Here is a 63,435-nt window from a genome sequence, read left to right as displayed (position 1 = left end):
TATGTCAGTCAATGGATCTCAGACACTGGTGGGTGTGGCGGGTGTCTGGCTAGTGCAGACCCACCATTCCCCAACACTTGTCATTGTCTCTTCGAGGTTTAATAACAGACAAGTGAATCCGCACAGTGCTGAAGTCTACTGTTATGCAACTCACCACTTCTGCTGTTAACTGATATGCATTCAACTGTTTTACACTGTTTGCCATATTGCATGTTGTAGCTCTACCCTTTCACGGACATTGATAAAAATCTTTCACTTTCTCCCAAGATTTCTTGAGAATTCAATGAGACTCCAAGTAGTAAGGATCTGACAACTTTTAATGCCTTTCACAATGAATTAATAGCATATAGCTGGTGGAACTCAGTAGCTCAACTAGCATCTGTGGTGGGAAATGGACAGTCAGTGTTTTTGTTCCAGACATTTCGTCAGGAACCATCAACAATCCTGAGGACACGAGCTTGGGGAAAGTACAGGCAGGAGCTCCACACAGAGGGCAATGGGTTTTGTGTTCTTTCTACGTACTGTGGGTTACTAAGAACAAACCATGTTCTGGAAGAATTAAAACTAGAACTTTTATTTACAACAGCAAACAGCAACCATGAAACAGCAAACAAGTTTCTCGATCATTCTGTCATTTCTGCGCATGCTTCGAACTCTGTCCAATCACGTTCTTACATGTGACAAGTGATATCACCACATCTTCCTTTCCTTAAAAAGAAAAATACTTAGCAACATTAATCAAAACAAATGCATAATTGAACATGTCTCTATCAGTCTCTCTGGGTGTTTATAAACACGAGTAGACCTTCTAAGTGGTTCACACAGTTCTTGTGTTTTGTTGTTATTTTCATGTTTTGTCTGGTCTGCATCAGTTAACTGAAACTCTGACGTTGGCTCTTTGAGGTCTTTGAGAAGAAATCACAATTCATTCATTAGCTGTGTATTCTCCTTTTTATGCTGAGATTTCATAATTTCAATAAAACTTCTCAATTCCTTCACTTGTGCTTTCACTTCTTCAATTCGATCGTGACTCTTGCCACCCTTTGGTTTCAGATCCGTATTGTACTGTACCGGCAAGTTTGGTTTTGGTGGCAGTGCTTTGTCAGATGCTGGTAGCAAAGGGATGGGTCTGGGAGCTTTCTTTATGACTTCTTTTATTTTTGCCGCATCGGAATCAAACCCTGTTCTCTCTCGCTCTTTCATCAAGTCACTGTATCCTGACACCGTGTCACTGTCCAGGACTAAGAGTCTTCTCACCAAATTCAGCCTCTCACAGGCAGATAAAACAAGTATTGACTGTACATTTTTTGGCACGACCACAAGTGAAAGTGTGTGCACACTATTTTTGTGTGATACTTTCACCACACATGTTCCTTTAACTGGAATGTGTTCAGCTGGATACCCAGTCACTTTTATATTTGTCTGATGTAACTTTGCTCTTGGCTTTAATGCATTAAACTCAGATTCTGCAAGAACATTTACTTGTGCTCCAGCATCCAGTTTAAACAGAATAATGTTTTGGTTCACTTGCAATGGCATAGTCCAGTTATTCTTACTTTGTTTATTTTCACAAAGCACATCAATATAAAACTCCTCACGTTCATTTTCAAGTACTGCATTTATGTGTTTTATTTCCTTTCTACTTCTACAACAGCGTGAAAAATGATTGCTCTTACCACAGTGATTGCACATTTTTCCACATGCTGGACACTTTTTAGGTCAGTGCTCCCGCCCTCAGTGATCAGATGACGTCTTGCTCTCTGATTGTTTCATTGCCATTTTATTATTTTTTCTAACATGCTTGTGCTTTACAGCGTCTATGCAGCTCTCAATAAAAAGCTCTTTAGCCTGCGACGTCACAGATTCCGAAGCTTAACAGAGAATCAAAGCTTTTTCCAAATTTACGTCTGGTTCCCTTAAGAGTCTTTCTCTTAGAGCATTATCCAGAATTCTGCAAACAATTCTGTCTTTATTGAGAGAGTCCGTCAGCTCTGCAAACTCATATGTTTCTCAAGCTGCAGTTTCTCAATTCGGTAACAAATTGAACAATCGTTTGACCAGCTTTCTGCTTGCATATAAAGAATTTGTACCATTCATACGTCACATTGTGCTTTGGGATACAAAATGCTTCAAATTTGTCGATTATCGCCTTTAGATTCAAACCATCTCCATTCTCAAAAGTAAAATGGTTATATACCTCAAATGTGTTGTCCCCTATTACGTGTAGGATCGCTGCTTTTGTTTTTTCCAATTTATTTTCTGCTCTGATCGCCAATAAATAAATTTCAAATCCCTGTTTAAAGCTTCTCCAGTTTTCAGCAATGTTTCCAGTCAGCTGAAGCGTTGATGGGGTTGCAAAACTTCCATTTTAAATGCTGTTAGCAAACAACGAAAAAGTTTGCGCTTTTTTTCGATTATCTTCGCTTCTCTCGTGTTTAGCGAAAGTATTATTCTTCCAGATCCCACTTCTGACACCATGTTGTGTTCTTTGTATGTACCATGGGTTACTAACAACAAACCATATTCTGGAAGAATTAAAACTAGAACTTTTATTTACAACACCAAACAGTAACCACACTTTCACTATACAAGTTTCTCAATCATTCTGTCATTTCTGTGCATGCTCCGATATCACCACAATGGGGGTCTAAAATGCACTGCCAGGGGTTTTGGTAGAGGCAGATAACATTGACGTGTTTAAGCTCTTAGGCAGGAATGTGCACATGCAGAGGAGAGAGAGATATGGTGCAAGTACAGGGAAGAGGGAAAACATTAATTAGATGTTAATGGTTTAATTGGTGTGGCACAAAATTTGAGCCAGAGGGCTGTCTTGTTCTATGCTGTGCCTATGTCCCATGATGCAAGACTTTGACTCAAAATGTTGATGGTTCATCTTCTACTACAGATGCTGTCTGACCCACTGAGTTCCTCCAGCAATATGTTTTACTTTTGCTCCAGATTCCAGCATCTGATGCCTTTTTAAGAGTCAATAAGTCATGTTTAAATTGAGACACTTTGAAATGCAAGCAATGGCACAAACAAGTCCAACAAAGAGCAGAGCTGTAAGTGATGAAGGTGTTTGATTCAGGGATGATGAGTGATGGGGGGGGGGGGGGGGTGGTACCAGTAGATTTTGTTGCACCTCTTCAGAAATCACTAGAGAGATACAGAACAGAAACAGGCTCTTCAGCCCATCAAGTCTGCTCTGATCATTTATACTTATCCTAGTCTAATTCATTTTATTCTCCCATTATTCCCAAGTCTTCCCCCTCACCCGTACTCTAGGGGCAAATTACAGAGGTCAATTACCCTGTCATAGGAGTACAGCACAGAAATAGGCCCTTCAGCCCATCTAGTCCACATCAAACTATTTAAACTGCCTGTTCCCATTGACTTGCACCGGGACCATAGTCCTCCACACTCCTACCATCTAAACCAAAGAACCATAGAACACTACAGCACAGTACAGGCCCTTCAGCCCTCCATGTTGTGCCGACCCATATAATCCCTAAAAAAAGTACTAAACCCACACAATCCCATAACCCTCCATTTTTCTTTATCCATGTGCCTGTCCAAGAGGCTCTTAAATACCCCTAATGTTTCAGCCTCCACCACCATCCCTGGCAAGTCATTCCAGGCACTCACAACTCTCTGTGTTAAAACTTACCCCTGATGTCTCCCCTAAACTTCCCTCCCTTAATTTTGTACATATGCCCTCTGGTGTTTGCACTTCTCCTGCAGCCAAAGAGGATTCAAAGATCATAGCTAATGCTCCTGCGATCTCTTCTCTCAATTCCCTTAACAACCTGGGGTGTATCATATCCGGCCCTGGGGATTTGTCAATCTTAATGTTTTTAAGAAGATCCAGCACTTCTTCTTCCTTAATCTCCACGTTGTCCAGTACACAGGCCCGCTCTACTTCGACCACATCCTGATCAAGATCCTTTTCACTTGTGACTACTGAAGCAAAGTATTCATTTAGGACCTCCCCAACCCCCTCCACTTCCAGGCACATGTTGCCCTCTTTATCCTTCAGCGGTCCCACCTTCGTTCTCGTCATCCTCCTATTCTTCACATATGCATAGAACGCCTTGGGGTTCTCCTTAATCCTACATGCCAAGGCCTTCTCATGCCCCCTTCGAGCTCTCCTAAGTCCTTCCTTTAGCTCCTTCCTGGCTACCCTATATTTCTCATAAGCCCCTCCTACTTCCTGCTTCTTATATCTAACATATGCTTCCTTTTTCCTCTTGATGAGTTGCCTCACATGTTTCGTCAAACACGATTCCCTTTTCCTACCATTTTTTCCTTGTCTCAGTGGGACAAACTTATCCTGAACCCAGCTCAAGTGGCCCCTAAACTTCTCCCACATTACTCCCTTTGAACATCTGACCTGGATGCCCTGGGAAACAGGTACTGACTATCCACCCTATCGATGCCTCTCATAATCTTGTAGACCTCTATCAAGTCCCCTCTCATTCTTCTACGCTCCGAAGAGAAAAGTCCCAGCTCTACTAACCTTGCTTCATATGACTTGTTCTCTAAACCAGGCAACATCCTGGTAAATCTCCTCTGCACCCTCTCCATAGCTTCCACATCCTATAATGAGGTGATCAGAATTGAACACAATACTTTAAGTGAGGTCTCACCAGAGATTTGTAGAGTTGCAACATGACCTCTCTACTCTTGAACTCAATCTCTCTGTTAATGAAGCCCAGCATCCCATAGGCCTTCTTAACTACCCTATCAACATGTGCAGTGACCTTGAGGGATGTATGGATTTGAACCCCAAGGTCCCTTTGTTCATCCACACTCTTAAGTAACTGACCATTAATCCTGTACTCAGCCTTCTGGTTTGTCCTTTCAAAATGCATCACCTCACACTTATCCGGATTGAACTCTGTTACGTACCCGTGGCACGTGACAGTGGTACCCTTGTCACGTGACTGGGGTTGAAGCTATACTGGACTTGAGGTAATGGTCTTGTGATGGTGGAGTGACATCATTTCCCCCCAGTAGAGGTCATGTGACAGGTTTTTTTTACAGGGTATTAAAAGGAGGACCCCTCCCTGTGAGGAGGGGCAGTTTGTGGCTGGATTTGCCATGTTGACTTCATGCCAATGCGTGATTTAATGTTATGATGCAGTTTAGTTGAAAGATGAAGTTTCATCTAATGCCTAAAGTTTAAAAGGTCATTGCCAGCAGTTATTATTGTATTATTGCTAGTTGAGAGTCAGTGGAGAGTGAAGATCGGAGTTCGGGAGTTAAAAGATCAAGGAGAATCGATTTTGATGGTGAAACAGGTTTGACCTTGTTTGATCCTCATTCGGAAGGAATTCGTTGACTGTTCTCGTGTTAATCCCTGTGAATAATAGCAGAAAAGATTGGGAACAGTTTTGTAAAGGAAAGGTCAGTGCCTTTAAGCCGTTACATATCATCTTCGTAAAATTCTTCGTGGGAAAAGTAGTTCGACTGGGAATTGCAACAACACGACGTGAAAGAGAATTTAAATCATCTTAAAAAGTCTCTCCCTTAAATGGTCTGTAAGCATTTTGAACTTTTGCAATACTACTTGGAGGAACTGTTTAAGCTTCATTGCTTTAAGAACTGTTTAAGCTGCCACACAGCAGTGAATTTCCAGTTACGTTAGAGATTTGTTTACTTTTGGGGGGGTTTGTTTTCAGTGTTTAATAAACGTGTTATTTGTTATAAAAACCCCTGCCTAACTCATATATTTATCGTTGCTTGAATCCGTAACAACTCCATCTGCCATCTTCTCTTTAACGTTGAAATTGAGCTTGCATGCACCATGTACTGGCAGCTCATTCCACACTCTCACCACTCTCTGAGTGAAGAAGTTTCCCTTCATGTTCCCCTTAATCTTTTCACCTTCCACCCTTAACCCATGGCCTTTGGTGTAGCCCCCACCCAACCTCAATTGAAAATCTCTGCTTGCATCTACCTCATCAAATTCTGTATACCTCAGTCAAGTCACCTCTCAATCTTCTCAGTTCCAAGGAATAAAGTCCTAACCTACTCAACCTTTCCTTATAACTCAGGCCCTCTAGAGCCGGCGACATCCTTGTAAATATTCTCTGTACTCTTTCATCCTTATTTACATCTTTCCTCTAGGTAGGTGACCAAAACTGCAAAGAATACTTCAAATTAGGCCTCACCAACATCTGATACAATGCATTATGCATTTGGGATACAGGGTAAATCCATGTATTTGGGATGATGGGAGAACCTAGAGCCCCTGGCGGAAACCCCTCAGTGACAGAGAGAACAGGTAAACTCCACAACAACAGCATCAGAAGCCAAGACTGACCCAGATCCCTGGAGCTGTGATGCAGTGGTTTTACTAGCCAAGCCTGGGGATACTCATCTGAAGCTGAGTGTGGCAGACAGACTCCCTGACCTTAGATTGAAGACAGCACCTCTCTGGCAGTCTCTTTTTCATGCCCAGATCGCCAGTCTGTATTGCACGGTCAACTCTCATGAGCTTCTGAAAGAGCAGAAGAATGCTTTCAGTTGACACATTCCAGCTCACTGCTCATTCCAGACTCACTTTTATTCTATTCTGAAAATGAATGTGAATTCTTAGATGAAATTCCAGCCTGTAACTCACCCTAGATATCCATTCTCAGTTTAGTTCAGATTAATATCTCGTTTTAGACTTTGTACAGAAACATAGTTTGATCTGACTGCACCAACCAGGAGCGTTATTAGTGCTAAACCCAAACTAAGTGGCAATGCTTCCAAGATGTAATCTACTGATATATGACTAGTGGAAGCAGTACCATTTCTCAACATGACATTACATGACGTTATCAGCAAGCAGCCCCTGAAAGCACTGCAGATGGATGGAGCGAAACTAGCTATTCCTCAGTTGGAGTCGATCTTTGAATAGCTCACAGGAAAAGGTCAGAAATCTGACATAAAACATCTGGGAGGTCAGACTGTGCTTAATCAGAGCATTCGTTTATGTGAAATGTCTAGAGTTAAGCCACAAGTGTAGCCCAATGACTGATTCAAACTTGGCGTAAATTTTTATACGGAACAATGTCATGGATGGAGTATGCAGTATGTAGAGCTCAAACCTAAGCACAACCTCATGGTGTTGTCATTACTGATTGCTTTATTAAATAACAAATGTCTCGTTTTGCATGTAATGATTAATTTACACTGCTTCCCAAGGTGGTTGGATGGCTATCGACAGCACGGGAAACATGAGCAGCTTCTTCACACGAGAAGTTGGCAGTAAATGAAAGCAGAGAATGCTGGAAAAGCTTAGCAGGTCAAGTGGCATCTGTGGGGAGAGAAACACAGCCAACTTGTCAGAACCAGCAGTTCCCAGATTCTGCAGTTTTTTAAAATAGATTTTCACTTTCAAATATTCACTTTGCAAAAGGACGGAAAGGTCAGGTTGCGCACGGAGTACAGACCCACAGGCAAGCTGCCTTTCGGTTCACTTTGTTATTTTGTACAGGGCGATGCCAGAAGGGAAAGTGCAGGAAACATTTGATAATCTAGCACCCTCAGTACTTAATTTCTACTAGACCGGCAGATTTTCTGGACTATTGACTATCACTCCAACGCCCTTTTTGGGATGCTACACAGTAGTGGACTAGACTTTGTACTGATTCCATTGAGTATAAAGGCAGCGCAGGAAAAAGAACCAGTGGGAAGGGAGCTTGGGAAGGGGTAAAGGGAATCCAGGAAGTGGGAACTTGGTGTATTGGAGGAAATGTCAGACTGGGCATTCAATTAGCTAGTCATGTTGAAAGATTACTGGATGTATATTCTCCATGTGAAGGTTATGAGAGTGTTTGCACCCACCTCTCTTTCGATTCATGCATCCATATTACAATTCACTTACCTAAAGCTCCCCTCTCCTCTACTCCTTCCATAAATCACTTTAAACGTTTCCGTATTCAGTCATCCGTCTCATTCTCTGAATAAAAAACCTGGTAGCGTAGCTGGTAGCACGACGTTATTACAGCTCAGAGTGTTTGGAAGTTCGGAGTTCAATTCCAGCACGACTCTGTAAGGAGTATCTGTGTGTCCTCCCACTAGAACGTTTGGGTTTTCTCCGGGTTCTTCCCACAGTCCGAATGCATACTGGGTGGGTGAATTGGTTGTTGTAAATTGTCCCATCGTTAGGTCAGGGTTAGTCAGTACAGTCAGGGGTTGCGGGGTCAGTGTGGCTCGAAAGGCCAGAAAGGCCCATTCTATGTTGTATAAAAAATAAAACTATAAAATCGGACCTTCAACTTCTCCTTGACCCTATCTGCAAACACAAAATCTATGCCATCTAAGGGACTGTCTCATTCCTAAAAGTAGGAACGTGGAAGTTAAATTTAAACTGAAGTAAAATTTGAAGGATTTTCGACGTATGTGGTGATAATAAAACTGATTGTGATTCTGGTTCTGTAATCTCTGTGGCCTCCTCCAAGCCCGAGAATGCTCACTGTTTCTATTAAGTCACGTGGGTTCCATGGTGGATCGGTAAGTTGAATATAAATTTGACGGAGTGTAGTGGTGGATGGCCATTGTTTGACTGGAAATCTGGAACCAGTGATGTTCAGCAAGGATCAGTTCTGGGATCTCTCCCTTGTTAAGGGAAAGTTGCCAAAAGATACAGTAAGGTATTGATCAGCTGGAAATAGCGGAGGGAGTTTAATCTGGGCAAGTGTGAGGTGTTGCAGTTTGGGCGATGAGATGTGTGAGGAAAGTATTCAGTAAATGGCAGGACCCTTAGGTGCACTGATATACAGGGGGATCCTGAGATTAAAGTCCATAGTCCCTGAAAGTGGAAAAACAAGTCTATAGTGGGAAAGAAGGCATACCCAACATCGGGCATGTTGGAAATTTGTGTGGCAGCTTGGTTAGGCCACATTTAAAATACTGTGTGCAGATCTTGTTACAGCACCGTAGGAAGGATGTGGGGGCTTTGGAGAAGGTGCAATGGAGTTTCACCAGTTTGTTGCCTGTGTTGGAGCGTATTAGCTAAGAGGTCAGACAAAATTGGGTTGCTTTCTATGGAACGTCAGAGGTTGAAGAGTGATCAGATAGAAGTTAATGAAATTATGAGAGACACAGACAAGTTGGAAGTTCAGACAGAGTTTTTTTCTTAGGATGGAAAGGTCAGATGCTAGAGGGTGAAGAGGAGAAGTTTGCAGGAGATTTGTGAGGCAAGTTTTTATAGAAGAGAGTGCTAGTTGCCTGGAAAATGCTGCCAGGGATAATGGTGAAAGCAGATATGAGGGAGACACTTATGAGAGATTTGGTCAGACACACAAACTTCTGGGGAATGGAGGGATACAGATCATGTGCAGGCAGTTTAGTTTGGTGTCCTGTTTGCACAGGCATGTTGGGTCTCTTCCTAGGCTGGACTGTTCCATGTTGTGTGTAGCCTATGCCTCTGTAGGGGCTGGAGAGGTTTCCCTGCCTTTGGAAATCCCTAAAACCCCTAAAGCCCGTCCAATCACTGTAAGCTGTTTCTGTCTCAATACTCTTCCAAATCACCCAGGACATGTCCTCTCCTCATTGCTTCCATCAGGGAGGAGGTACAGGAGTCTGAAAGCACACACTCAACAATTCAGGAGCAGCTTCTTCCCCTCTGCCATTTGATTTCTGAATCACCATAGATTTAATCTGACTTTTTTGCCACTGATCAATGGGAGGGGAAGGGTGGGTCGTTGGATCATTGCTTGCTGCTGCTTATGCGCTGGAGGAGGAGCTGGCGGGGACTTCAGGGTTCTTACATTTAACTGTCGTTCATTGTTTGGGGAACTTCTGTGTTTTCATGGCTGTTTGCAAAGAAAAAGCATTTCAGGATGTACATTGTATACATTTCACTGACATTAAATTGGACCTTTGGACCTTTGAGAATCAGATTCAAAGTTTTCACTTTGAGAAACAAAGTGAAAACAGATCTCTCCAAAGTGATCTTGTACAAAAGTGATCTACAAAATCATTGATTGCATAAGTATTCACCCCCTTAAAGTCAGTATTCAGTTGATGCACCTTTGGTAGCAGTTACACCTTGAGTCTGTGTGGATCGGTCTCTAACAGCTTTGCACATCTGGACACTGCAATTTTCCCCATTCTTTACAATGCTCAAGCTCTGTCAGATTGCATGGGGATTGTGAGTGAACAGTCCTTTTCAAGTCCAGCCACTAATTCTCAATTGGATTGAGGTCTGGACTCTGACTTGGCCACTCCAGAACATTAATTTTGTTGTTTTTAAGCCATTCCCGTGTGGCTTTAGCTTTATGTTTGGGTTCATTGTCTTGCTAGAAAACAAATCTTCTCCCAAATTGCAGTTCTCTTGCAGACAGCAACGGGTTTTTCTAAAGGATTTCCCCGTATTTTGCTGCAGTCATTTTACACTCTACCCTCAAGCCTTCCAGGGCCTACTGCAGTGAAGCATCCCCAGCCAGATGCAGCCACCACCGTGCTTTACGGTAGGGATGGTGTGTTTTTGATGATGTGTGGTGTTTGGCTTGTGCCAAATAATGCATTTAGTTTGCTGGCCAAAAAACTCAGTTTTGGTTACATCAGACCATAGAATCTTCATCCAGCTGACTTCAGAATCTCCCACATGCCTTCTGGCAAACTCTATCTGAGATTTCATGTGAGTTTTTTTCAACAGTGGCTTTCTCTTTGCCACTCTCCCATAAAGCTGCGACCGGTGAAGCACCCGGGTAACAGTTGTATGCGCAGTCAATGCCATGTCAGCCACTGAAGCTTGTAACTCCTCCAGAGTTGTCATAGGTCTCTTAGTGGCCTCCCTCACTAGCTCCTTCTTGCCCAGTCACTCAGTTTTTCAGGACAGCCTACACTAGGTAGGCTTACAGCTCTGTCATATTCTTTCCATTTCTTAACTGTACCCCAAGGGATATTCAGTGACTTGGAAATGTTCTTGTATCCATCTCCTGGCTTGTGCTTTACAATAACTTTGTGCGGAGTTGCCTGGGGTCTTCTTATGTCTTCATGGTGTAGTTTATGCCAGGATACTGACTCACGAGTGGCTGGACCTTCCAGACACAGGTGTATTTTTACTGCAATCAATTGGAACACCTTGACCGTACACAGGTAATCGCCACTTAACTAATTATGTGACTGCTGAAACCAGTTGGCTCCACCAGTGATGACTTGGTGTATTATATTAAAGAGGGCGTTTATATTTATAATTAATTTAGATCACTTTGTAGAACTCCATTTTCACTTTGACACAAAAGAGTCTTTTTCTGTTGATCAGCGTCAAAAAAGCCAAATTAAATCCACTGTGATTCAATGTTGTGAAACAATAAAACATGAAGACTTCCGGGGGTGGGGGGGGGGGGTGAATACCTTTTATAGGGACTGAATATGCTCATTACTGTAATTCACAGTTCTTATTATTATGTATTGCTCTGTAGTACTGCTGCAAAACAACAGTTTTCACAACATATCCCAACAGTATCAAACCAGATTCGGATTCTTGTTCTGGCCATAACCCCCTTCAGGGTGACGAGCAATGTTGGATTGTGATATAATCATTGACAGAGAAATGGCTTAAAAGCATGGGCTGCAACAGCCGAGTGGGTAGCTATTTCTGAAGGAACGTAGTTTTCAGTAGTCTCTGAGATGGAGGGCGCAGTGACATTTAGGCCTCTGGAAGCTCCTGAAAACATGGAAGTGAATGATATGACAATCGTCTTATAAAATCAGTATTTTAGTGGGTACATTCAAACTGTGCTAGCACTGGATTTTAGCAATCAGTGTATAATGAAGGGTCTCGGCCAGAAACGTCAACAGCGCTTCTCCCTATTGATGCTGCCTGGCCTGCTGTGTTCCACCAGCATTCTGTGTGTGTTGTTGAGTGTATAATGAGATTCGTACGTGAATTGCTTAGTGAGTCATAAACCAAATTTGCATTTGAAATTATGAAAGCAGAGCCAATGATAAATTATATAAGTGCGATTCAAGTGGACTTTAAATTGAAAATTACTTGAATTACCTCATAAACGCCAGGGTTATTCGAGAACTTGCACCAACTTGTTCTGTCATTTGGGATGCCAACTTCCTGTTCCCCTAATTGAATCACTTGTTTGCATTGATCTCACATTCAGAGAAGTTCTCCCATATGACTCGGGTGCTTGTTTAACAAATTTATAGTTGGGCAGTGTTGTGCACAGGTCACAGAAGATTCAAAACCAATCCTGAGAAGCTCGAGCCTTCAGGATCTTGGGTTGCATTAGAAAGTAGAACGATCCAGGACCCCAAGCACATATTTACCTCCCCCAACACTCTCTGCTTTATGCAGGGATCACTCCCTCTGTGATCCCCTTGTCCTTTATCATTGCTCTCCCTCCTGGCACTTATCCCTGCAAGTGGTAGAAGTGCTACATCTGCCCAGACACCTCCCTCACCTCACCTCCCTCACCTCCATCCATGGCCACAAACTGTCATTCCACTTCACCTGTGAATCTGTTGGGGTCGTCTACTGTATCTGGTGCTTCCAATGTGGTCTGCTCTATGTTGGGGCTATGCGATGAAGTTTGAGGGTGCTGCCTTGTTGAGTACATCTGCGAAAAAGTGGAATTTCCTGCTGGTCAGCTATTGTAATTCCTATCCCCATTCTTGTTCTGACATGTCAGTCCATAGGTCCTCTTCTGCCATGATGCGGCCACTCTCACGTTAGAGGAGCAACACCTGATATCCCATCTAGGTAGCCTCCAACCTGATGGCACAAACATCAATTTCCTCAACTTCCAGTAATTTTTTTCCCTCCCTTCATCTTCAATTCTCCAATCTTGCCTATCACCTCCCCTTGGTGCCTCTCCTCCTCCCCTTTCTCCCATGCTCCACTTTCTTCGCTGATCGGATTCCTTCTTCTCCAGGCCTTTACCCGTTCCATCTATCACCTTCCAGCTTCTTCCCCTCTCCCATTCCTCCTCTCTCTCCCATTCACTTGGGGTTCACCTATCACCCTCAAGCTTTTCTTTCATCCTTTCCTCCCACCTTCTTATTCTGGCATCTTCCCCTTCTTTTTCCAGTCCTGAAGAAGGGTCTCAGCCCAAAATGTCGACTCTTTATTTATTTCCATAGATGCTGCCTGACCTGCTGAGTTCCTCCAGCATTGTGTGTGTGTTCATCCAGGACAAAATGACAGGACATTACTTAATCATTATATAACCCACTTTGGTTCCTCGCACGGCAGTTGATAGAGTGGCTTTGGAAATTCTCAAGAGTCGTAAGAAAGCATTAGTTTAGGGGTGATATTTCAGAGTATGGTTAGAACTGTTAGATGTGTTAGAAGTCTTTGATTTTTAACATTAATGAAGTAGGTTGATTGTAGGTGTACCGATGGTTTATTTTACTGTGGTTTGCTTGAGGAGGAATGGGGAGATACATATCATTAGTGCAGACTTGGGAATAAAGTCAGAAAGACTCAGCGCATGAAAACAGGTAATCAAACACCCATTTGCACAACCCCTACACTGACCCCATTCCCATCAAGCTCACAGGTTCTGCACCCACGTACGTCCAAGGGGCAAGTTGCAGCCGCTGATTAAACTACCAACCTGCACGTTTTGGGTGTGATAGGAAACGGGGACACCACATCGTTCATCTCACTGAGATCCACCAACAGATGTTTGTTTAAAAAAAAATTGTCTACATAATATTCTGTCTGATGTGATCGTGGCTCAGGCCCCAACTTACAGAGGTCACTGGGCACAGGTACCTCAGGAGACCTCGCTTGATTATCAGGAATCGTGTGGCAACTGTATGAATGAAGTATTAGGGATTGAGATTGTAGTGGAGTAGAGTAAACAAGGAAAGTAATCACAGCCAGTGAGCTATTACGCTAGGCTTCTTCTCTCACTGGTCATTATGATCCCAGCAGGATAAATGGTTTCCATTAGATACAGCCACCTCCCAGTCATAAGCTGTTAAACCAGTTACAGAATGTTAAAGAATGGAACCATTGGTTTTGCAAGATAATAGGTGAACTTTGGGCTTTTATAAGAATTCTTCAGTCTGTCCTTCTGCCTGCATCCTCTTTCTGCATAACCCTGTAATATTTTCCTTTCCAAGTCCTTTTCTCTAATTTTGGAGGGAGAATTTTGACTCTACTTCCATTAATTCTGGAGACAGTGTTTCAGATTGTAACAGTATAGTCCTGCCTGCACCTTTTGCTCTTTAGCTTGTATCTGATTACAAATATGGTAGCATCAGTACCAATTGACTCCAGTTTTGAAAGCACCAATAGAATTTCTTCTTAGTCTTTCATTGCTCTCAGGAGGACAATTTCAGGTTCCCCAAGTAAGTGAAATTCCTAAGTCACTCATTGATTTAAGCAAGAATAAGTAAAGAATCTGAAATAGTGAGGCAGTGAGCTAAATTTCTCCAGAAGAAAATGGCCAACTATATTACAGAGAGACTGTAAATATTAGAATCTGGATCAACACACAAAATGCTGCAGGAACTCAGTAGGTCAGGCAGCATCTGCAGAGGGAAATGGAGAGTTGATGTTTTGGGTTGAGATCCTTCACTTGGATGAAATGAAAGGTCGAAAGTTGAGATGTTGGCTGTCCATATAACCATATAACAATTACAGTATGGAAACAGGCCATCTCGGCCCTTCTAGTCCATGCTGACACTTACACTCACTTAGTCCCACTGACCCGCACTCAGCCCTTAACCCTCCATTTCTTTCCTGTCCATATACCTATCCAATTTTACTTTAAATGACTATATCGAACCTGTCTCTACCACTTCTACTGGAAGCTCCTTCCACACAGCTACCACTCTCTAAGGAAAGAAGTTCCCTCTCATGTTACCCTTAAACTTTTGCCCCCTAACTCTCAAATCATGTCCTCTTGTTTGAATCTCCCCTACTCTCAATGGAAAAAGCCTATGCACGTCAACTCGATCTATCCCCCCTCATTATTTTAAATACCTCTATCAAGTCTCCCCTCAACCTTCTACGCTTCAAAGAATAAAAAACTAACTTGTTCAATCTTTCCCTGTAACTTAGGTGCTAAAACCCAGGTAACATTCTAGTAAATCTTCTCTGTACTCTCTCTATTTTGTTGACATTATTCCTGTAATTCAGTGACCAAAACTGTACACAATACTCCAAATTTGGCCTTAACCATGCCTTGTACAATTTTAACATTACATTTCAATTCCTATACTCAATGCTCTGATTTATAAAGGCTAGCATACCAAAAGCTTTCTTCACCACCCTATCCACATGAGATTCCACCTTCAGGGAACTATGCACCATTATTCCTAGATCACTCTGTTCTACTGCATTCTTCAATACCCTACCATTTACCATGTATGTCCTATTTTGATCAGTTGGACCAAAATGTAGCACCTCACATTTATCAGCATTAAACTCCATCTGTCATTGTTCAGCCCACTCTTCTAACTGGCCTAAATCTCTCTGCAAACTTTGAAAACCTAGTTCATTATCCACAATGCCACCTACCTTAGTATCATCTGCATACTTACTAATCCAATTTACCACCCCATCATCCAGATCATTAATGTATATGACAAACAACATTGGACCCAGTACAGATCCCTGAGGCACACCACTAGTCACCGGCCTCCAACCTGACAAACAGTTATCCACCACTACTCTCTGGCATCTCCCATCCAGCCACTGTTGAATCCATTTTACTACTTCAATATTAATACCTAACGATTGAACCTTCCTAACTGACCTTCTGTGTGGAACCTTGTCAAAGGCCTTACTGAAGTCTATATGGACAACATCCACTGCTTTACCCTCATCAACTTTCCTCGTAACTTCTTCAAAAAATTCAATAAGATTTGTCAAACATGACCTTCCACGCACAAATCCATGCTGAACTATTCCTAATCAGACCCTGTCTATCCAGATAATTATATATACCATCTCTAAGAATACTTTGCATTAACTTACTCACCACTGACGTCAAACTGACAGGCCTATAATTACTAGGTTTATTCTTAGAACCCATTTCCCTCCACAGATGCTGCCTGCCCACTGAGTTCCTCCAGCAAGTTGCTCTACCTTAAAAATCATAAGGACAACCCTGTAAATAATATGCAGAGAGTTAGAGATAACATTTATTAGCGGCTTACTGAATCTCCTTTCCATTTTGGCATCATATGTTTTTTGGCACACATTAAGGATAAGTAAAATTTTCAAGAGATAAAATAATTTTTCTGTAAGAAGTAAGTTAAAGTGTCTTTAAGCAGAAATAAAAGTTAAATGTAATAAATTGGATACATGCTTGGTCATGAGGAAGGTTCAAGTATCCCCTCTCAACTGGAGAGCTAGTATGTATAATGGACTGAATGGACTCCTTCTTACCTATAAGCTTTTATAGAGGTGAAGTTTTAACCACAATGTACCCTGTGATGCCTCTGTTTTAGACCTGAGCCTATGCAATTTTTTAGATTCCCATTCCCGGTGTAGGTAGGGATCTAGGAGAGGTAGATAAGGACACCTTGTCGTGGGTAAAGCTTGTGAAATGTCTGCTGCTGAGATTGCCTGTGATCAATCAATAAAGGACTGACAGGTGATTGGTCCTTCGGCTGATAAGCTCACTCTCATTGGATGAAGACAGCACTTGGCAGGTTAGCCACTGGACATCACAATCCAATTTGTACAGCATAATGACAGGAAATGACTGTAGAGTGGGCATTTAGAGAAAAGCTTGTTTGCCCCTTGGATGGGCTGCAGTTAAATGCTTGTGATTGGCTGTGAGGAAACCCAGCTGGCAAACTTCAATGTTGATAAACCTTTTAACAAAGCAAGGAAATAGTGTGAATCCCTCTGAGGACTGATTGCATCCCCCTGCTGTGCTTGAGGTAATCATTAGAGAGAAAGGGGATCTTTGTGTTAAAAATTAAATGAGACAAATCTGATTGAAACTCAAAGCTCAGTCACCACATACGAAGATCTACACAGGCAAGCTGAGAACTTCGTGTGGATTGTGTTTTATAAGGGAACATCATTTGACACCACAATCTGCCACAGCATATTAATATTTACAAAGATCCCCAGAGCAAAAGGCAAGTCTACTCTACCACTGAAATCATGTGCATTTGTTGAGACATTGAAGATATGTTCAGAACATAATTGGATGCATAGAGAAAGGACTCAACATGGGAAGAAATTGTAAGCTTGTGAGGCAAATGAGATACAGAGGATAAATTAATAACTTAGGAAATAGATATCTACCTTAATCAATGACAAGCACTATTAATGCATGGGAAGAGATAAAAGAGAGAGGACAGTTTGAAACAAGAGGCAGAATATATAGGAGAACCAAATAATTAAATGTTATTAGAATTATAAGGCTAAAATCCATTGTTTGTTGGGTAGTGGATCAAAAAAGCTGATTTAAAAAACATGATTCATTTCCCTGATGTCACAATAGCATTATTGTCACCTTTGTGTTGATAAGGAGAGCTTTCGTGACAATATCAACAATATCTATCAAGGCTGCATTCTGAGCAAGACTCTGCACACAACACGAAGCTTTTGTCTTCAAGGAGTCTTGTTAATCATAAGAGACAGTTAGGCCTGTACTGGAGAAAGATAAAGGAAATAAGCCTAAATCACAAAAGTTAAACTTCAAAACTTGATCAGCGCTTGTGAAGATCTGTGAGGAGAAGCTGAGAGGTTGTGTTCCATTGTGCCTGTGTCTGTGTGCTATTATAAGAAGAAGTTCTCAACAGATGTAGTCTGTTCAGTACATTCTACACTGACTTGAATCAATGGGAATTCAACAAAAGCATAGAAGTGAATAAAAGGCAATCAAATTTAATTGACTCCGAGAAATAATACTGTAGGAAACTGGAGATAACGAGCTGTAATTCAGTTCCTTGGTTCCTAAGTACAATTATTCTTGAAGGATAAAAACCATTCAAAGAAAGACGACTCTGAGCAAGAATCCAGAGCACTGGCCCAGGAATCGAAGACAAAAAGAGATTGCTCTGAAAACAGCAGCAAGACAAGTTGGGATATCGGGCATTCCAGAGCAACTTAGAGTCAAGATGGCAAGTGGAAAAATGGAAGCTTTGTTGAATTTGCTACTTGAGGTGCCTTTGGACTCTGACAGCTTAGTTAGTCAGACAGTGTTTAACGCTCTGCAGGAACTGGGGTGCGTTGATACAGAGGGTGTCCTGACATTTCTTCGTAAGTACATCACTCACCACCAGCACCTGCCACTGGCGCGCCGCACAGATTTGCTGAAGGCGATGGTGCAGTTGGTGAAGGACAACATTGATAAGCTGGGAAGGACAGTGGCTAAAAAACTCATCACCTTGGCTTCCTCAGAAATGACCAGATGCAAGGATGTGACTGATGAGCACCAGGAGGTTGCAACCAGGCTCCTCCTCAACGTGGGCCATTGGTTTACCAAGGAGGCTTTTGATGAACTCCTTTCACTGTTTCAGCCAAAGACAGAGCCATTTTTCTTTGTGGTGCTGGCATTAGCCAACCTTTGTAAAGAGCACGTGCATTTTGTCATCCCTTTACTGAGACCTGTTCTCCAAGCTCTGGTCGCTCTGCTTCCTTTCGTAACGGAGGAGAAAACCAAGTGGGTATTCTGCTTTGCCTTGGGAATTTTCAGCGAAAGCATCCTTGCATACTTGTATGATATAGAGGAAGCCCCAGACCCTACAGTGAAGAAGAATCTATTTTTCCTGGAGTTCTCCACTGCTTATGACATCCTGTTCAATACGTGGCTGCCTTTAAATGAAGATAATGTCAACACAGCAGTGGTCGAGACATTAGGACAGATTACCCACCTTGTACCTTTTGACAAACTGGAGAATGAACTGCCAAGGTTAATTCCCACAATCCTGGCCTTGTACCGGGGGACCTCCAGTGACTTTTGCATCACCGAGGGTCTGTATGGTGTTCTGCACACAGCCTTTGAGAGAAACAGTGAAGAGCTGGCTTTGCAGATTGACAGCTTGCTTAGCAACCTACACAGGCAGATCTGCACTGCCCTCTGGCAGCCCAGTGACATTTATGTACGGAAGCAGCGACAAGAAATCCTCTGCTGCTTCAAACTCCTAACACCAGCATTCACCTCTCACATCATAGAGTTCCTGCTGCTGAAACTGGACATCAACAACAGCCAGGTCCGGTTGGGAACACTGACAGTCCTGGATCACCTGATCAACGCGGTTCCTCTCTACATGGCCAGTCAGAAGAGTCAGATTCTGGCTGGTACCAAGTTGTTGGTTCTGGCTACCGACAACAGGGTGAAGGCAAAGCTCAGCCAAGTCATATATACAATGGCCACACACAGTTACCTGCATCTGGATGGCGGTAAGGACATGGTGGAGTTTATCATCCGGCAGTGTGGTCTGCCCGTTACGGAGAATGAGAACAACACAGCAGATCCCTTAGCCGAGATAGCAGATGTGGTCACTGACCAGAACTTACAGAGGCAATGTGAGCAACTGATGGAAATGTTGACAGCTTTACCCATTGACAATGTTCTCTGGCCATTGCTCTTTGAATTTATTATCCCAGTTCGATGTACAAATGCCCTAGCAACGATTTGCAACTCTTTGGTGTATCTTGCAATGAAGAAAGCAGAAGCTGAGCCCACGGAATATCTTCTCAATTACAAGGAGCATTCCAATATTCCTGGGCCTCAGGCGCTGTTGGCCAGGCTCCTGACTATGTCCTCCTCTTTGAATCAGGGGAAAAGCAGATGTACTCCTGCATTAGCTCTGCTACGAGTTTTGGGCACCGATATCCACCCAGCAGCACCTCAAGTTTGGGAGAGGGAATTTCTGAGCCTGCTCAACTATCTACAGGTGAATTCCTCAAAATCTCTGTTGCAGAGCCAGTGGGAAGAAAAACTGGTGAAGGTTTTGCTGCAGACACTGGAATTGATTGCAGACGAGAAATGGGCCAGTCAATTTGCCACGGAGCTTATCAGCCACCTTCACAGGCACAGCAATGTCTCACAGGAGAAGGGGTTTGTGTATAAGTGTCTAGGTGTGGTGCTGCAACTTAGCCAGGATGAAGAATTAGTGAAGCGGAAACTTCAAGAGATGCTGCAGACTGTGCAACATAGTGAATCTCTGGAGAAGGAAGGTATAGCAATTGGGTTTGGGTACTGTGCTGTGACCCATCTGAACACTACATTGACTAGCCTGAAGGAATTTGCAAAGTTAAACATTTTTAAGAAGACTGCAAGTTATTTTCAGATTATAAAGGATCAGCAGAACATTGAGGTAATCAAGGTAAAAAGCACGCTCATTTTATGCTATGGGCATGTCATGTCATTTTCTCCAAAGGAACTCACTTTGGATAGAATAGACAATGAGATTATAGAGAACGTGCTCAACCATTATAATATCAGGATCTTAGGAATGAAGGTTGAGGTGAGGGACCTGAGTTTGAAATTAGGCCTGATCAAGACTGTGACACAGTCAGTGGCAGCCATCCAAGCCATCGCAAAGCCGAACTATAGCTTCAGCAGAAAGGCAGAGCTGTTGCATTATATGCAAGAACTCATCAAGGCTGAGCCAACAGAGGCGATGGTGACCCCTGTCCGTAAGTCTGCAATCAATGCCTGCACATCTCTCTTAAAGCTGCAGCCACCATTAAAGGACAGTGCACAGTTGATTCAAACATGCCTGAATGCTGTCTTCAGTTTGCCTAGACTAGAGGAGAGTGCCGTCAGTGACCACCCTACCATAACTATGCAGGAGAGGCAGGTGCTCTTCACTGAGACAATGGCCTCCCTGTTGGATTTTTTGAAGGAGCTCCTCCTTTTGGATCTTTCCAGCACTGGGCTTCAGACAATATTTACAAACATGGAGGTGTGGATCCAGTCAGCCAAGGAGCATACACGAGAAATGGCAATTGAGACCTTCTTGCAGCTTCTGGTCTTTTACCTGGAACAAGCTGATGTCAGTGATGATGTTCCATCTCATAACTTGGGGGTCATTATTGGATGTGTGGTGCTTCGATGCATGGAGCCTTCGTGCACTGTAAGGGTGACGGCCATTGAATGTCTATACATACTTCTGTGTATCCAATTACGCTTCAAAGGGCTATCTGCAAGCCAGCAAGACACTGAGGTAGACCATCTAAAAAGCATTAAGCAGCAGCTTTATCAGCTCAATCAGAGTTCCATGCTTCAAATTGGCTTTGAGCTAGGAAGTGTTCTCTCAAAGTGCATGGCTCAGGACCAGCTGAAAAGTTTACTCTTCGCCTTGTTCAATGGACTCACAGATAACCAAACCGATGGTTCCCATTCAACCTCGATTGTCATCCATGTCCTCATTTCGAACTGCGGGGCTAACCTCACTGATGTCCCAGAAATGATCAAAGCACTGCACCATCAGTTGCAGACAATCACTGAGGCAAAGATGGTACAGATGGTGACATTTCTCATCTCTGATCTGGTGTCCCAGCATATGCCAGTGACACTGCCCTGCCTCTTAAGTTATCCAATTCCTTTTGATAACCACATTGGTGAAGTGTGGAGATTGTTAATGAAAACCAATTCAGTTGCCGCCGCCTCCATTAAGTACCTACTAGACAACTTAAAGCTGTTGTATGAAAGCAGCAAGGAATCGTTTATGGGCACTGGGTCAAATTCTCTGATGCATCAGCCTCTGGCTGTAATCTACACTCTTCATGAGATAATATGTTCTCAGCATTCAGTAACCATGATAGGGAGTCTCTACCCCCAGCTCTTCAGCACAGTTCTGATTCACCTGAGCTCCAGTGTCCAGCCCCGGCTTCCTTGGGACTTCCTTAGAATCCAGTCAGACAGGAAAACTGGATCACCCCTGAAGCCCTTTAACGTTATGGCTTGCAACTACTCAGTGGATATCCTTCAGGTCTTACTGGGACAGGAGGAGAACAGCAATACAGACCTGGCAAAGAATGAGAGCTGGGATTTGCTCAAGAGGCCGGAAGTGCACCATCAAGGGGTTGCCCTGCTAGCGGGGGCTGTGGCCAGCCATGCTGCGCCACACCTCATCAGCATTGTTGAACAACTTGCACCGGTCCTCACCAGCATCCACGAGAGCCAGAGGATTACAGTGGCTGCCTTCTTCGGGGAGCTTCTCTGCCAGACGCTGGTGTCAGAACTGCTCCTTACTGACACACTGGTGAGCATCTTGCTTCGGTGTTTGCTCGACAGCTCTGCCGTGGTCCAGTGGTTGGCTGTCAAAGGCCTGGGCAATGCTGGAGCCTGTAATGAGGGGGATAAATACACCAGCAAACTTCTACCTCTAATGCTGTCGCTCGTGGACATGAACTCCAAGCAGAACACACTGCTGGCATACGAGGCAATGCGCACCCTCTCTAGTACCTTGGACAGCCTGCCCCAACATTACACCGAGCCAACCCTGACTTATGTAGTACTGGGCATTGAACCTCTACTCGAACACCAGCAGGATAAGGTGAGAGCCGCGGCATTCTGCACCCTATGGAAGCTGCTCCGATTTCAGGACATGCAGCGGGACCCGATCTTTTCAGAGCAGCTGTGTTCCACCTTGGTCAGCTTGCTGATTCACCTCAAGGACAGGAACGATGAGGTGAGGAGAACCTGCAGGCTCATTCTGAGACAACTCGGGCCACTGTTGGAGTCAAAGCGCTTGTGTGCACTGTTTGCGGAGCTGGACTCCGAGGAAGGGCCCCTGGATTATGACAGTTACCTGACTGCAGCTTCTCTGTACATTGGTGAAGATCTCTCCAGCAAGGTCATCCGCTACGTACAACACTGCGCCCGCTTCTTCAGCAACCCGCAGACCGAGATGCGGGAGAACGCGGTCACCTTGGCAAGCTGCCTCATGCCCAACGCAATAGTGGATTATCCCAGGTCGCCAGCTGCAAATGAGATCTGCCAAAAGATGATCACTTTGCTGTCAGATCACGTGCAGAGTGTTCGGGTTAAAACGGTAATCGGAATACAACGCCTCTACATGTACTGACCATCGTCAGGTCAGGACTGGGGTCTGTTGGGTCCTGGTGAAAAATTCTTCCTGATGTCAGGCATTTCCAATGACGAGGGAAAAAGATTGAGATATTGGCTCCTTGATGGTGTGAGTTGGAAATGATCATCAATTTATAATGATCATTGTTTGTGCTGTATCATTTTAAGGCTATTAAACAGTTAATTTTTCAATCAATGGATTGGTTGTTGTCTGAAATAAGTTGAATGTATTTTAAATCCAATGAATCACTTTCCCTTTCAACCTCACCATATTCCTGCTTGTCCTTAAACAAGGGGAAAACTGGATACATCACTCTCAGTTCTGAGGTCCTACATTTTAAAGTGAATATTTCTATTGAGCACTTATATTCAGTTTGTAGGAGTGACCTCGAGCTTTGGGCTGTTTGCCACTTTAATTCGCCATCTGACCCTTACTCTCATCTCTGTTTTTGGCACCTGAAGTGCTACAATGAGACCCAAAGTGAACTTGAAGTAAGGTACTTCATCTTCCATTGCAGTCTTCCAGGCTCAATGTCAAATTCTCCAGCTTTAGGAAACTCACACTTCTGTCCATATCGGAATTGATCAGTTCTACTTGTCATTATTTTGGCTCAATTTCTGTCCTGCTGGGCAGAGCTTACAGCTTCATCTTTGCACAGATAAAGAAGCATAATTGTCTCCATTAATCAACTTGGTGTCACCCTTTCAGAGGTCTTTCTACAAACCCCTTGCCCACCTTTTCTCCTACTGCAAACAACCGTGTTTCTCTTTCTATTCGCAGCTCTAACGAAGGGGCGTAGACCTGAAATGTTAACTTTTTCTGAACTTTTCCACAGATGATTCCTTACCTGATGTGTGCTTCCTGCTCTTTTATTCTACAGAGAGCCCAATTAATCCTTGTTTATCTTTACATCCTCTCTGTATTCATACCCTGGGGGAGATTAAGGAAGGAAAAGCTCCTCCTGGAGAGCTGTTGATGAGATCAATGTGACTGGGCTGGAGTTTATCTCAGTTTAGATCTGACCCACCAGTCTGCTTATACCAGACATCAGTGTCAAAGATTGCAGCTTAAAAATAGCAATATCCTTCATATCCTTCCTTTATTCATATCCTGGCCAAATAACCTTTCTTCTATGATGTTGTTAGACTATAGTAACTTTGGACACATTTGCTAGTCTTTCCTTCTCCCCATGAGCCTCTCTCTTTCCTGGTTCTTTGTGACCTCCAGCATCACCTCATGGTTTTCACCTGATCATAGCCTTCACATTAATTCCTTTCTCCCCAGAAGCTTCTGATCGTCATCACCCAAAAGGTTAATCAACTGCTTGCTTTTGGGAGAACATGGAAACTCCACACAGGCAGCATCTGAGGTTAGGACAGAAATGGGTGGGTGAAGCTATGAAGCAGCAGCTCATCTAGTTGCATCACTGCTCTGCTTCCACACCCGAAACTAGTTTCTATCTTACTGTTGTAAGCATAATGATCAATCCCCTAGAATGATAGCACTGACCTCACAATCTAACTCGTTATGTCCTTTCACTTTATCGTCTACCTGCACTGCACTTTCTCTGTAACTGGAACACGTTATTCTTTCATTGCTTTTCCTTTGTATCTTGATGGACTGAAATGATGAAATGAATCGCACGGAGGCCATGTGATTTTTTCACTGTTGCTCTATTCAGGTGATGATAACACAGTCAACTTATCAATTTAATTTACCAGTCTACCAATAAGAAACCAATTACCAGTAGAAGTGAAATAGGAGGTGGCAGAACTACCTCCATGGGGAGAGCCTTGTACTGCCTCAATGCACTGTTTAACTTGAGATAATGAAATGATCTATATGAATGGCATGCAAAACAAAGTTTTTCACTGTACAGGCAGTGCCCGGGTTACATACAAGTTCCATTCCTGAGTCCGTTTTTAAATCGGATTTGTATGTAAGTCGGAACAAGAATTTCCAGTATTATTTAGCATCAGTTAGTCAAGCATTTGTCTTAGTATATAGTATATATTTAACCTTTCAATGCATATAAAACACAAGAAACATATGTACTCCAATAATTAAACCACTGCGTTGCTTAGTAATAATTGTAACTCATCGGGGCAGGGCCTTTCACACGCTCCATTATTCTTACTTTATCTGTTATCCTTTAAAATTGTTCCGATCATTGACCAATTGTAGCCTAATGCTTTTCCAATGATTGATGGCGTTTCACCTCTTTCCAAATGTTTTATTATTTCCACTTTATTTTCAATCGTGATCGCTTCCCGTCAATGGGACAGAAACACTGTGGGCAGCGGGTCCCTAGCTCCGCCAGCTCCCAAGGTCTGCTGGGTCCTAAGGACCACCACACCGAGACAGGCTAAATGGGACAAGTGGGGGCTGTGCTGGGTTTGGGTATTTGATCATCCACAATATTCCGCGTGGGAATTTAAACTGGAGGTGGCGGTGCTTTTTTTACGAGGTCAAGTTGCGAGCTCGACATCAACCCGAAATGGATGGTATGGGAGTCACTGGATCGACATCAACCTGGCATGGGAGTGGTCTGGATCGAACTCAGAAACCTTCTTTCTCGATCCCGGCGCTGATCTCATTGAACCACCAGCCAACCGGAACGGTGGGGTGGGGGATGCAGGGTCAGGGTGGATCTTACTAAGAAAAATTTAAGCCAAATACAAAGTTAAGCACTCAACACAGTGTCAACTGCGATGACTTAAAATGGTGGACGGCGTCATGATCTGACTTAAGATGGCGGACAGCGTCACGATCTGACTTAAAATGGCGGATGGCGTTCTCCTTCCTTGGTTCGTAAGTATGAGTTGTCCGTAAGTTGGATGTTTGTACCTGTACCTCAGTGCATAACAATATTAAACCATTATACCAATCTTCCATATATTACCTCCGTCGTTTAAGCCTCAAGCTGATAGCTATCACGTCAGTGAGATCTGTTGACTTAACTAACTCTCTTCATTGTAATAAGTACCATTGTTAATAATGGCTGATGAAGCATGTGCAACAGAGATTGAACGTCAAGTTAAAGGTCTGTTTTACAGCATCTGAAGTACCTCTTGTGTCTATGTTTGAATGCATCTTCTCTGTTAATCAGTTATTTTCTTGAACCGGAAAGAAGTGTTAGCAAAAATCTACTGGCAGCTCCAAAAAGCAAATGAGTAACTGATATAAAGCTGTCAGGTTGTGTGGGAAGAAATATCATCGACTTATTGTCACTAAGCATTATCTATGTGAGTTTTTTGTTGTCACATATTATATCACAATATAAGTGACCTGCAGAACTGCATTTAATAACATCAAAACCACATTTTTTTCAATAATTAGTTGCCAATAGCCACTCACCAGACTACTTTGGCATCATTAATCTTTCAGTGTGATTGTAGGATTCGGAGTGGAATATTTGGCTTCTGAGTCCTGAAGCTTGTTGGTTTGTACGTTGCTCTGAAGATAAAGTTCAAAATCTTTAGGTGATTCTCCACTGAAGGAATGCTAAACATTCAGGAAACGTTAAACTAAAGCCTGTCTGCCCTGTCAGGTAGAATGAAAGACCCCAATGTCAGATTCTCATCGATCTTTGGTTAGGTCACAACCGGAGTGCTGTGTGCAATTCTGGTCACCACAGGGAGGGGGTCACCGCACTGGCGAGGTAGCGATTCACCAGGATATTGTCTGGAGTGGAGTGTTTCCGTTATGAGGGGAGATTTCTCAGGCTGGATTTGTTTTCCTTCAGCAGACGAGGCTGAGGAGGAACCTGATACAGAGGTATATGGAATTATGAGGGGTATTGATAGGATGGGCAGGGAGACATCAGAAACCTGAAGGAATGGGTTTAGTGTCAGGAATGAGAGCGGTAGAGGGGTGTTATGGAAAAATAAAATGATCCAGAGGATGATTGCTTTCTGGAATGCTCTCTCTGAGAAGGTGAGGAAGACAGGTTCTTTTATAGTATTTAAAAATATTTGGACATGCACAAATCTAGGCAAAAAATGTTAAGGACTGAGTGCTGGTGAATGGGAACTGGCTGGTCAGCATGGACCTGGTCAGTTTAAGGACCTGTTTCCTTGTTGCCTGACTCCATGAATAAGTTATTAAATACATATATTCATGCCTGTGGCAGAGTTTTGCTCTATAAAGGAGTATATTATAATTAGGTATAGACAGAAAATTAGAGCTGAATCCAGAATCATATTATCCATGAACTTAATGAGTGGTGGGATAGTCTTGAGGAGCCAAATGGCCAACTCATACTTGCATTGCTTGTTTGTTGCTGTTTTTTTCTTTCTTTCAAGGGGCAAGGTTGACATTGAAAGGTCTGACGTCAAGCCTTCAGAAGTGTCTGCTCAGGATCCTGCGCCCGGCTCTTGTCCTACCAGCTGTGGAGGAAGGGGGCTTGCATCTTTCTCTTGTGCACAATGCTACACTAAGGTCACTGAATCACCTCCAGAACATTGCAGTTCAAACAATAGAGGCTTTCTCCTGAACGTACTGCAAGCTAGATTTGAACCAGTGAACAGTTTACCATTCACAGAATTTATTTCACCTCAAGTTTTAATTTAGTGAAGGTTATTCTTTTGTTACAGTGGATTAGAAGTGACTGCAAATTGCAGGAATTAGATACTACTTGATTCATTATTAATAAGGTGCACATACGTTGTGAAATTCCTGCCTCTAATTAATCATAATGTCTGAGATCGGAATGGATTGTCTTGAAGCTGCTGCTGATGACAAAAAATAATAATTACTCTTCTCATTTTCCTTTACATGGAACATTTATAAAAAATTAAATTTATGGGGTAAGGGATATTGTGTTCTGGACTTCAGAAAATACCCACAAGCTCCATGGGTCACACAGGATCCATCCTGTGTAGTATCTCAATAATAAACATGGGGTGTGGCAGAAATCCTTTTGGAGTGATCCATTCTCATCCGAGAATGGTATTTTGAAGAATTTTAGAGAGTAGAATAGATTCATCATCAGGCTGCAGGAGTTGAAAGAGTTTTATAATGTGTACTCTTATAAAAGTGAGGTTTGAAAATATGGAGGCTCCGTGATCAAGATATTTAAGATAATAAAATAGTAAAGAGGAAGATAATCCAGACCACACCTTAAAATCAGAGTTAAACTAACAGAGAGGCGTAGAGAGTAGTGTAATTACTGTTTTAGGCTGAGACCCTCCATCACACTGGAAAGGAAGGGGAGAAGGAGGGAAGTTCTTCTCCTCTTCTTTTCTAGTCCTGATGAAAGGTCTTGGCCCGAAATGTCCACTAGTTACCCTTGCTGCCTGGTCTGCTGAGTTCCTCCAGCATTTTGTGTGTAACCCTGTTTAATCCTGACTTCCAGTGCTGCCAGTGTGTGGAGTTTGCACATGCCACTGTGATGGATGCTCCACTTTCCTCCCACATCAAGAAGGCTTGTAGGTTGTTGGGTTACATGTCCCGAGTGTGTAGATCAATGTGAGAAGCTGATAGGATTGCGGGGAGAATGAAATAGGTTAAGGTAGGTTTGGTGCAAATGGATATCTGATGGTCATTGTGAGTTGGGCCAAAAGGCTTATTCCCATAGTGTTTACTGAAACTCTACGATTCTATTTAGTGCTGATATACAAAGGGTAGTGGAGATATAGAATTCTCCCCAGCACAGGAGTGTTGAAGTTGAGAGTCATATTAATCCATGGATCCTCAATAGGAATTTTAGGGCGATGAGATATGAACCCCAATTATCTAACCAAAGGCTCTGAAAGCTGAAAGATTTTCTCCTATTCAGATAGTCCTGTTAAAGTCTGACCAGAATCTACATACCTTGGAAACACGCAGGGAGTTCATTTAGAGTTTTCAGACAGTTTAAGGTATTTAGGGTTGTTTATAATATGCTGGTTGTTAGATTTCTTTTCAAACACAAAATAATCAGTGTGATATAGAACATAGAACATAGCACAGCACTGACCCTCCACCCATGATGTTGGACCAATCTTTTAACATCCCAAGATCAGTCTAACCTTTCCCTCCCACATAACCCTCCATTTTTCTATCTTCTATGTACCTCATTAGAGTTTCTTAAATATCCCTAATATATCTGTCTCTACCACTATTCCTGGTAGGGTAATGCACACACTTATACTCTCTGAGTCAACTTGAAATTATGCTCCCTTGTGTTAGCCCTTTCTATCCCAGGAAAAAGTTTTATCTATCTATCTATCTGCTCTATCTATGCCTCTTATTATCTTGTACACCTCTCACAGACAAGTCCTGATGAAGGGTCTCGGCCCAAACCGTCGACTGTACTCTGATGCTTGTACTCTGTACTCTGATGTACTCTTGATGCTGCCTGGCCTGCTGAGTTCCTCCAGCATTTTGTGTGTGTTGCTTGTACACTTCTATCAAGTCACCTCTTGTCCTCCTTTACTCCAAAGATGGAAGTCCTAACTTGTTCAATTTATCTTCATGTGACATGCCCTGTAGTCCAGTCAGCATTCTGGTAAATCCTCACTGCATCCTCTTAAAACCTTTCACATCCTTATAATGAGGCAACTGGTATTCCAAGTGTGGTCTTACCAGTGCCTTATAGAGCTGCAACATTACATTGTGGCTCTTGAACTCAGTCCTCTGATTAACGAACGCCAACACACTATATGCCTTATTACCCACCCTATCAACTTTCGTAGCAGCTCTGAGGGATCTATGGCTGTGGACCTCAAACTCCCTATGTTCCTCGACCCAGCTAAGAATCATGCCATTAACCCTGTATTCTGCTTCAACCTTCCAAAGTGAATTGCTTCATAATTTTCTCAGTTGAACTCCATCTGCCACTTTTCAACTCAGCTCTGCATCCTGACAATGTCCCTTTGCAACCTACAACAATCCTCCACACTATCCACAACTCCAACTCTTTGCGTCATCAGCAAACTTACTAATCCACCCTTCCACTTCCTCATCTGGTCATTTATAAAAATCACAAAGATGGGGATCCCAGAACAGATCGCTGTGGGATCACTGACCTCCAGACAGAATGCTCTCCTTCTACACCACCCTCTGCCTTTTATTGAGCAAGCCAATTCTGAATCTATACAGACAAGTTTCCCTGGATCCCATGTCTTTCTGAATGAGCCTACTATTGGGAAACTTATCAAATGCCTTACTAAAATCCACATACACCACATCCATTGCTCTACCTTTATCAATGTGATTTGTCACTTCACCAACAAATTCAATCGTGAGGCATGATCTACCCATCAAAAAGCCATGCTGACAATCTCTAATCAGACCATGCTTCTCCAAATACTAATAAATCCTGTCTATAAGAATCCTTCCAATAATTTGCACAGCACTGAAGTAAGAATCTCTGGTCTATAATTCCCAAGTTGATCTCTACTCTCTTTCTTGAACAAAGGAATAATACTTGTCACCCTCTAATCATCTGGTACTATTCCTGTGGCCAGTGAGGATGGCAAATGCACAGTAATTTTTTCCCTCAATTCCTGTAACAATCTGGGATATATCCTGTCTGGCCCTGGGATTTATCTATCCTGATGTTTTTCAAACATTCTAGTAGGTCCTCTCTCTTACCATCAACATGTTCAAGCATACCAGCATTGTTTACATTGTCCTCACAAATGTCAAGGGCCCTCTCACTGGTGAGTAGAAACATAGAAAACCTACAGCACAATACAGGCCCTCCAGTGCACAAAGCTGTGCCGAACATGTCTTTACCTTAGAACTACCTAGGCTTTATCCATAGCCCTCTATTTTACTAAGCTTCATGTACCTATCTAAAAGCCTCTTAAAAGATCCTATTGTTTCCGCCTCCACCACCATCACCAGCAGCCCATTCCACACACTCACCACTCACTGTGTAAAAATTTACCCCTGACATCTCCTCTGTACCTACTTCCAAGCACCTTAAAACTATGCCCTCTCATGCATATGACTTATACTGAAGTCATTAAGGACCTCAGCTGCAGTCACATTTCCTCTACTAACTCTGATCAGTCCTACCCTCACTCTGGCCATCCTCCTCTTCTTCACATATGTGCAGAATGACTTGGCTTTTCCTTAATCCTACTTGCCAAGACCCTCTAGCTCTCTTAAATCTTCTGATCAAAAACCTAGCATTTGCAGGACATGCACACTGATGATGTCTCCTCGTTTGGTGTTGAAACACTTGCAAATAGGCTGCCAAGATCGGAGAACAACTCAACCCAACCATCAACAGCCAAGTTACATATTTTTCATGTTATTTCTCTTAAGTCTATTCTTCAGCTCCTTCTGGCTACCAGGTAATTCTCCAGAGCCCTGTCTGATCCTTGCTTCCTAAACCTTCAGCAAACCTTTTTCTTCCTCTTGACTAGGTGTTCTGTTTTTCTTGTCAACCATGATTCCTTCACCCTACCTTGCCTAAATAGAAAAAAAACCTACCGTCAGCCCCCAGCAAGGGCTCCATAAACAGCGTCCACGTATAACCATATAACAATTACAGCACGGAAACAGGCCATCTCGGCCCTTCTAGTCCGTGCCGACACTTACACTCACCTAGTCCCAGTGGCCCGCACTCAGCCCGTAACCCTCCATTCCTTTCCTGTCCATATATACACATTTCTATTGTGCATTTATCTGAGTGCATCAGTTCCCAATTTATGTTCCCCAGTTCCTGCGTAATAGCATTGTAATTCCCCTTCTCCAATTAAATAATTTGTCAAGGCTGTAGTAGAGGTAAAGGAATTGTGGTCACTGTCTCCAAAATGCTCTCTGATGGACATGAACTACGATGGTAAAGAACCGCAGCTGAGCAACGTACCCTGCGTCTCACAAATGCTGAAGAATTTCCTCAGGGTGTTAGAGTTGTACATCATAGAAACAGAAAGCTATCATCTTACAGGGTTTTGACCAAAGCAGATGCTACTTGACACATGGAGATACTCCAGTAGCTTGTTTTTACTTCATAGCTGAGACATTCATCAGACTGACGGAGGGTCTCGGCCTGAAACATCGGCTGCTTACTGTTTTTCTTAGATGCTGCCTGGCCTGCTGAGTTCCTCTGGCATTTTGTGTGTGTTGCCATTACACCTGAGCATGTGGTGAATTTCAAATCATCAGGTTGGGATGCTCCACCTCCATTTCATCTCTAGCTTCTGGCCCAGCTCATTTGCAGCTGAAACCATCATTCACGCCTTTGTTACCAATAGGTTGGTCTGTTTGAGACCTCTGTTGGAGCATAACAACCTTTGACTGCTACACTCCTCCTTAAGGAGACAATCATCATCTGTGATGAGGGAAGCATTGCTATAATTTTGGGTCATCATTTTCCAGGGGAAAACTTCATTAACCTGAAACATCAGCACTATTCCTTGGAGTCATATTGTTATTGATTTGTTCAGCAACTTGGGAGACTTTGCTGTATTAAATGTAGTAAATCAATGCGACCTGTTACTATCATTGGAAGAATGGTTGGCGCAATGGAAATTGAGAATGTTCAGAAACGGATGGATAGATCGATCTCGTTGGGCTTGCAGGGGGACAGATGTTCCCAGAGCAAGGGCATAATGATGCCAAGAGGCAATTTATAGATAATGAAAATGTTCAAATGGGGGCATTCCATCCATTGTAGGGCAGTGAGTGATTGAGTGTTGATGGAACAGAATGCTTTGAGTTGGGATACAAGTACCAAGATTTTAAGGGAAGTTTATTAGAGTACAGTGTTATTGGCCAGTAGAGTTTAGCTAACGTGGGTAGGGAAAAGGGTTTCTCTGAGGCTGCAGGGCAGGTGCTAGAGCAGTTCCCTTTCTATACACTTCCCTTTGAGGGTGCTTCCTCAGTAATGAGAACGGCTTACTCAGGTCAATTGCATTAGTTAGCTTCGTAATCCACAAAGGCTACTTGTCCTCTGAAAGAATAGAAGGGAGTTCCTTACATTTTCTTGTCTGTCCACTCTCAGTTTGACCAGACCTGCACACTCTCAACTTGGTGATGTCTGATCCTGGCTTTATGTAATTTCTTTCATTCTGTGAGGTCAATTTCATGTGATGTTATGAAATCCTCAAAGAGAATGTAAAGATTCTGTGCACTTTCCAGGGGAGCTTAATATTCTTTTGTTGCAAATGTATCACTTTTAATAGATTTTTCAGCTCTTGATGGAACTCTCGAGGGCAAAATGCATGATAAATCTAAAATTCAATTAATTTGGCTGTCAGGGTCCATTTTTTTCCCCCTAAGCTTTCTCCTACATAATTTAGTCTAACTCCACTTCAAGGGATGCTGACTTATTCTAGGGTAAATGTCTGAAAGTTCTGGAGTCCTCTAAAACTCCTGGCCATGGTTCTTATTGTTTAGGTACAAAGTCACATTTAGAGGCATGTTTTGATGCTTACTTTATCCATGTTTCTAATGGTATTACCTATACAGTAGTCTTATTTTCTCTGCCCCAATGTTATTCAACTCCTTATGTCTTTAGCAGACATTGTTCTTGCTGCTACTGTCAGCTAGAAGCAGAGAAGTATGAAGTCCCACACTACAACTTTCAGGAACAGCTACTTTCCTACAGCTAACTGGTTCTTGAATTGACCTGCATACCCCTAATCTTAGGATCTAGTGCTTTCCTAGTGTATATGATAAATAAACTCTTCTCAGGCTTCCAGCCGGGTTCTGGTATCAATTTTAACCGATGTTTCGATGACAAACTCTGTCATCTTCATCAGAGATGATGCCTGGGCATGTTTATTCTGAAGATATTTATATCCCTGTTGTCCAACCTTCCTGATTGGTTAGTCCTCATCTAATCAGGTTTCTGGTGTCCTACCTTGTTTACAATTGAATTCCAGTTCTTACTTAGAGTGAGACCTTCGTCTTTATTAAAATTCTTTTCCTCTAGTTTTATTTCAATGACTTTGTTCACCAGGTGGTTCCAAAGGCCACTGGTGCAGCACAGTAGTGAATCCTTGGCCATTGTGAATGCAATGTTCCACTACCGCCAACTTCTCTGGGCAACTCAGAAGGATACACCTCCTTTGCACAGCAGGTGTATCTGTTTGGGATACCGTAGAAATCGGCGGTAGCAGAACACTGCATTCGCAATGGCCATAGGATTCACTTCAACAGCACAGAACTACTGTGCCGTGGCAATGACTTTTGGGACCTCCTGGTAAAGGAAACCATTGAAATAAAACTAAAGGGAAAGAATTTTTAACAAAGACAAAGCTCTTGCTCTAAGTAAACAAGGTGAGAGAGCAGAAACCTGATTGGATGAGGACTAACCAATCAGGAGGGACAGACGATGGGGGTATAAATACCACCAGACTAGACATGCCCAGGCATCATCCCTGATGTAGATGGCATAGCAGTATACTTTCCACCACACATCTATAGAAGTTTGTTGAAGTTTTAGATGTCATGCCAAAAATTCGCAAACTTCTAAGGAGGTAGAGTTGTGTCGTACTTTCTTCCTAATTGCACTTACGTGCTGGGCTCCAGACAGAACCTCTGAAATGATAACACTGAGAAATTAAAGTTACTGACCTTCTCACCAACTGATCCTCTGATGAGAATTGGCTCATGGACTTCAAGTTTTCTCCTCCTGAAGTTAATAACCAGCTCCTTGGTCTTGCTGACATTGAGTAAGAGGTTGTTGTGGCACCACTCAGCCAGATTTTCAGTCTCCTTCCCATATGTTGATTCGTCGCCACCTCTGGCCAGTGACAGTGGGGTTGTCAGAAAACTTATTTATGACTGGAGTGCGCTTAGCCACACAGTCCTAAGTAGACCAGGGGAGCTAAGCACACAACCTTGTGATGCACCTGAGTTGATGAGATTGTGGAGGAGATGCTATTCCCAATCCAAATGGATGGGAGTCCACAAGTGAAGAAATCAAGGATCTAATTGCACAAGGAGGCTTTGCAGCCAAAGTCTTGAAGTTTACTGATTAGATTTGAGGGGATGATAGTGCTAAATGCCAAGTTGTAGTTGATAAAGAGCATCCTGGGGTAAGCATCTTTGCTGCCCAGATGTTCTGGGTTGAGTCAAGAGCCAGCAAAATGGCATCTGCTATGGCTCCTTTGGCGCTCTTTTTGTGGTATTCTAAACATGAATGTTTAAGGTATTAAAGGCACTTCAGCACTTGAGTACAGCATTAAGGATCAGGTCCAATATTGCTGGAGTGCCACTATGTGAGTAGGTTCTGAGGGGAATATGGCCCCATTTGCCATCTGAGGTACTGCTGCATTTCTTGTAGTTCTGCACTGGCCTGGTGAATAATTCATCCAATCACATTAAAATGAGTAGATCTACTTATTGACATAATTGTGGGGCATTACAATGGGCACATTGGCTTCTGCATTTTGTTCTTGACTGCATTTTATAAACGTTTCCTTGTTAGTGAAGATAGCTTGGATTTACATCCTGAGGTGCATGAAATACTCTTCTGTTTTCCCTTTTTAGCTCTGGAGTTTCAATGTGTTTGGGTATCAACCCTTCTGGTTATAGACCTTTGAAAGTGAAAGCAACTCCTCTAAATATTTGCCGAGCTGTGTCCCATAAGATCGCATTAATAATAGTTGTGTGACTTTGAACTAGTATTTTATTTTTGTATTTTTTATTACACAATTCTTCATCTGGAGATGTTAAATATGAAATGTTTGCAAGTGTTGACAGCCTTTTTAAGAAGACTAATTAACACCATAAAGGGTAATTGTGTCTGGGAATAATTTGTTATGTGTATTTACAACATCAGCACTCAATCATTTGTGGCACAACAGAGTGAAAGTTCTTGAGAGGAACAATGAAAAGAGGGCATTCTCTTCTATTTTCTCAGCCCCATAAGGAGGGCAAGGATTCAGAAAAGTGCATCGCAGGGCTCCTGCATTTTCGTTGTTCTTTCGCTTACCCTTAGTCTAACATTCATAAACCGTGTCCTTTTGTTATCGTTGATCTCGCTCTTTTCCTTTTGCAATTATCATAAACTTTACAGAATCTGCCCTCTGGTGGATTATGGATTGTGCTGAAAATCAGGGAAAGTTGCTACATTTATTTTCGAGATTAATTTTCCAGCGGGCCCTGTCAGCGCTATGTGACGGTGTTGAGAGACCAGTCGTTGGGCTTGGAGGGCCTCCTTGACAGCTCATTTCCATTTTGAGTATCAGGGGGTCTGTCCCAGTAATTGGCATGCAGATTGCAACTGATGGTGCCATAATATGGAAGCAAAGAAATTTCTAGTTAGAATAATGAGCTAGTCTGACTGATGGATGGAGCTTGAGGAGGTCAATGGAAATATTTTGCAGAAATTCACATTTTCATTTTTGGCAGCAAAATGCAGTTTTCACTGAACATACACTGCAAAGCTCTCCTTTTATTTCAGCACTGTAAGGGATATTTGATTGGGGCTTCTCTCACTTTTAATAAACTGTTCTTGTACTTAGTATAAAAGCAATGTCATGGTTCATTAAGTGCCAGAATCCTAGAGTACAGATTTTTTTTAATTACATCGTAAGAATTAATTGTAGTCAAGTGGTTTCTCCTCAATCATTTTTAATCCACTTTCATAAGGAGAGATAAACAGTGTTTAAAGTTCCAGTTAAATTTGCTATGTTCTGTCCATCTCATTATATATAAATGATGAACATTGTCAGCTGCCTGTTTATCATTTCTACATTGTCACTGGAAACTTAGCAGTTGTGCATTAGTGCCCAACAATAATAGAGGGGAACAACCACACTGGTTTTAACAATTTTCTAGAACTGTGCATCTCAAGGAAGCTGTTTTCCTAAAGACAATTTCCTGTGCAATATCCCTTAGTAGAAAAACTGAATCTTTGTGCATGACAATGGGCTTGAGTCTAAGTTTAGCATTCAACATTTTAAAGACTGGTGCCTTTAAGGCTAACTTGTAACTTTCGGTGGTTATCTGGCATACTTGCCGAACAATTCATCATGAAAAACCTATTTAGATGGTTTAGCACTTTTGTTGAGTTGTCGTAAAATTGCAGAGTGTGCCTCTGTCAGGAGATGTTTCTTCTGTCTTTTTGCTGAGTAGCAGGCGTACTGTTAATTATACATCCCACTGCTGCCGAAGCTAGACCTTGTTCCTTTGTAACCTCTGCCAAACAGCAAGTATACACAAACTCCTTGATATGTGATGTTGATATCAGAAACAGAGACCTGGCACACATTCTGCAGATGCTGGAAATCCATAGTAACACATCCCAGACTCAGGAGGAACTCATCAGCTCAGGCAGCATCTATGGAAAGGAATATACAGTCGAGGTTTCAGGCTGAGACTCTTCATCAGGACTGGAAAGGAAGGGGGCAGAAGCCAGAATACAAAGGTGTGGGGAGGAGGGGGAAATAGGAAGGTGTACAAGCTGACAAGTGATAGGTGAAACCAGTTGAGGAGGGAAGGTGGGTGGGATTGGATGGAGGTAAAAGGCTGAAGAAGGAATCTGGTTGGAGAGGGCAGTGGACCATGGGTGAAAGGGAAGGAGGAGAGGCACCAGACAGAGTTTTGGGGCAGGTAAAGATAAAATAAGAGGTGAAAGGGGAACCAGAATGGGGAATGAAAAAACAGAGAAGGAGAGAAGAGGTATAAATTAATGGAAGTTAGAGAGATCAATGTTCATGCCATCAGGTTGGAGGTTACCCAGACAGAATATGAGTTGCTCTTTCAACCTGAGTTTGGCTTCATCGCGGCAGTAGAGGAGTCCGTGGACTGACATGTCAGAATTGAAAAGGGCATGGGAAGTCAAATTGAAATCAGTGGCCATCAGAAGATCTTACATCTTGATGGCATCAACATCCTCAAACACTCGTGGTTTACTAACACAAGAGACTCCTCAGAATGCTAGAGAACTCAACAGGTCAGGCTGGTGAAGGGACCCTGCTCAAAACATTGGCACTTTATTCCTCTCCATAGATGCTGCCTGACCTGCTGAGTTCCTCCAGCACCTTGTGTGTGTTACTTTAGATTTCTAACAACTGCAGGAATTATTTTGTGCTTATGAGATTCTGCAGATGCTGAAAATCCAGAGCAACATGTGCAAAATTTTGGAGGAACTCAGCAGGTCTATGGAGGAGAGTGAGTGTTCGACGTTTCCGGCCAGGATACTTCATCGGGGCTGGAGATGAAAGGGGTAAGGAGAAACTAGAGTGGGGTGGTGGGGGTGGGGGTAGGGGAAAGGGCTAAGGAGAAAGAGGGAGAAATTGCTACAATTTGGAGAAATTTTATGTTTATGCAATCAAGAAACAGGATCTCCCAGTGGCCACTGATTTCAATTTGACTTCCCATTCCATTTCCATTATGGCATGTTAGTCCATGGCCTCCTCTACTGTTGCAATGAGGCTGAAGTCAAGTTGGAGGAGCAACTCCTCATATTCCATCTGGGTAGCCTCCAACCTGATGGCATTAACATCGATTTCTCCAGCCTCTGATAACTCCTACCCCTTTTCTTCTCTTTTTTTCCATTTCCACCACTATTTTCCCTCACACCTGCTGTTTACCTCCCTCTGGTGCCACTCCTCCTTCCCTTTCTCCTATGGTCCACTGTCCTCTCTTATCAGGTTCCTTCTGCATCCCTCCACCCCTTCCACCTATTTCCTCCCAGCTTTTCCCCCTCCCAGCCACCTTCCCTCCTCACCTGGTTTCACATATCACCGGCCAGTTTGTACACCCCTAAGCATATGCAAATATGCCCCCCACCTTTTTATTCTTGCTTCTGCCCTCTTCCTTTCTAATCCTGATGAAGGCTCATGGACTGGAACATTGACTGTTTACTCCTTTGCAAAAATGCCCGACCTGAAGTTTTGTGGTATGTTTTGCAATTTCAGATTTAACAACAACATTCAGTTCAAGAGAGTGTGATGTAAGGGAAGAAACAGGGCACTGGCGAGGCCTCAACTCAACTGTTTCCTGTATTTAAGACATTGGAGGTGGTCCAGAAGACATTAATTTGGCTAATTCCTAGGATGAGAGGGTTATACTAATATAAGTAACTAAAGGAATTAGATCTGTACTCTTTGGAATTCAGAATCATGAAAGGTTATCTTTTTGAAACATATAACATATGCTGTGACAGGGTAGGACAGATGGACAGAATTAGAAGGTTAAGGGGATGGCCACTTAAAACTGTGATTGATAGAAACATCTTCTTACAGAGGGTGGTGAATCTCTGCAATTCTCTCCCTCAGAGGATTGTGGGGGTTATCACTGGGATACTTAAAGAAGAAGTAGATACATTTATGAAAGATTGGGAATTGAGTGCTGTGGAGAACTGGAGTGAGGCCTGAGGCAGGCCATATAGACTGGTAGGATAGGCTTGAGTGGCCTATTCCTGCTCCTGTTTTCCTGTGCCGTTATGTAAAATGGGGCCAGTCCCATGGACTTGGACAACTGAAGAGATACGTTAACGTTTGGAGTAGTTGGCCATGTTGAATCATGACAACAATCGTCAAGAATTTCACTCATCTTTATTGCAGTGATTCCAAAGCTGGAGTATGGTCAGACATCTGGATCGATTTGAAAGAGGAGTTGAGAGGTTGATGTGAGGACGTTGTCATGAGAGAAAAAAGGAAGATAGTAGGTTGAGCAGGGTGTGTGATTGATTCACAGAGTAATAGAGCATTGAAACAGGCTCATTGGCTTAATTTGTCCTTGTTGACCAAGAGGCTTGTCCAGGTTAACTCAATTTGCATATGCTTAGCATATATTCCCACCGACCTTTCTGATCCATGTACATGTTCAAATGTATTTTAAATGTTATTATTGCACCCTTCTTCCATAAAGCATTAACCCTCTCTATGAAGAAGTTGCACTACAAGTCCCTTTTAAATCTTTCTCCTCTCATCTTAAACCTATGCCCTCTAGATTTAAATTCTCTTTTCCTGTGTGAATTCATCCTCCATGATTTTATACACTTCTATAATGTCTCTTACACTCCAAGGGATAGGGACAGAGGCTGCCCAGCCTTTGGCTATAACTCAGACCCTCAAGACCTGGCAATATCGTTTTATTTTTATTTTTGCTCTCTTTTCAGCTTAGTAACATCTTTCCTATAACAGGGTAGTAAAGCCAGTACAGGAAACTCTAATTGTGGTCTCAACCGTGATGATGTACCCCAATTTCCTCACTTAGTGCCCTGGCTTATGAAGGCCGGTGTGTCAAACGTCTTTCCTCACCACCCTACTTCCCTGTGTCATCACTTCCAGGAACTACCTACTTATAGTCCTACGCCTCTCACAGTCCGGTCTACTGACTCCTTGTTTCTGTTCATTTCCTTTTCCCCGTGTTCCACCGGGCTCCTTGATTGAGGGACCTGATCTTCATTCGAACGGGCAGATTAAAGACTCTGGCTTACATCTTGTGGTGAACTACATATACCTGTCTGGACACGCCCCCTGCTGACTGCTCCTGTGGCTCCTCCCACAGACCCCTGTATAAAGGTGATTGAGGCCTGAGCCTGGCCTCTCAGTCTCCAGGATGTAGTATGGTGGTCAACCACTGCTTATTCCTTCTTCCAGTCAATAAAAGCCGACATCTCGCCTTTATGTCTCAGAGTGAGTTATTGATGGTGCATCAATTTTATTCACTGGAAGTTTTAAAACATGGAAACCATTTTACGTCCGGAAAGATTGGATTTGGACCCCCAAGACCCTGAAGCAACTCTTGCCTTTGAACTCTGGCTTGCATGCTTCCACTCATACTTGGAGGAGGTTCGTGCAAATGACCTCAATGTTATGCACAGAATTCTCCTCTCGAGGGTCACCCCAAAAGTTTATTCATTTATCAGGGACCTGTCGACCTATGAAGGGGCACTGGATGCCCTCAAAAGACAGTACCTGCGGCTGGTGAACACCGTCTACACAAGACATCGTTTAGCTACATGACGACAACGGCCTGCAGAGTCGAGTGCCCAGTTTCTCCGAGCCCTACAGACACTTGTGCGGACTTGCGACTGCAAAACACTCACGGCGGAACAGCATGCGGAGCTGCTAGTACAAGACGCCTTTGTTATAGGAATTAGGTCAGTGTATGTGCACCAGAGGCTGCTGGAAAATGCCGATCTTACCTTACACTCAGCAATCGAGACGGTCGACATGCTGGAGGCTGCTCTGCACAACACTGACACTGTCCAGCCACGCGATTCCCCGCCGGTTCCGTGGACACCTCAGACCCTGCCGCCGCCGGTTCCCACGAGCAAATTCACCAACACCGCTGCCAGTCATGATTCCACAAACTCCCCGAACCCGACCATGGCTGCGGCCAGTCGAAAGCCCGAGCTGTGTTATTTCTGCGTTACTTTTTCACCCCCGAAAACGCTGCCAGGCTCGAGAAGCGACCTGCTCCAGCTGCGGGAAGAAGGGCCATTTCGCCAAGGTCTGTAAGTCTAAACCACGAGCGGCGTCGAGTAGCGCTGCGTGTGAGACGTGGGGGCCGCCATCTTGCATGCCCGGATGTGGGCGGCCATCTTTGTCGGCGCCACATCGCCTCACCCCCGACCCACCGGTGTTTACTGGGAACCAAGACGGCAGTTCAACTCTGGCCACCGTAACCCTCGACCAAAGCACCCCACACCAGCTTGCAAGGTCAATGATGGACATCCTGGTGGAGGGGCACAGGACTAGCTGCCTGTTTGACATGGGCAGCATTGAGAGTTTTATTGACCTGGACACAGTGCAACGCTGCGGACTTATGACATGGCCGGTAAGCCAGAGGGTCACCTTGACTTCTGTGTCGCATTCCACAGACATCTGGGTGGGTTGTGTAGCGACACTGGTGGTGCAGGGCACAGAATATCGGAACTTTGCGCTACTGGTCATGCCTCAACTGTGCGCACCTGTGCTATTGGGGCTGGACTTCCAGAGCCACCTCGAAAGTGTGACTATGGTATATGACGGGCCCCTCCCACCACTCACTGTCAGGAATCCTCAGTCTGGTGGGACTTTGCCATATACCCCGCTACTGACCACACACACACCGAACCACACGTCCCGCCCAGCACCATGCCGACAGCTGCACTACCGACACCACTTGCAGCCTCTCCACCCTCAAGATCCCTCCCCCACCACTGTTCGCCAACCTGACCCCTGACTGCAAACCGGTGGCAACTAAAAGCAGGAGGTACAGCGCGGGGGACAGGGCCTTCATTCAGCTGGAGGTGTAGCGGCTGCTCAGGGAGGGGGTCACTGAGCCGAGCACAAGCCCTTGGAGGGCCCAGGTGGCTGTTGTTTGGACTGGGCAGAAAAATAGGATGGTCGTGGACTATAGCCAGACCATCAATAGGTTCACGCAGCTTGACGCGTACCCCCTACCCCACATCGCAGATATGGTCAAGCAGATGGCTCAGTACAAGGTGTACTTGACAATAGATCTGAAATCCGCTTATCACCAGCTCCCCATCCACCCAGAGGACCGCACCTACACCGCCTTCGAGGCGGGTGGCAGGCTCTATCACTTCCTGCGCGTCCCATTTGGTGTCACAAATGGTGTCTCGGTCTTCCAGAGGGAAATGGACCGGATGGTGGACCAGTACCAACTGAAGGCCACATTTCCCTATCTGGATAACATCACCATCTGTGGTCGCGACTGGTCGGATCACTACGCCAACCTCCAACGATTTTTCCAAGTGGCCGAAGCTCTGAACCTTACTTATAACAGGGACAAGTGTGTGTTCGGAACCACCCGACTCGCTATCCTTGGGTATGTCGTGGAAAACAGGGTCATTGGCCCTGATCCTGACCGTATGCGTCCCCCTGTTAGAACTCCCTCTTCCCACCACTCTCAAAGCCCTCAGACGGTGCCTGGGCTTCTTTTCCTATTACTCCTAATGGGTCCCCCATTACACCTACCCCCTAGTCAAGTCTACCACTTTTCCCCTCTCTGCTAAGGCCTGCGCGGCCTTCGGCTGCATTAAAGGGGACATTGCCAAAGCAACGATGCATGCGGTGGACGAGAACATTCCCTTCCAAGTAGAGAGTGACGCCTCCGATTTCGCACTGGCTGCTACCCTCAATCAATAAGGCAGACCAGTAGCATTCTTTTCTCATACCCTTCAAGGCTCTGAAATTCGGCACTCCGCGGTGGAGAAAGAAGCCCAGGCCATAGTGGAAGCTATTAGGCACTGGAGGCACTATCTCGCCGGCAAAAGGTTCACCTTGCTGACCGACCAGCGCTCAGTTGCGTTCATGTTCAGCAACCAACAGCGGGGCAAAATCAAAAATGATAAAATTTTGCAGTGGAGAATAGAACTCTCCACCTACAACTTTGACATCCTGTACCGGCCTGGCAGATTCAATGAGCCTCCTGATGCCCTATCCCAGGGAATGTGTGCTAGTGCACAGCTCAACCAGCTATATGCCCTTCATGCACATCTTTGCCATCTGGGGGTCACCCGATTTTACCATTTCGTGAAAGCCCGGAACCTGCCGTACTCCCTGGAGGACATCAGGACGATGACCAGGGACTGCCAAATCTGCGCTGAGTGCAAACCGCACTTCTACCGTCCTGAAATGGCGCAACTTGTCAAGGCCACCTGCCCTTTTGAGCAACTGAGTGTTGACTTTAAGGGCCCCCTTCCCTCCATCGACCACACTGTCTATTTTCTCAATATTATCGACGAGTACTCATGGTTCCCCTTTGCCATTCCCTGCCCCGACACCACTACCACGTCCGTCATAAAAGCCCTGCGCCAGCTCTTCACTCTGTTCGGATATCCCTGCTATATCCACAGTGATAGAGGGTCCTCCTTTATGAGTGACGAGCTGCGCCGGTACCTGTTAGCTAGGGGCATTGCTACTAGTCGGACCACGAGTTATAATCCCCGGGGAAATGGACAGATGGAGAGGGAGAATGCCACAGTGTGGAAGGCCACACTTTTAGCCCTTAAGTCAAAAGGGTTGCTGGTCTCTCGATGGCAGGAGGTCCTCCCTGAGGCACTCCACTCTATCCGCTCCCTGTTATGTACGTCCACCAATGCCACCCCTCATGAACGCCTATTCTCTTTTCCCAGGAAGTCTGTCACTGGGACCACACTACCAGTTTGGCTGACATCCCCAGGGCCAGTGCTGCTCCGGAAACATGTGAGGAGCAATAAATACTCCCCGCTGGTCGAGAGGGTTCACCTTCTACATGCGAACCCCCGGTATGCCGATGTGGTCTTACTTGATGGGCGGGAGGACATGGTCTCCGTCCATGATCTGGCGCCCGCAGGAACAGCAGACCACTACCCCGAACACTCCCCGGTAACTATGAACTCTGTACCCGAGGTGACACCGTGCACACCAGGCCCTACACAGACTCCTCACGACACTCATATACCGGGCGTTTCGTACGCGTACATACCAGGCGCCTTGCATACACGTGAGGGATCACTGACGCTTAGTGGGCTGACACCTCCAGTTAGGCTGGAACCAGCACAACCTCCATCTCCGGTGCAATCACCACCGGCACCTGTGCAATCACAGCCGGTGCTACGTAGATCGCAGCGACAGATTTGACCACCTGATAGACTTAACCTGTAAGAAACTTCGCCACATGGGGACTCTTTTTAAAACAAAAGGGGGATGAATGTGGTGAACTACATATACCTGTCTGGACATGCCCCCTGCTGACTGCTCCTGTGGCTCCTCCCACAGACCCCTGTATAAAGGCGATTGAGGCCTGAGCTCGGCCTCTCAGTCTTCTGGATGTAGTATGGTGGTCAACCACTGCCTGTTCCTTCTTCCAGTCAATAAAAGCTGATATCTCGCCTGTACGTCTCTGAGTGAGTTATTGATGGTGCATCACATCTATTTGCTGCTGGCTCGTCACCACAGCAGGGCAGCTATGCTCGTTCCGAGCCCCTGAGAATGGGTCAAGTCAAGAGCCTGTTATCCGCAGTTCCCGGGTCAAGTTGAGAGCCTGATGTCTGCAGTTCCTGTGTTGAGCCCAGAGCCTGACGTCCACAGTTTATGGGTTGAGTCGCGAGCCTCGTGTCCAGCTGAGTGTTGCCGGCCGTTTTGCTGCTGCTCCGAGCCGGGATGTGAGTGGTCTGAAATTGTTTGTTTTAGTCGTCTTGTTTCCAGCTGAGTAGGTCTGGCCGTTTGTCACTACTCAGAGTTGGGTATTCTGTCTCTTCCATGTTCCACTCAAGTCCAAGTTCACTCCAGGTCCAGGCTCCGAGTCCGTGTCAGGTTCTGAGTCCGAGTCAAGTTCAAATCCGTCTTCGTGTCAAGTCTCCGTGTCTGTGTCCTGCACTTGGGCCCGCTTTCCCCAGCCGCTTCCTACACTCCATTGCAACAAGGTCCCCCTGTTCTACAAGACTTTCTAGGACCCTACCTTTCATTGTGAAAATCTTACCCTGGCTTGACTTCATAAAATGTAACACCTTGCACTTGTCTGAAATGAACACCATTTGCCGCTCTTTAACCAACATCTAGCCGATTTTTGATAACCTTCTTCACTATCTATGATGTAATCTACTTTCGTGTCATTTAAAATGCCAGTGTTAATGTTGGATTTGGAGAGAAATGGAAGGGAGATACAAATGCCAAATAGACTTGGGAAGATGAAGAGCAGGCAAGTCAGAAGAGGATTAAGGAGGTGGATTGGCTTTCATTGGCACGGAGATGGCACACAGGGATATTGAGATAACACAGAGAGATAGCTTTAACAATTCAGCAGACAAGCAGCTTTTGACAACTGCATATCCCTTTTAAATAAGAGAGTGCAATGTGATTCCCCTCATTTAGCATTGACACTCCCTATCACACATTGCTCCTCCAGGACTCCCATCCACATCTCACAGCATCACAGTTACTCATCGACAAACACACTCATCGACAATCATTCTCCCTTCAGCAGCAAAACATGGTGGGTAATTAGTTCTTATACTAGACTCATGGAGTGCTCTCAGATCCAAGATGGTGCGACGTACCCATCCCCATCCCCTTTCCCCTCATCTCACTTCACATCTTGGTGCTTCTAGATACTAAAGAACTCCCAGTCAACAGATGCAGATGTTAAGCAAGAGGACAATTAGATGGATGACCTTCAAACCTCAATGAGCTGCTCAGTTATTGTCATTTCAAATACCACAGATCATAAGATACACAAGTATAATTAGGCCATTTATTTATTATCCCTCTTGACCTATTCTCTCGCCTTCTCCCCATAACCTTTGATGCTCTTACTAATCAAGAACCTATCATCCTCCACTTTAAATATAGCTAATGACTTGGACTCCATAGCCATCTATTGCAACAAATTCTACCGATTTAGCAGATTTGGAGGAAGAAATTCCTCCTCATTTCTGTTCTGAAAGGGTGTCCTTTTATTCTGAGGCTGTGCCCTCTGGTCCTAGACTCTTGTATTATAGGAAACATCCTTTCCACATCCATTCTATCTAGGCCATTCAATATTCAACAGATTTCAGTGAGATCCCCACACACCATTTTTCCAGTGAATACAGGCCAGGAGCTATCAAACACTCCTGATAAATCAGCCAGTTCATTCTGGAGATCATTCTCATGAATCTCCTCTGGATCCTCACTAATGCCGGCACATCCCTTCTTAGATAAGGGGGCCCAGCTGATCCATACCCCATCTATGGAGGACCACTGAAGCTGATTACCAGATGTGAGGGGCCTTCACAACTAGGCCACCGTGTGAGGAAAGCGCAGGCTCCAGCTATGGGAGGGAAGGGAAACCCTTGAGCTCTCCACCAGAGATGAGCACTCTGCTGCTCAATCCAGAATCAAGGGTGGTGGGCAGTCAAAGACCAGATTTATTCTAGCACTATCAGGTAATCTACATGGCAAAGTCTGACTCCCACTTTGCACACTACATGGCTGGAGTCTGGAGCCCATCCAATCCCCCATGGATGTAATGGAGAGCTCCATTTCAACTCCTAGTCATAATGCAATGCCCATTACAGTAGAAAGCGGAAGTCCCCGATGCCGATTTACTACTTCCATGGAATTTCATACTTATGTAGATAAGCAGGGCAACACCGTGGCACTGCCTCACTACACCAGAGACCCAAGTTGGAACCTAACCTCTGGTGCTGACTGTGTGGAGTTTACACGTTCTTCTGGGCTTGTTCTCGGTACTTCTGTTTCCTCCCATTTCCCAGATGGATTAATGGTCTGCTGTAAATTGGTTCATTAACCTAAGACAGCACACATCTTTGGGAAACATGGATGAGTTGTCGAATCCTGAGGGAGCTAATGGGAATGTGAGGGGTACACAAAAATGGGATTGATGTGGGATTCGAGCAACTAGTAAATTGGTTGTCACAATGGGCTTGGAGTTGTAGAGACAATGAGTCATGCAGTATTGAAGTACAGTAGGCTCTTTGGCCCAACTCATCCATGGTGAGCAGCTCCTCTCTGCCTGAATTTGGTCCCTAGCACTCTAATCATGTACTGGTTGGAGGCTGGTCACGGTATGCATCAACACCAGTTTTCCAGACTACCTTGACCCACTGCAATTTGCCTGCTGCCAAAATAGTCTATGCTAGACAGCATCTCCTTAGCACTGCACTCATCTCTGTAGCACCTAGTCAGCAAAGACACCTACATCTAACTATTGTTTATTCACTATAGTTCTGCCTTCAATATTATCATTTCAAGAAATCTCATCAACAAACTCGAGACTCTGGGAGTTAAAGTCTCCCTCTGCAAATGGATTCTTGACTTTGTCCAGCACTACTGCCACAGTTACACTAAATACTGGTTTCCACAAGGTTGTGTCCTCAGTCCCTACACTACTGTCTGTACACCTATGTCTACGTGGCCAGATTTAGCTCAAACTGCACCAACAAGTTTGTAAATGACAATCAGAATCAAAACGACTGGTATATGTTGTGAAATTTGTTATGTGGCAGTAGTACATTGCGTACATAATGAAAACTGTAAAAATACAGTAACATATATTTAAAAAGTTAAATTAAATAAGCTGTGCAAAAAGAGAGAAAAAAGTAGTGAGGTAGTGTTCGTGGGTTCAATGTCCATTTGAAATCTGATGGCGGGGGGGAAGAAACCATTTCTGAAATCGTTGAGTGTGTACCTTCAGGCTCCCGTACCTCCTCCCTGGTGGTACCAATGAAAAGAGGGCATGTCCTGGGTGATGGAGTCCTTAATGATGGATGCCGCCTCTTTGAGGCATTACTCTTTGAAGAGGTCCTGGATGCTAGAGAGGCTAATGCTCATGTTGGAGCTGACTGAGTTTATGATTTTCTATAGCTGTTTTGATGCTGTGCATCCCCCCCCACCCTCCATACTAGTATGTGATGCAGCCAGTTGGAATGCTCTCCATGGTATATCTGTAGAAATTTCTGAGTGTCTTTGGTGACATAACAGATCTCCCAAAACTCCTAATGAACTACAGCCTCTCAACTAGCTGATCTATCTCGCTCTTGTAGCCTTCTCATCACCATTTGAAATTCTGCTAGCTATAATTGCATCATTAGCAAATTTATAGATGACTTGAGCTGTGCCTAGCCATACAGCTATGGGTATAGAGAGAGAAGAGCAGTGGGCTAAGCACACACCCCTGAGATGCACCGGTTAATTATCAGTGAGGTGGCAATGTTCTGCACAGACTGAAGCCTTCCACTGAGGAAGTTGAGGATCCAGTTGCAGAGAGAGGTACAGAAGTCCAGGTTTTGGAGCTATATGATTAGAATTGTAGGAATTATTGATTTGAACACTGAGCTGGAGACAATAAACAGCATCCTGCTGTAAATTGTCCAGGTGATCCAAGGCTGCGTGAAGAGCCAATGAGATTGCATCTGCTGTGGATCTATTGCGGCAGTAGGTCCAGGTCCTTGCTTAGTTAGGAGATGAGTCCAAAACCAACCTCTCAAAGCATTTCATCACTATAGATGTGAGTGCAACTGAACAATAGTCATTGAGACAGCTCACCCTACTCTTGGGCACTGCCTCCGTGTCCATCATACAATTCTCTGTAATTTCTTCCATCTCCAACAGGATCCCACCACCAAGCACATCTTTCCCTCCCCCCCCCTTCCTGTTTTCCACAGGAATCAAATGTGAACTGTACTTCTTCCTGTAGATGCTGCCTGGCCTGCTGTGTTCCACCAGCATTTTGTGTGTTGTTGTTTGAATTTCCAGCATCTGCAGAATTCCTCGTGTTTGCATCTTGGGCACTGGTATGTTTTTGAATTGGGTGGGAACTTCTGATTGTAGCAAAGAGAGAATGAAAATGTTTTTGAACACACTCTCCAGCTGGTTGACACAGGTTCTCAGAGCCCTACCAGTTACACTATTGGTGCCTGTTGCCTTGTGATGGTTCACCCTCTTGAACGACTTTCTGACGTCAGCCTCTGAGACAGAGATCACAGGGTCACCGGATGCTGCAGGTATCCTCATAGCTGTAGTTTTATTTTCCCTTTCAAAGCGAGCAGAAAAGGTGTTGAGCTCGTCTGGGAGTGAAGCATCACTCCCATTCCTAATGTTAGGTTTTGCTTTGTGGGAGGTAATGGCTTGCAACCCCAGCCAGAGTTGATATGCATCCAATTCTGCTTCTAACCTCAATCAGAATTTTTCCTTTGCTCTTGAGATGCCCCTCCATACGGTGTACCTGGCCTTCTTGTGTAGTTCTGGATCACCAGACTCAAATGTCATAAATCCAGCCCTCAGCAGACCACAGATCTCCTAGTTCATCCATAGCTATTGATTGGGATATGTACAGTAGGCACACACTCATCCACAGAGGTTTTAATGAAGTCAATGACAATTGTGCATACTCATTCAGACTTAACAATGAATCCTTAAATACTGACCACTGAATCCCTGAATTATACCACTGCCATGGGCTACATCTCAAATAAAGGAATTATTTATAATAAAGGAGATAGAGAGCTTATTAACATGGTGTCATGACAACAACCTTTTCCTCAAGATTAACAAAGCAAAAGAGCTGGTCATTGACTTCAGGAAAGTGGGTGGTGCTCATGCTCCTGTCTCCATTAACAGCTGAGGTTGCGAGCATTGACAGTTTCATCTTCATCAATAACCTGTCCTGGTCCAACCATATTGATGTTACAACAAAGAAATCTCTACTGCCTCAGGTTGCAAAGGACATTCAGAGTGTCTCATCAATTCTAACCTGTTTTTATTGATGCACCACAGAAAGCATAGTGGCTTGGTATGGCAACTGCTCTGCATGTGACTGGGTTAAGCACACAGCTCAGCACATCATGGGAACAGCCTTCGCTCCATCACTTTTCTCTTGCTGCCTCAGTAAAGCGACCAGTATGATCAAAGACTCCATCTAGCCCGGACATTCTCTCTTGCTGCATCTCCAACTGGGCAGAAATTGAGAAAGTCTGAAAGCAAATACCAGCAGATTCAAAGAAAACTGCTTCAGTACTGTTATCAGACTCTTCGATAGAGATGTTGTATGATAAAATGGCCCCTTGGACTCACATCCTACCTTATTATGATCTTGCATTTTATTGTTTACCTGCACTGCACCTTTTTTTGGGTAGCTTTTACACTTATTCTGCATTGTTATTGTTTCTCAGTGCACTGTGTAATGATCTGATCTGTGTAAACAGGTTGCAAGACAAGCTTTTCAATGTATCTCAATAATAAACCAATACCAATAATAATACTCACTACCCTTTGAGTGAAAAGGTTGCCCCAATGTATTTTTTTAAAATAACTCACCTCTGATCATAAACCTGTGTTCCTTTGTTTTTAGCACACCCTCCCTAGGAAATGGTCTTATGCTTCGCCCTATCTGTGCTCTTCATGATCTTTTATACCTTTTTTTAGCCACCCTCCCTTCTTTCCAGGGAATAGAGTCCTAGTCAACAGAAGCTATCCTTCTATCTAGACCACCAAGTCTAGTCAGCATCAAATTGTGCTTGTCCCAGAAAGCTGAATGCAAGGTGTTCAGAGAAAATGTTAAGGTGAACAGTTTGAGTTGGTAATAGAACAATTAAATTACTTGCATTGGAGAGTTCTGATATTCAGAATTTCACTGCCAATGGAATACTACTTTTATTTTGCATGCATAAGCTATAAGGTGGGTTAGTTTAAATGCAGAGACCTGAGATGCCACCTGCAAAAGTGGCAGCACAGTAGTGTAGTGTTTAGCACAAAGCTTTACAGCACCAGCGACCAGGGTTCAATTCCTGCTGCTCTCTGTAAAGCGTTTGTACGTTCTCTGTATGACCACGTGGCTTTGCTCTGGGTGCTCCGGTTTCCTTCCATAGTTCAAAGATATACCAATTGGTAGGTTAAATAGTCATTGTAAATTGCCCTGTGATTGGCTGGGGTTAAATTGGGGGGGGGGGGTTGTTGGGCAACGTGGCTTGAATGGCTGGAAGGGTCTATTCTGTGCTGTATTTCAATAAATAAACATCCAGGGGAAATCTTTTTTTTTGCACTCATTGTAGTTCAATAATTTTTTCCCTATAACAGAGAGACTTAAACAGTACACAATACTCCAGGTGCAGCCTCACCAGCATAAGACACAAGAGGAGAATTAGGGCATTCATCCCATCAAGTCTTCTCCACCATTCAAACATGGCCGATTTATTTTCCCTCTCAACACCATTCTCCTGTCTTCTCCTCGTAACATTTGATGCTCTTGCTAACCAAGAACCTATCAACTTCCATTTTAAATATACTCAATGTATCGGCTTCCACAGCAATATGTGGCAATGCATTCCACGGATTCACCATCCACTGGCAAACAAAATACTTCTTCCTCTCTGTTCTAAAGAGACATCCCTGTATTCTGAGGCTATGCCCTTTCATCCTAAAATCTCCCAACACTGGAAACATCTTATTCACGTCCTTTCTATCTAGGCCTTTCAATATTCGGTAATTTTTGACAAGATTCTCCCTCTTTCTTCCAAGCTCTAATGATTACAAGCCTGGAGCCATCAAATGCTCCTCATATGTTAAGCCTTTCATTCCAGGAATCTGCTCTGGACCCTCTCCAAAGCCAGCACACACTTCCTTAAACAAGGGGCCCAAAACTTACAATACTCCAAATAAGTCTGACCAATTAAATCCTAAGCATTACAACTCTGCTTTTGAAATGAATCTTCTTGAAATGAATAATGATATTGCATTTGCCTTCCTTACTACCAGCTTAACATGCATGATAACCTTTAGGAAATACTGCACTAGGATTCCCAGGTCAACTTTGTGCCTCTGATTTCTGAATTCACTCTCCTTTTAGGCAATAGAGATCCTACACTTCCCAACACTGTATTCTACCTGCCCCCTCTTACCCCATTTTCCTAGTCTGACCAAGTAATTCTGTAGACTCCCTGCATCCTCAGTACTATCTGTGCCTCCAGCTATCTTCGTATCATTTGCAAACCTGGCCACAAATCCATCAATTCTGTAATCCAGATCATTAATATATAACACCACTAGTCCCTGGCAGCCAATTAGAAAAGGCCTCCTTTATTCTTACCCTTTGCCTCCTGCCAGTGAGCCAATCTTCTATCCATTTCAGTATTTTTCCTGTAATACCATGGACTCTTATCTTATTTATCAGCCTTATGTATGACACCTTGTCAAATGCCTTCTGAAAATCCTAGTGAACAACATAATTGAACCATAGAACATTACAGCTCAGAAACAGGCCTTTTGGCCCTTCTTGGCTGTGCCAAACCGTTTTTCTGCCTAGTCCCACTGACCTGCACCTGGACCATATCCCTCTATACACCTCTCATCCATGTACCTGTCCAAGTTTTTCTTAAATGTTAAAAGTGAGTCCACATTTACCACTTCATCTGGCAGCTCATTCCACATTCCCACCACTCTCTGTGTGAAGGAGCCCCCCTTAATATTCCCTTTAACCGTTTCCCCCTTCACCCTTAACCCATGTCCTCTGGTTTTTTTCTCCTCTAGCCTCAGTGGAAAAAGCATGCTTACATTCATTCTATCTATACCCATTATAATTTCATATACGTCTATCAAATCTCCCCTCATTCTTCTACGCTCCAGGGAATGAAGTCCACTGTCAATCTTGCCTGTTACTTCCTCAGAGCATCTTGCTATGTATAACTGTAACATAATGTCCCAACTCCTATACTCACTGTCCTGACTGATGAAGGCCAGTGTGACAAATACTTTCTCCACCTGCCTACCCATGATACTGCTTTCATTGAACAGTGCACTTCCAGCCTTGGCTTCTTCTGTTCCTAGGGCCCTGCTACTCACTGAATGTGATGGGCTGAAATGTCTCTTGCCATCCTGGATTCTGTATGACAAGTTCAGATGACTTCATGTCTCCAAACACACCCATTCAAAGGACAGCCCAGCAAACCACAAGAACCCTCAGATGGCCATGTTGCTGCCCTTCTGATGTCTTCACCTGGTGATAGTTGTTGCCCTTGGTCAGGATCAATGGTATTTGTGAGCCCACTGCTGCCCCTCTCCCTGCACCATTGCTATTCACATTAGCCAGACATTCACTGCTTATGATCAGGTGTGTCACTTCTCAAAGCTGGGTCACATAAGATGCTCAAGGAGCCTCCTCCACTAAAAGTCAGCTGTAGATCCACCAGCCACACCATGGCTACAGGCTGAGGTCTGATTTGATGTGGTAGAGTGGAAGGCAGGCTCTAAAGGAACATACAAGGGTGAGGAGCTGACACACATGTGGATGCTTGTGACAAGGACAGCATTTAATTATGATTTCTAGATGTCTTGGGAAGGTGCGAGTCTCTGCAAAGGCACTGAGTATGGAGTTTTCTGATTTACATTAAGTGACGCTGGAGAAGCAGAGATGCAGATGCTATGTGTATTAGGAATGACCTTGCCAACCCAGGCAAGTTGCTGCATTATCCATTTAGGCAAAGGTCCCAAAGTTTCTGTTGAATGAAGCACAAGGAAGTGCCTGTGGCCTCCCATTCCAATTTGACTTTCCATTCCCATTCTGACATGTTTGTCCATAGCTCCCTTTACTGCCACAATGAGGCCAACTCAAGTTGGTCTAACAGTCTGGCTAGCCTCCAACCTGATGGCATGATCATCAATTTCTCTAACTTCTGGTAATCACTTCCTTCTTTTTTCCCTCTCTCCTTTTCTCTCTTTTTCCATTTCCCACTCTGGTTACCCTCTCACCCTTCTCTTAGATCATAAGACCATAAGATATAGGAGCAGAAGTAGGCCATTCAGCCCATTGAGTCTGCTGAACCATTCAATCATGGGCTGATCCACTTCTTCCAGTCATCCCCACTCCCCTGCTTTCACCCCATACCCTTTGATGCCCTGGCTAATCACGAATCTATCTATCTCTGCCTTAAATACACCCAATGACTTGGCCTCCACAGCCGCACGTGGCAACAGATTCCACAGATTTTCCACCCTCTGACTAAAGTAATCTCTCCGCATCTCAGTTTTAAAAGGACGTCCTTCAATCCTGAAGTTGTGGCCTCTTGTCCTAGACTCCCCTACCATGGGAAATAACTTTGCCATATCTAATCTCTTCAGGCCTTTTGACATTCGGAATGTTTCTATGAGATCCCCCATCATTCTCCTGAACTCCAGGGAATACAGCCCAAGAGCTGCCAGATGGTCCTCATATGGTAACCCTTCCATTCCTGGAATCATTCTTGTGAATCTTCTCAGAACCCCCTCCAATGTCAATAAACCCTTTCTAAAATAAGGAGACCAAAACTGCACACAATACTCCAAGTGTGGTCTCACAAGTGCCTTAAAAAGCCTCAATATCACACCCCTGCTCTTATATTCTATACCTCTAGAACTGAATGCCAACATTGCATTCACCTTCTCCACCACCAACTCAACCTACAGGTTAACCTTTAAGGTGTCTTGCACAAGGACTCCCAAGTCTCTTTGCATCTTTGCATTTTGAATTCTCTCCCCATCTAAATAATAGTGTGCCCTTTTATTTCTTCCACAAAGTGCATGACCATACACTTTCCAACATTGTATTTCATTTGCCACTTCTTTGCCCATTCCTCTAAACTACCCAAGTCTCTCTGCAGGCTCTCTGTTTCCTCAACACTACCTGCTCCTCCACTTATCTTTGTATCATCGGCAAATTTAGCCACAAATCCCTTAATATTGTAGTCCAAATCATTGACATACATTGTGAAAAGTAATGGTCCCAACACTGACCCCTGTGGAACTCTACTGGTAACTGGCAGCCAGCCAGAATAGGTTCCCTTTATTCCCACTTTGTTTTCTGCTGACCAGCTAATGCTCCACCCATGCTAGTAACTTCCCTGTAATTCCATGGGCTCTTATCTTGCTCAGCAGCCTCATGTGCGGCACCTTGTCAAAGGCCTTCTGAAAATCCAAGTACACCACATCTACTGCATCTCCTTTGTCTACCCTGCTTGTAATTTCCTCAACGAATTGCAGTAGGTTAGTCAGGCAGGATCTTCCTTTCAGGAAATCATGCTGGCTTTGGCCTATCTTGTCATGTGCCTCCAGGTACTCCGTAATCTCATCCCTAACAATCGATTCCAACAACTTCCCAACCACTGATGTCAGGCTAACAGGTCTATAGTTTCCTTTCTGCTGCCTCCCACCGTTCTTAAATAGAGGAGTAACATTTACAATTTTCCAGTCATCCAGTTCAATGCCAGAATCTATTGATTCTTGAAATATCATTGTTAATGCCTCTGCAATCTCTCCAGCTACTTCCTTCAGAACCCGAGGGTGCATTCCATCAGGTCCAGGAGATTTATCCACCCTCAGACCATTAAGCTTCCTGAGCACCTTCTAAGTCATAATTTTCACTGGACTAACCCCACTTCCATGACACTCTTGAATGCCTGATAAACTGTACATGTCTTCCACTGTGAAGACTGATACAAAATACACATTCAGTTCCTCTGCTATCTCTGCATCTCTCATTACAATATCTCCAGCATCATTCTGTATTGGACCTCTATCTAACTTCGACTCTCTTTTACCCTTTATATACTTAAAAAAGGTTTTAGTATCTTCTTTGATATTAGTTGCTAGCTTCCTCTCATAATTCATCTTTTCCTTCCAAATGACCTTAGTTTCCTTCTGTGAGTTTTTATAAGTTTCCCAGTCTTCTATCTTCCCACTAGCTCTGGCTTCCTTGTATGCCTTCTCTTTTGCTTTTACTTTGGCTCTGACTTCACTTGTCAGCCATGGTAGTGTCCTTCTTCCCTTTGAAAATCTCTTCTTATTTAGATTATATCTGTCTTGCACTTCCCTCATTTTTTGCAGAAACTCCAGCCATTGCTGCTCTGCTGTCCTTCCTGCAAATGTCCTTTTCCAGTCAACTTTGGCCAGTTCCCCTTCCCCATCTCCTCTGGTTACCCACCTCTTTTTCTTTATTCCAGGATCTACTGTTACCTCTTATTAGATTCCTCTTTCTTCATCCCTTTACTCTTCCACCCATCAGTTCTCAGCTTCTTACATCTTCCTTCCTTCACCACTGACCCATCTTCTTCCCCCTCACCTGGCCTACCAGCTTGTACTCCTTATTCTGACTTCTTTCTATTCCTGATGAAGGGTCTCAGCCTGGAACATTGACTGTTTATTTTCCTCCATAGATACTCCTGACTAGCTGAATTTCTCCAGCATTTTGTGAGAATTGCTCAAAATTTTCTGCAGAATATCCTGTGTCTTAAAAAGTGACAGCTGTGCCTGCAAATTGTGTAGGCTACAGCATTGATGAGCAAAGTTCAAAGTTCAAGGTAAATTTATTATCAAAGTATATATATGTTACCATATACAACCATGAAATTCATTTTCTTATGGGCATTCACAGTAGATACAAGACACCCAGTAGAATCAATGAAAGGCATACCCAACAGGACAAACACCCTATGTGCAAAAATGCATGGAACTGCAAATACAAAAAGAAACAATAATAATAATAATAATGATGATGTTGATGATGATGAAGAAAATATCACTACAGGAGAAAAAGTTAAGCAATGGAAGAGCATGGTCCTTTATGGAAGACATCCCCTCGATCTGAGCAGAAAAGATGCCAACAAGGAAATGTCGAAGGCCTGGCTCAGAGTTGGAGACCTCTTCTCACAAAAAGAATCAAACTTACATAAAAAAAGACCAACAAATTCAAGACTATAATCACAGAAAATGCCAAGAGAACTCAGAAACAATCCAAAACATTACAGGATCCTGCAACAGTTTAACTCAATCAAGTGGCAAACACCAAAACACACAAAATGCTGGTGGAACACAGCAGGCCAGGCCGCATCTATAGGGAGAAGTACAGTCCCCTTCCCCTTTCTTTCTCCCTAGGCCTCCCATCCCATGAACCTCCCCCTTCACCAGCTCTGTATCCATTTTGCCAATCAACTTTCCAGCTCTTTACTTCACCCCTCCCCCTCCTGTCTTTTCCTATCATTTCACATTTCCCCCTCCCCCTCCCACTTTCAAATCTCTTACTATCATTTCTTTCAGTTAGTCCTGACGAAGGGTCTCGGCCCGAAGCATTGACAGTGCTTCTTCCTATGGATGCTACCTGGCCTGCTTTGTTCCATCAGCATTTTGTGTGTGTTGCTGGAATTTCCAGCATCCTCAGATTTTCTCGTGCTTTCATCATTCACCAAAATTTTGCTTTAATATACAAATTCCTAAAAGACAGCATATCTTACTATAAATACAAACCTGATCCAGTTTTAGAGTCAGTCCTAGAAAAACTATATTACAATCGATACATTATTACTGATTAGACAATCCATAATAAATGTCTGGATATAATATTGCAGGATAAACAAGCAAGAACAGCTTATTTAATGGATATAGCCATTCCAAACACACGTAACTTACAGAAAACAATAAGTGAAATACACCAGAAATAAGCTGAATTAAGAGGAAATTGAAAGGCTATGGTACAGGGCATACATTGTCTCAAAAGTAATATCTACAACTGGTATCATTTCAAAGTCACTACACAATAGCATGAAACAATTAGGCATGCACAACAATATTTATGTGAAGCCAACATACTAAACACCTCAAGAATCGTCTGAAAATTGCTAACAATTGAGAAAGAGTGTACTTGGCTATGCCAAGTTTTACCAGGTTGAGCTGAAAAAAAAATAATAATAAATAAGTGATAAATATCAAGAACATGAAATGAAATGACCTTGGAAGTGAGTCTATAGTTTGTGGGAACAGTTCAGTGAAAGGGTGAGTGAAGATGAGGGAAGTTATCCTTTCTGATTCAAGAGCTTGATGGTTGAGGGTTAATAATTGTTCCTGAACCTAGTGGTGTGGGTCCTAAGGCTCCTGTACCTTCTTCTTGATGGCAGCAGCGTGAAAAGGACATGACCTAGATTGTGGGGGTCCCTGATGATGGATGTTGCTTTCCTGCAACAACATTCAATGGTGGGGAGGTCTTTACCCATGATGGACTTGGGCTGTATCAATTACTTTTTGTAGGCTTTTTCAGTTCAAGGGTATTGGTATTTCCATACCAGGCCATGATGCAGCCAGTCAATGTGCTCTTCACCACACATCTACAGAAGTCTGTCAGTTTTAGATGACATTCTGAATCTTTGCAAGCTTCTAAGATGAGGTGCTGTTGTGCTTTCTTGGTAAAGGCACTTACATGCTGGACCCAGGACAGATCCTCTGAAATGTTAACGCCAAGGAATTTAAGGTTGCTGACTGTCTCCACCTCTGACCCCCCAATGAGGACTTAGCTCTCCAGTTTCCACAAAGTACACTGCAGATGCTGTGGTCAAATCAACATGTACACGTCTTGCCAACATTGGGTGAGAGGTTGTTGTAGCACCACTCAACCATACTTTCAGTCTCCCTCTTATTTGCTGATTCGTCACGATCTTTGATTTGGCCAACGACAGTGACGTTGTCAACAAAGTTAAATATGGAGCTGTGCTTAGCCACAGTCATGAGTGTAAAGCGAATAGAGCAGAGGGCAAAGCACACAGCCTTGTGGTGCTCCTTTGCTGATGAAGATTGCGGAGGAGATGTTGCCAATTGAAACTGACTGTGGTCTGCAAGTGAGGAAACCAAGGATTCAATTGTGCAAGGAGGCATTGAGATCAAGGTCTTGGTCTATTGATTAGTTTTGAGGGGATGTTAGTATTGTAGTCAATGAAGAACATCCTGATGTATGCATTTTTGCTGTCCAGATGTTCCAGGGTTGAGTGAAGAGCTAATGAAATGGCATTTGGTGTGAACCTGTTGTGCTGGTAGACAAACTGGAGCAGATACTAGTCGTTTTGCAGGTAGGAGTTGAAATGTTTCATCACCAACCTCTCTGAGCACTTCACCTGGTAAATGTAAGTGCTATTTGATGATAGTCATTGAGGCAGATGTCAATATAAAGGTCTGCTTTGTGTTGGGCAATGTTAAGTTTCTTGAACATTGTTGAAGCACTCCCCAAGAGACAAGTGAAAGGACTGTGACTCTATTTGCAGATGAAATAGTAAGTTGGTAGCTGTAAGGCTGGAAATGATGATAAAAACTCAGTCAAATGTTGCTGAGTGTTGTGGAAGGGATGAATGCAGTTTTGTTGATGTTTGTGAAGGGTTAACAGAAATTCTGTTGCTGAAGCAGTTCACCTCCCTGTTTGGTGTTAGTCCCTCTCATCTACTGAACACAAGTTATTCACTTACACCCTCTGTGAAAAAAGCTGGCATTGTGGCATACAATAGCAGGACATTGTCAGTATTTATCGATGCTTTATTCAATTTATAGAGCAAATTCTAGTAGAATTATTTCTACAACATCCTTGCCCTGTCATGCTGGTTTGAGATATAAAGGTTAATTTTCTGACCGCATTATTGTTGATCCTTGATTTTAATGTTTGACCTATAGAAAAAGCATGCTACTGTGTTTTCAGAGTAGCTGCAAGAATTCTTGTGTCCTTGAAATTCTTCATTTCCATGTACAAATCGTATTGACAATTCAGCTTGGTATTTAGACCTTTTGCTTCAAATTGGATTCGAAGGAAAAGAGTCTTTTCTTTATGTGATTTCCAATAGTGTCGATTTTCTCTGTTTTCTGTACAATTCTAGGTATTCTACAGGCTGAATTGTTCTGATGTGAAGCCATGGTTAACTTGAAGCATTCTTCAATGCCAATGGAATAATGCACTGCCATCCAGCCCCTGTTTAAGGAGGTACAAGGACTTACAGGAAAAATGGAATGGTAAGTAGAAATGATGATAATAGAAGCCTTCTGCTTGATATATTGTACATTCTTGCATCATCTGCTCTTTGCTAGACAACGCAGAGATTTACGGGCTTTGCAGAATCAGGCAAGGAACATCTAATGACAGAATTGCTGAGACTGGGGCTTTTCTGTTGTACAATCCTTGGCAGTGTGGCCTCAGCTTTATTATATTAGATATCATGTCAATAATTTTAATGAGTCATGACTGCTTCAAAGCACCAGAGGATTTAGAGATTTATCAGAATGGCATCAGAGATTACAGACCATAATTTTGAGAGGGTGGAGAAGGTTAGGGTTTTGAAGAGTTTTGATAGAGTGATTGAGTAGAAGCTATTTTCAGATGCCTCAAGTTTAAACTGATTGGCAAAATAATTGTGTTGACGGGGGTGGTCTTAGTTGATGAGTTAATGTTTAAAATGCAGTATATTATTATCTTTTTTTTCCCTTTGTGTTCGAGAATCACTCACTCCTACTTTGGTTCTATGAACTGACTGTTGCAACCCTGGTGGAATCCTTAGACCTTCTTTAGATGGGGCAGAATATGGCAAATGGGCAAGCTGTGAGGTGAAATGCCACTTCCATTGCTCAAGCTGGCATTCTGTGTGTTTTCCATGCATGACTTGCAGGTTCTCAGTACCATGGCCAGAGAGTTTCCATAGAGAAGTTGGGGAGGTTGCATTTCTACAAGCAGGCTTTTCGCACATCTTTGAACTCATTCCACTAAACTCAGAAAAAAGCATTTATTCCATGGTCCAAGCTACCCCGGGAAGAGATTACCATTATTATTATGATCTGTATGGCACTGCTTCGAAGTGTGCTGGAGTGGTTATGGAAACTAATAAATTTCAAAAGGGAATTGGATAAATACCAGAGAAAGAAAATTTAAGGAGCTTTGAGGAAAGAGTGGAGAGCAATATTAATTGTGCCTTTTCTGACTTTGGAGGCAGAGAAGCCTTAAGTCCCAGACTGCAATGTTCATGAACAGCTACTTTCCTACAGCCACCTGGTTCTTGAACTGACCTGCACAACCCTAACCCTAGCTGAGCAATGGAACACTATGGATTACTTATTGACTATCATGGATTTGACTCTGATTGTAAACAAGAGAAAATCTGCAGATGCTGGAAACCCATGCAACACACACGCAAAATGCGGGAGGAACTCAGCTGTCCAGGCAGCATCTATGGAAAAGAGTACGGTCGATGTTTTGGGCCAATATGTCGACTGTAGTTTTTTCCTAGATGTTGCCTGGCCTTCTGAGTCCCTCCAGCATTTTGTGTGGGCTGACTGACTCTGATTGTGTCTTTTTTCTGCACTAATGTCTTGTTTTGCAGCCATTTTCTCCTTCTCTGTTTTGTAGAATTTATGTACTGTATAATTTATGGTTTGTGCTTTGTCTGAATCGACATGCCAGTGATTGCTTGAATTCAATTTACTTGACTATACTTGTGAATATGACAATAAACTCATCTTAATGTGATTTTGTTCTCAACAATTACATTACTTTAGATGCTGAAGGAAGTGATTCCTTATGATCTTAAAAAATACGTGCACCTGCTACTGAATGGCAAGGCAGAACTATCTGTTTGACTGACTAATACAGTGGCAATTCTTTTCTACAGAGATTAACATCATTTTGGTCTTGAAAATTTCACTTGGAGCCTTTTGAGTCTGCATGTTCAATATGCTTAAGATGTAAACCATATTAGCCTGAAAATGCCTGATCTCATCTGATCTCGGAAGCTAAGCAGGCTCAGGCCTGGTCAGTACTTAGATAGGTAAAATTATTTTCATATAGTTTTCCTAAGTGGTTTGGCACCTTCTCCAAGTTTGTGTCTCATTAATTAGCACTTTCACATCAATTAATTTGCATTCACCCCATTAACGGTGAAGCACTCCTCAAGTCTTGTCCAATGGAAACTAGAGTGGTATAGCAGCAAGTTAATAGAGCTGTTGTTTCACAGCTCTAGTCCAGATTTGATCCTGAGCTCTGTTACTACTTATGTGGTCAAAGTCAAAGTCGAATACATATACAGTATGGGCAGGTGTAATAAAAATCTCACTTACAGCAGCATCAAAAGCACATAGCATTAGAGATGCAAGGTTCATAAGGAAAACATAAATTAAACATACATTATACACAATGATACAAGAAAAAAACACTATTAGAACAAAACAAAGACATCCATCATACTGTAAAGTGGCCATAGTGTTGACATAGCGAATTAGTAATTAAGGTTGCTCCAGTTTTTCCAGGAACTGAATGGCTGAAAGGAAGAAGCTGTTTTGAACCTGGTGGTGTGGAACTTCAGGCTTCTGCACCTCTTGCCCAATAGTGGCTCTGGGAAGGTGCCAAGGTTAGATGCTGAGATCTTTGATGATAAATATTGCCTTGAGACAGTACCTCATTGTGGTGAACTATGTGCCTGTCTGGACACGCCCCCTTCTGACTGCTCCTGTGGCTCCTCCCACAGGCCCCTGTATAAAGGCGATCGAGGTCTGATCCTCTGCCTCATTCTCCAGGATGTAATATGATGGTCACTCACTGCTGGTTCCTTCTTCAGTCAATAAAGCCGATATCTCGCCTTATGTCTCAGAGTGAGTTATTGATGGTGCATCAATTTTATTGACTGAAAGTTTTAAAACATGGAAACCGTTTAACGTCTGGAAAGGTTGGATTTGGACCCTCAAGACCCTGAAGCAGCTCTCGCTTTTGAACACTGGCTTGCATGCTTCCAATCATACTTGGCGGAGCTTCGTGTGACTGACCCTGCCGTTATGTACAGAATTCTCCTCTCGAGGGTCACCCCAAAAGTTTATTCCATTATCCGGGACCTGTCGACCTACGAAGGGGCACTGGACGCCCTCAAAAGACAGTACCTGCGGCCGATGAACACCGTCTACGCAAGACATCGTTTAGCTACCCGGCGACAGCGGCCTGGAGAATTGAGCGCCAAGTTTCTCCGAGCACTACAGACACTCGTCCGAGCTTGTGACTGCAAGACGCTCACGGCAGAACAGCATGCGGAGCTGCTAGTGCGAGACGCCTTTGTGACGGGACTGAGGTCAGTGTACGTGTGCCAGCGGCTGCTGGAACACTCAGATCTTACCTTACACTCGGCGATCGAGACGGCCAATGCTCTGGAAGCTGCGCTGCACTACGCCGACGCTGTCCAGTCACGCGATTCCCCGCCAGTTCCGTGGACGCCTCAGACCCCGCCACCGCTGGCTCCCACGAGCGAAATCGCCGCTGCCAGTCGTGATTCCACGAGCTCCCTGAACCCGACCAAGGCGGTGGCCCGTCAGAAGCCTG

At 43.7% G+C, this 63,435-nt stretch overlaps 1 protein-coding gene across 1 annotated transcript; it reads left to right on the top strand.

Moving 5' to 3' along the window:
* Positions 1–18,051: 18,051 nt before the first annotated feature.
* Positions 18,052–22,974, top strand: LOC132403753 (maestro heat-like repeat-containing protein family member 1). Its single transcript, XM_059987415.1, has one exon. It carries the CDS (start codon positions 18,052–18,054, stop codon positions 22,972–22,974), a length of 4,923 nt encoding a protein of 1,640 aa, XP_059843398.1.
* The last annotated feature ends 40,461 nt before the right edge of the window (positions 22,975–63,435 follow it).

The sequence above is a fragment of the Hypanus sabinus genome, chromosome 2, assembly GCF_030144855.1.
Source record: "Hypanus sabinus isolate sHypSab1 chromosome 2, sHypSab1.hap1, whole genome shotgun sequence".
Taxonomy (NCBI): Eukaryota; Metazoa; Chordata; class Chondrichthyes; order Myliobatiformes; family Dasyatidae; genus Hypanus; species Hypanus sabinus.
Note: the sequence above shows the minus strand (reverse complement) of the source record. Positions and strands in the feature narration are given on the sequence as shown.

What these genes read in the sequence shown, in the direction of transcription:
- LOC132403753 (XM_059987415.1), top strand. Translation starts at nt 18,052, where the DNA reads ATGGCAAGTGGAAAAATGGAAGCTTTGTTGAATTTGCTACTTGAGGTG.